We start from the raw sequence: 72,089 nt of genomic DNA on the forward strand, positions 1-72,089 counted from the left end.
ATTTACCCCCAGGCTCTTATACTTGAAAATGGTCCATTGAAAATAGCCAGTGGATGCAACACTAGCTTTGATTAAGTCTTTTATTTAAACAGAAATGTTCATCCCAACAGTAGGAAATTCAGGGCTGTATTGTTATTGTTGGTGTTCTGTAATTCTGGACACTTCCTCAGATGTGTTTTCTGATATTTTCCTTCACTCCTATAATATACTGTGTTATTTGTCCTTTGACACTAGATAACTATTAGAACTCTTGTAAATTCAGCTCTGTATACTATCATTTCTACGTGGGGGAAAAAATATAAAAAAAAAAGTAGGAATTTTCCAGATATCTGTGATCATTCATTTTACAGATTGTTGAACAGTTGAGGCAGACTGTGCTGATTTTGTAGTATCTGTCTACATACAACTTCTGAATTCTTGTTGATGTTGATGACGATAGAAGCCCTCGCCTAGGATCCCTCATCTAGGTGAAGACTGGAACTCTGATGATCTGGAAAATGTCAAAGTGTATAGAACTGATCTCTTGCTAAGTGACTTTGTTGAGACCTAGTATGTGTTCCTTAATTCTAAATATATAGAGAGATAGAAAACAAAGATAGAATTACTCAGTCCTAGAAGAATGATTTTGTTTGTGAGTTCTCCATGAAAACACCTTAAATTTGGAAGGCTATGAAACCAAGTATTGATAAGAAATATACTGATTTGCAATGAAGAGTGCAAGTAAAATGGCATGTGTTTATGGAAAGGAGGACCAGTTTAGCCATAAAATTTATTGTAGAAAATGAAACTAGTTCGGCTGTAAGTCAGCCTAGAGCAGAGACAGAAAGCTTCAGGAAGCAAACTCAGAGTGCTGGATGTGCCAGAGGAATATGACCTCAGGACAGAGCATATTTCAGGTGATGATAAAAATGATGAAGACAAAATAACTCAGTGTTTATTACTTTATGATTGTGAGTTCATTTTATTTCCTAAGTAAAAAGTGGCTTATTTTAGACTCATGTTAAGCCTGTAGGTATTATATATCACAACTGTTATGTACCTTTGAGGAGCTAAATTATAAACTCAGAGAACCCTTACAGACATGTTTCAAGGCAAGGCTGTGCGCAGTGTTTGAGAGATCGTTATTGTAGAAGTATGGGCACAGGTTTCAAGGTCTCATTTCTTCACTGTGTGTCCAGGGGCTACAGTAAAGTAGCCAAGGAAAGAAACACAATTTAAAAGAAATTTAAAAGCATACAGACTTGTACCCTGCACTGAGAATAAAAAGTGGGTGTAGTAGCTATTTTCTTAAACCAATGTGATCTTGACTTTCATACGAAAAACAGTTGATTCAAAAGTTGCAATCAATACTCTGTGAATGTAAGTTGTGGAGGAAAGGCAAATGAATAATATATCAATCCAGTGAGATCAACAATATATACAATTTATACTACAGACTATCACGTGTCTTCTCTTCAATCAACTAAATTCGCATTCTACAGCTTTTTCGTGTGGGTGTGTATTATATTTACTGTTTGGTACCATTTTTCTTCCTTTTATATAGATTTATCTCTGTGGAGTTCTCAAAAGAAGTGATGAACATATATAGTTGTGGATTACACTATGTAAGAGTCTTCAGAAGGGCTAGGTTATGTATTATATGATTTGTTACACATGGCTGGAAATTAGTTATTTTTAAGAGTTAGATGGGAGGGAAATCACGTATGCATACATGCACATACACATGTGTATGTATTATGTATATAACATTGAGTGTAATGTGTTCAGCAGACTTTTTAAATAGCTGAAAGGCCTGAGGAAAGTAATTAATTTGCATATGTTCTTACAATAGTAATAAAAATAATAGGAAAACTAGGATATCATCACTTGCTGTTAGTTTGGAGTGACTTTACTTTGTGCCGGCTGCCTCTGACCCCCCCTGGTTTGTTTTGGCAGCAGGCTATCAAGCAGATGTAGATGCCTCTTGGCTAGTTTTCTTTGGCTTAATCTTGAGGATATGACAACGTACACGGTTCTGTACAAACTACTACTCTAGTCTTGCACTACTCAGAGACTCTCTTACATGACCTGATCTCAGTGCTGACCTTGCTTTGAGCTGGAGGTTTGACTACCAACCTTCCAAGGTCCCTTGCAACTCAAATTCTCTGATTCTATGATGATATGTGATTGTCATCTTAAACTTTGCTTTTTGCCATTACAGTTCTGTCAAGAAGACTTGATAGGTTACTGAATCTGCTACATTGTGAGTACATGTCATGGATGCAGATACCCTTGAACAAATATGGCCATTTCATATTATCATGTTTTATGTAAAATTTCTTTTTTTCCCTTATTTTTCCAATGGGGAATTTTGCTTAAAATGGATGTTATGATTTAGCCCATGGCTAGGACAGATTTACCATTTCATCATACATTCCTTTGCGTTATAGTAAATAGTGTGCTTTTTACCATGAGTGTCAGAATTTATCATCACTTGAAGAGGTGTAACATAAAAATGCAGGAATCTATATTGATATTATTCTTTTAACCAAAGTCTGTGGGGAAAGTTATGAAAAATGTAGTATGAAAATATCTCTTTTCCTCTGCAAGGTCATTTCTTTTTCCAGACTATCCCTAGGATAAAATTTAGAATTACAAAAGTGTTATTTTTAAACATTGTTTTTCAGTCTGGTAAGATTTTGTCCTTAAGGTATGAGAGTAGATTTTGGTGCCATATGGCAGTAGGGGTTGCTAGGGGAATTATTCATTGTTACTGAACTGTAGGGTGATTACTCAAAGCAAATTCCAGTGAACAGCTTTAATTCATGTGCTTCTTTTTCTTTGAGATTTAATGAGACTTTTTTTTTAATATGTGTGCTATAACCACAAAACCAGAAAAGTACTTCGGAGATAAAAAAATAGAACTATTCACTGAGTAGTTCAGATTGCTTCTCTGTTCACTTACCTTTTATTTGTGCAATCTGAGTTCAGAATTAAAATAATGAAAGCAGGGAATGTGTCCAAATTTATCTACAGTATGATGTTGATAAATGACAACACTACAGCTTCCATGAGTTTTGACAACTAGGAGAAATGTGATCTAGACTAGCACCCAAAAGACACAAAGATGCTGCAGGCTCAGAATCGCCCTAGAGGAGAGTTGTCTTTTTAGGACAGTGTATAATTCTACTCAGTACTTATGGAGGCAGTGTTGTTTAAAGCAGTTCACAGTAAATAATATAGAATTTGAATTATTTTTCTTTCCAAATAGATAAATCATTTACTGCTTTTGAAAAATTATCTCCTCTCAGGCATGAAATTTTTTTTGTGTATGACAGCCAACTGTGGGGAAAAAAGAGCTTTAAAAAAGTTGGGTTTTTTCCAATCAAAATTTGCCCATTATTTTTGGTGAAAAATTATGTATAGCATTGTACCTGACTCAGATACTGGTGAGAAAGTGATACATGCAAACAAAATAAGAATAAACACTCTTGGGTGCATCTATGCTGTCAAGTTCACTCACTTAACTCCAGGACCCTAGGCCTCTAGTCATCACCTCTGCATACTTGTTTTTTTGCTCCAGATCTGAGTGACCAATTTGTTGCTTTGTTGAGGTGATCCAGGCAGAACTTCAACAGTGTACATGCTCAAGTACTAGAGGTGTACCTCTTGGCTGGAAGAGTAGGATCCACTCTCTAACATATATATCAAAGACATAGTTATCTCTTGCAACACTGAAAAATAAAATAGATCTGCACTGGATGTAAGAACTAGGCTATATAGTCTTTCTTTGGCTATATGGCATGAAATACCTATTCACAATTAAACCTTTAGTTATTAATTTACAGATATATTGACTTTATATAATCTACCTGGAGTAATTTATTCTGACAAAATTCCAAAATGGAACAGAGTCTGCAGATATTCCATGCATTTCACACCCATACAGCTGACATCTACTGCCACGTATTTGTGGGGAAGAATAAATTTTCAAATCAGTGTCAGAAAGAATTCTAAATTTCACAATGGGCTTCATGATTATGAATACTTAGCAGAAGGAAAAGACTTTGCCATTCAGATTAAACAATCTTTCATTATGTGCATTTTTTCTAATTCTGGAAATGTACATGCAAAAAATAACTGCACACACACACAAATATATCTAATTCGATGAGAATAACAGCAATAATCAGGTTGTTGAGTAGACGTTTATGAGCCAGGAGAAAATGTATGATCTCGTGGCTTCAGTGCAGATTTGAACTTAATTCCTTTTGTGACAGTGAGATCTTAAGGGTTTTAAACATACTTGTCTCAGGCAAGACCCAGAAACCTACAAAATAATTACTAAAAGAAGAGTTCAGTACAAATTAGACATTTATACTAAAAAGTTATCAAAATTCTCTAATTCACTAAGCACTAATTTAACTAACATCAAAATTTGGATGCAAGTGCTTATATTCCCCTGGCACAGAAATATAAACACCTACTCATCTGTGAAACAACTCCTTTGTGGACACCAGAGTGCTTAGTTTTTACCTTAGCACCATTGCGATCTGGATGTGAAGACAAAAAGGGTCTAAACTTCGTTTGAATCTGAATGGACTAAGACAGATCTTATATAATGGGTAAATGCAAAACACAGCAGTAATAGATGATACAGTCAGTAATGGTGTTGCCAGCTTTTGTACTTTAAATTTATGGTTAGAATATTCAAACAGAAAACAAAAAAGTGAATTCAATGTTTTTTTTTCATTGTGAGTGTATTCAACCCTCTTTGAATTCTTATAAGCGTTCCACTTTTACCACTCTCTTTCTGGTAGAAATACACATGTTCCTTCATCTAAAATTCTGTTAATTGGAAGAAGAAAGCTTGAGCTTGCTCTTATCCTTCAGACAGCTTTTGGGTAAGTTTCTGATATAAAAAAACTCTGATTCAAAGCTTTTTTGTGTGTGATTTGCATCACTGGGTACTGCTATAGTTGTCTCTGGCTGCTTTGCATCCTTGTTCTAAGATGTTTGTGTAAGTTACCATGTTTCTTGATGCTGCAGACGTTATTATTCTTCATCTCCCTTCTGAAGAAATAGGGAGGAAATAGTGAGCTGTTTCCTCAGTTATTTCATCTGCAGACACCTCAGCAGTGGATGGCACTTATTTCATTGGGCAAGAGCATGAGAGTCACAGTCCCTGCAAGTCCTAAATGAGAAGTATCTGGTTATACAAGAAACTAAAGCTGGAGGAAGACAGAATGACATATTTGTTGGGTATTGCCCCAGTATGTTCTTTCTGAAATTCTGCCTTAATACTTTTTTTTTTCCCCTTTTTTTATCCCCACAGAACTCTGTCTTTAGCACCTTCAGAAAAAAAGATGATATGAATTGCATTGTTTTAGTTATCATAATGTAAACTGTGGGTTATTATTCCGTTATCCTCATAAACATAGTGTGCTAAAATGATGTAAATAAGTTGAGGGATACAAACTTTGTATTCCCACATGAATTTAAAGGGCTCTGCTGAATACCATTTCTCCTGTGTGCATAACCGATTTTAAAATTTGATCAAGTAGATTGTTCTAGCTTTAGAACTGACACTGATAGCATAAGGAGAAAGGATGTGAAATGATTATGGAAGTTTATAATCAATAAATAATGAATAGTAATTATTTATTGGACAGTAAATCAATGAAAGAAACTTGTGCCCATTTTCATGTTGTCACAAACACAACAGATAACTAGGCATAATCGATACAAAGCTAATTTCTAGACACACTGAGAAATGATTGATTTTATGAATATTTATATGCTCAATGCATCAGTGGCATGAACTCTTTCTGAGCAAGTTAAAATTTTGTAAACTGCTCATGCCTATTCTTAATTCAATCATAGCCCCTGCATGATAAAAACAAATATGTATATTTTAATAGAAATTCTACAAAATTTTCTACTTTTTTCTCAATTACTAGGCAACTAAAGGAAAAAAAATCATAATATGTTATTAGTAAAAGCTTAGTTTCCACCTAAACCTAGGGTTTTGCTTTTGTCCACACATTCTTTTGTGAAGAGAATTTCCTATCAATATAAAAGTTTGATTCATTCCTTTAATCAGGTATTCCACAATTCTTTGAGAGACTTTTATTAATCAGTAGGTAACTGTGTAGATGTCAGTAAAAGGAAGTCACACAATGTTCATGTAAAGAGCAATGAGGAAGTGTGCTAAATGATCTTTTAAAGTAGTCAACAATGATACTGTAAATTAGCTTGCCTTTTTTTCCCTATCACATTAAGAGGGACATGGAAAGTCAAATAGAACTTGTTATTTTAAAAAAAATGCAGCAAGAAGACATATTTTCTCCCATTTTCCTTTTTTTTTTTTTAATTTAGAGATTTATAAAGGGTGTTACACAGCAAGAAATGCAATTTACATAGCAATGTATGATTGAGAATCACTATACTGTTCTGATCCTGCTGTTTTATAGTGATATTACTGTGTATATTTTACTAGACTGCCAACAGTGTGTTTTTTAAGATATTTTCTGGATTTGATCAAGTCAATACATTTTCCAGCTGTGATATGGACAGGGCGATGTGGTATGGTGCTCCTGTATTATTACATATCATCTGATGATTGCACACAGAATTTGCTCTGATGTCTGGAAGTATAAAATATGAGAAAAATGTGATGGTACTAATTGATAACTTTTGTCTAAAGAAGTTCAGTGGGTAATTTCATTTTTTTTTTACTTGTCGATATTCAATGCTGAATAGAAGTGTGTGTGTTGATTATATGCTTAATTCTGCAAGCTAAAAGAATTCATATGCCTATTCCACAAAAGAAGAGAAAGGTCAGTGAGATGGATTGCCAGACTACGCTTTGCCTTAATATGATAGAGAAAGTAGAGTGCACTATTTCAAACTGGTTAGAGACATAATATGATTTGTATATCATGCCTATATCACTCTTTCAAATTATTTGAATGTGTTAGGCAGTAGGTCATACCTAAATTGTAATGACTCACTTTGCATTAACATCGATCAGGCTTGCTAGCTAGGAGTCATCACCATTACATTTCAAGGGCTCTCAAATAGAGTGATTAAGAAGAGAACATTTTTATGTGTAAGCAGTGATGTAGCTTTGCAATAAAAAAGTAGAATGAGAATTATCCATAACACATTTTCCACTTGCCACAAGTAAAAGCTTCAATCCGTCAACGACTCATTGCAGATATACGCTCGTGACAAGACAGAATCTTACTAACAGCAGCAGCAGGAACTTGCCTGACTGCAGTTTCTTCAGAAATTTGTGTCAAAGGGAATATTGCACTTCGTAAAAGTGATATAACTAAATTCTATTCATATTTTGTTTTCAGATGTTAATTGACCTGAATATAATTCTACAATGAATTCTGACTATTGCTGGGACTGCTTTACCCTCTAATGTATACTAAAAATACACCTTCCCTTTACATATGCTAAATGTCAAATAATAACCTAAGGAAATTCTATGGATTACCTTTGAGTTTCTAGCTGACTGATACCTAATCACTCATATGAGAAAGTGAAGCAGCACATTCCAGCTGCAGACGGGTATTCTAAAAGAACAAGTCAGTTGCACACAGGATACTACTATTCTGTACAATGATAATGCTACTGAATTTTACTGCTCAACTCCACAGCTCCTCATGACATCACAGAAAAACTAAAGAAGGGAAATTGCATTTAACAAGATTTCTATTGTCTTGACAGTTTCTGAAAGCTTAAGAGATATTCCTCATAAGTTTCAGGAAATATATTTCTTAAGGCAGTATCTAGTCCAAGTTTTAAGATATTCCAGACCCTGCCAAAAGTGGAGGAATTGTTAGATTTTTTTAAGCTTATTTAGGGAATTTCTTTGATAAGCTAACTACGCCTGTATGCTTAAAAGAAAACGTTTACAATATAGAATAGTGAAGCACTACAGGGTGCTTGACACTTTTCTCTCAATGCCTACTTGATATAACTTTTGTGTACCATATTTTTCTCTGCACCAAATGGGAAAATGAACATTTGCTGCTTATTTCATAAGGGTAATGGGTTATAGAAAAAATACAAGATACTTGGAAAGTATTTTATATGATTAATATTTTTGGGGTTCAGATATTTAGATGACCAAAAAGGAACATATTATACTTGTGAAACCAAGAATTTAGTGTTAATCTGATTATTTTTCACAGTCAAGTAGTTCTAATCATTTAAATAATACAAAAAACTTACAAAAATAAAATGGTTGAAATTTTTATCTGAGAAAACTCATTCATACTTATTCCCCTTTCTCCTGGTGTCATGCTCCCCATTCCAATGTCCTTCTTGGTCCCAAGATTGACAATTATAGCCTTCCTCAAACACAAGTGGGGTTAAGGGGTCTTATGGCAAGATTTAAGCTGTTTTCTTCATCAGGAGTACACTATTGTGTTCTTCCTCCTTTCTCAAATTTCTATCTTCTTTTCAAGAAGACAGACAGTGGTAGGTAAAGATATGGGGTAGGGGGAAAATATACAGAGAACTACTAAACAATGTCAGAGTTAATTCTTACCAGTAGTCAATCATAGCAAGACAGAGAGTCATAGAAATAGAATAGTTTGTGTTGGAAGGGACCATTAAAGGTCATTTAGTCCAACCCCTCTGCAATGAGCAAGGACATCTTCAACCAGATCAGGTTTCTCAGAGCCCTGTCCGACCTGACCTTGAATGTTTCCAGGGATGGGGCACCTATCACCTCTCTGGGCAACCTGTGCCAGTGTTTCACCACACTCACTGTGAAAAATGTCTTTGTTATAGCTAGTCTAAATCCACTCTCTTTTAGTTTAAAACCATTCCCCCTTGTCCTGTCGCAACAGGCCCTACTAAAATGTTTGCCACCATCTTTCTTATAAGCCCCCTTTAAGTATTGAAAGGCTGCAATAAGGTCTCCCCAGAACCTTCTCTTCTCCGAGCTGAACAACCCCAACTCTCTCAGCCTTTCTTCACAGGAGAGGTGTTCCATCCCTCTGATCATTTTTGTGGCCCTCCTCTGGACCCACTCTAACAGGTCCATGTCTTTCTTGTGCTGAGGACTCCAGAGCTGGACGCAGTACTCCAGGTGGGGTGTCACCAGAGCAGAGTAGAGGGGCAGAATCCCCTCCCTCGACCTGCTGGCCACGCTTCTTTTGAGGCAGCCCAGGATACGGTTGGCTTTCTGGGTTGCGAGCGCACATTGTTGGCTCATGTCCAGCTTTTCATCCACCAGTATTCCCAAGTCCTTCTCGGCAGGGCTGCTCTCAATCTCTTCATCCCCCAGCCTGTATTGATACTGGGGGCTGCCCCGACCCAGGTGCAGGACCCTGCACTTGGCCTTGTTGAACCTCCTGAGGTTCACATGGGCCCATTTCTCGAGGTTGTCCAGATCCCTCTGGATGGCATCCTGTCCCTCAGGTGTGTCAGCCGCACCACTCAGCTTGGTGTCATCTGCAAACTTGCTGAGGGTGTACTCGATCCCACTGTCTATGCCATTGATGAAGATATTAAACAGTACTGGTCCCAATACAGACCCCTGAGGGACACCACTTTGTCACTGATTTCCATCTGGACATTGAGCCATTGACCACTACCCTCTGGATATGACCATCCAACCAATTCCTCATCCACCGAACAGTCCACCTATCAAATCCATATCTCTCCAATTTAGAGAGAAGGGTGTTGTGGGGGACTGTGTCAAAGGCCTTACAGAGGTCCAGATAGATGACATCTGTAGCCCTTCCTATGTCCACTGATGTAGTCATTCCATCATAGAAGGCCACTAGTTTGGTCAGGCAAAACTTGCCCTTGGTGAAGTCATGCTGGCCTTGTCGAATCACCTCCCTGTCCTCCATGTGCCTTAGCATAGATTCTAGGAGGATCTGCTCCATGATCTTCCCAGGCATAGAGGTGAGGCTGACAGGTTGGTAGTTCCCAGGGTCCTCCTTTCTACCCTTTTTAAAAATGGGTGCAATGTTTCCCTTTTTCCAGTCACCAGGGGACTTCAGTCACCTGACTGCCATGACTTTTTAAATATCATGGCTTGGCAACTACACCAGCCAGTTCCCCCTGGGATGCATCTCATTAGGTCCCTTAGACTTATGCATGTTCAGGTTCCTCAGGTGGACACAAACCTGATCTTCTCTTACAGTGGGAGGAACTTCACTCCCCCAGTCCCTGTCTTGCGGTGCATCCACTCGAGAGGTGTGGGAAAGAGAGGTTGCCAGTGAAGACTGAGGCAAAAAAGTTGTTGAGTACTTCAGCTTTCTCCTTGTCCATTGTTACCAGTTTGCCAGTCGTATTCATTGGGGGGGGTACGCTTTCTTTGACCTTCCTTTTCTGGCTGACATACCTATAGAAGCTCTTCTTATTATTCTTTGCTTCCCTCGCCAAGTTCAGCTCCAGCCACGCCTTGGCCTTCCTGACCCCATCCCTACACAACCGGGCAGTGTCCCTATACTGTTCCCAGGATACCTGTCCCTGCTTCCACTGCCTGTGCATTTCCTTCTTGCCCTTTAGATTGACCAGCAGATCTTGACTCATCCATGCCAGTCTCTTGCCTTCCTTTCCTGATTTCTTACATCTGGGGATTGAGAGCTCTTGCACTCTATGGAAAGCGTCCTTAAATATCTGCCAGATCTGTTCTGCTCCCTTGTCCCTGAGGGCAGTTTCCAAGGGGTCCTATTGACTAGCTCCTTAAACAGCTGGAATTTTGCTTTCCTAAAATTCAGGGTCCTGACTTTACTCTTCGCCTGACCCATGTCCCTCAGGACTGCGAACTCCACCAGTGCATGATCACTGCATCCCAGGCTGCCTCCAATCTTGATGTCACCAATTAGCTCACCTGCACTGGTGATCATCAGGTCCAGTATTGTATTCCCTCTGGTAGGGCTGTCTATTGCTTGGCTTACGAAGTTGTCCTCAGTGCATTTCAGGATTCTCCTGGACTGCCTATGCTCGCTGTGTAACTGTACCAGCAGATGTTGGGGTGGTTGAATGATGATAGCATGGTTGTCCATCTATCTCTTTTACTTTTTGACTAGCACTTTGACAATTTCCACTCCTCCTTGAATGCAGCAGCACCAGCACTTAGTTTATTAATACCTGACTTTTTTTTCTAAAACAGTAATGAAAGAAATCTGTTGATTGTTTACGATTGTGGCGAACGGAGTTAAATCCAGTCGGCAGCCGGTCACAAGCGGTGTTCCCCAGGGCTCAGTACTCGGGCCGGTCCTGTTCAATGTCTTTATCAACGATCTGGATGAGGGGATCGAGTGCTCCCTCAGTAAGTTTGCAGACGACACCAAGTTGGGTGGGAGTGTTGATCTGCTGGAGGGTAGGAAGGCTCTGCAGAGGGACCTGGACAGGCTGGAGCGATGGGCTGAGGCCAACTGTATGAGGTTCAACAAGGCCAAGCGCCGGGTCCTGCACTTCGGCCACAACAACCCCAGGCAACGCTACAGGCTTGGGGAAGAGTGGCTGGAAAGCTGCCCGGAGGAAAAGGACCTGGGGGTACTGGTTGACAGCCGGCTGAACATGAGCCGGCAATGTGCCTAGGTGGCCAAGAAGACCAACGGCATCCTGGCCTGTATCAGAAATAGTGTGGCCAGCAGGAGCAGGGAGGTGATCGTGCCCCTGTACTCTGCACTAGTGAGGCCGCACCTCGAATCCTGTGTTCAGTTTTGGGCCCCTCACTACAAGAAGGACATGGAGGTACTGGAGCGTGTCCAGAGGAGGGCAACGAAGCTGGTGAAGGGCCTGGAGCACAAGCCTTATGAGGAGCGTCTGAGGGAACTGGGATTGTTTAGCCTGGAGAAGAGGAGGCTGAGGGGAGACCTCATTGTGCTCTACAACTACCTGAAAGGAGGTTGTAGCAAGGTGGGTGTTGGTCTCTTCTCCCAAGTAACTAGCCATAGGATGAGTGGAAATGGCCTCAAGTTGTGCCAAGAGAGGTTTAGATTGGATATTAGAAAAATTTCTTTACTGAAAGGGTTATCAAGCCTTGGAACAGGCTACCCAGGGCAGTGGTAGAGTCACCATCTTTGGAAGTATTTAAAAGACGTGTAGATGAGGCACTTAAGGACATGGTTTAGTGGGGATGGTAGTGTTGGGTTGACGGTTGGACTCGATGATCTTAGAGGTCTTTTCCAACCTTTATGATTCTATGATTCTATGATTCTGTGATTCTATGATTCTATGATTCTATGATCAGCAGATGTACCTTGCATGGCTCAGCTGGTGTAATTGCAAATAGATAGCTATTGCTTCATCTTTGGTTTCCTGTTGTTTTGCTCTTTCCTCTTACAAACTTATAATTTTTGAGGAAACATAATAGTATAAGTTGGAGGAAATAAAAATTGCAGTATAACTTTTTTTCAACATTATATTTATATGGTTTTGTGACAGATAAATGTAACATTTGTGTGTCAGCTGGGGCAACAGAAGGATTGCAATTTCCATTTATAAAGAACAAGCATCTGCTTTGGCTGTATTTCTGGAGATTTGTTCTAGGCAGTGTGTGGGAGATCTAAAGGAGAAGGGACTAAATTATTTGAAATGTCTAATTTAAAATATTTCTAAAAGAAAAGCTTAGTCACCTTTTAAAAGTGCATTATGAATGTTACTTAATTTACTTCTAAATTTTATGCTTATTTCTGTCTCTCAATTTGCCGGTTGTTATAGACTTCATATTTGAGAAGCTTTCTTTCTCATAGAATTTCTCCTCCTGTTGTTTGATGACATTAAGAGGTCACAATTCTTTGTTTATGATCATCCAATCTGTTACTTGGAGTGTCTGTAATGTCAACAATAAAGTATTATGTGCATGACTTGTCAGTGCCAACAAGTAGCAAACAGGTGATAGGACATGGGCAACAATACTGAATACCAAGGTTGAATAATTCCCAATTCTATAAAAGTAGAAAAAGTAGAAGTAAATTTAGTAGGTTCATATTTTAAAAACACCATGCCTCTTCACAGAAAAAAGAATGATTGTTTTATTTCTTTCTTATCTTACAATTGCATGGAATAGTATAAAAAAAGGGAACTTCAGTAAATAAAAATGTACTTTTTGTCTTGGAATGAAAGGTAAACTAAAATATTATAGACATGAAAAACTTAATTTCTTTGTGACCAAAGTCTTGCAGACTATTTGGAAATACTAGCAAACTGTTCCATAGAAAGCCTGTCTATTTATTGAATTTTCACAGAGATGTGAAGATTTGGCTTGCAAGAAAGGTGTTGCAAGATCAGGATTCATCTTAGTGAAAGAGCGCTAGGTGTGGGAATGGAAGCAGCTATAAGACAAAACAATGATAAAACATTGTAGTTTATCCTCCTTTTCTTTTATCCTCATTGCTCCTTCTTGAAAAGCTTAACATCGGTTGATGCTATATTAAATGAGATCATTTCTCAGTGGCAGGGTCAGTAAAATCCCAATTGACAAAATATGACGAAAGCAGAACAAAATAAAAAAACCCCCAAACAATTACTTCTACAAAAAAAAATACTGTTGAGTCTGTGTCTTATTACTGTTCACCTCTGTCAGAAAGCCTAGTCATTTTACCATGGTTTACAATCACATAGGATCTCCTTTTGATACCAGTTCAAGCTTGTTGTTGAAGTCAACAGTACTCGTTACCATTTTGTCCTGTTAAAAAATTTCCTTATCACTGTCTAAGATCTGCTGGCAATGTCAATTTGGTCCGTAGTGCTGTAGCATACTGCAGCCCACCACACTGCAGGCTCTGAGAAGGGAAAGAGCATTTGGTCAGTTAATGTTCATGTGATTTTTGCACAGAATCTTATATCTCCAGATATCTTCATGCCATGCAGCATTGATCCAGGAGTTATAAATACCAGTAGACTTTTCAGTTTTAACAGTATCTTAACTAGAATGCACAGTTTCATTAATACAAAACATCATATCAATAATCACCTATATACACAGCAATTATTTCCTCCAGCAGTGAAATTCATTTATTCCTGAGGTAATCAATTTCTTAAGAATCACTTAGAAAAACCTAAGTGTATTCTTTAAAATAATTTATTTCAACAAATATTTCTCAGTGACGTTAAACTTACATAACAGCTAGAGAAAGGCACAGAAAAATAAATATAAAACTATAATTAGAAGTGAACAGTGTCAGAGTTTGAGTGACTGTGAGATTGTTTCCTAATCAGTATTTATCACTGGATGCTGATTGTCATTGTAAATATGCAATAGTCACTTCAATATGCTCATACAGGTTATGAGATTATTTAGAAGAGGATGAAAGGGGCCAGAGACTCACTTCTGAAGTAGCATACATAAAATATTTTTGGTATAATGACAGCTAAAGTGAGCAAAATTGCAAATGCAGATACCTGGTATATAAAGAAAAAAGTCCATGCAATTAAAAAAGTTGGCATTTGCTTCTCAGTCTTGCAAGGATATATGACTAATCTGGCAAAACAGGAGTCACTACTGAGTATTTCTGGGGAACAGGTTGTCTCTGAAATGATTTGTGTTATTCTGAGATTTTGACATTTTAGTTCTCCACAAATTTCTGATGTGGAATTATCCTGTTGGATGGTTATAGAATCACAGAATCATTAAGGTTGGTGTCGTGGTTTAACCTGGCAGGCAGCCAAACACCATGCAGCCTCTGGCCCACTTGCCCCCCGTCCAGTGCGGGGAGAGAATCGGAAGGGTAAGAATGAGAAAAACTCATTGAGATAAAGACAGTTTAATAGAACAGAAAAGGAAGGGAAAATAATAATAACAATAATAATAATAATGATAATGACAGAATATGCAAAATGAGTGATGCACAATGCAATTGCTCACCACCTGTGCTGACCCATAACCAAGTAGCGATCGGTACTTCCTGGAACAGGCCTACCATTCATATACTGAGCATGACGTCACATGGTATGGAATACTCCATTGACTAGCTGGACTGGCTGTTCCAACTATGCTCCCTTCCAGCCTCTGCATGGTAGAGCATGGAAGCTGTCCTTGACAGGGTACTTAGCAGCAACTGAAAACATCTGTGTTATCAACATTCTTCTCATACTAAATCCAAAACACAGCACTAGGAAGAAATTTAACTCTATCCCAGTCAAAACCAGAACAGTTGGAAAAGATCTCTAAGATCATCGAGTCCAACCGTCAACCCAACACTACCATGCCCACTACACCATGTCCCTAAGCACCTCATCTACACGTCTTTTAAATATTTCCAAAGATGGTGACTCTACCACTGCCCTGGGTAGCCTGTTCCAAGGTTTGATAACCCTTTCAGTAAAGAAATTTTTCCTAATATCCAATCTAAACCTCTCTTGGCACAACTTGAGGCCATTTCCTCTCGTCTTATCGCTAGTTACTTGGGAGAAGAGACCAACACCCACCTTGCTACAACCTCCTTTCAGGTAGTTGTAGAGCGCAATGAGGTCTCCCCTCAGCCTCCTCTTCTCCAGGCTAAACAATCCCAGTTCCCTCAGCCGCTCCTCAGAAGACTTGTGCTCCAGGCCCTTCACCAGCTTCATTGCCCTCCTCTGGACACGCTCCAGCACCTCCATGTCCTTCTTGTAGTGAGGGGCCCAAAACTGAACACAGGATTCGAGGTGCGACCTCACCAGTGCCGAGTACAGGGGCACGATCCCTCCCTACTCCTCCTGGCCACACTATTTCTGAATCAGGCCAGGATGCCATTGGCCTTCTTGGCCACCTGGGCACACTGCCAGCTCATGTTCAGCCAGCTGTCAACCAGCACCCCCAGGTCCTTTTCCTCTGGGCAGCTTTCCAGCCACTCTTCCCCAAGCCTGTAGTGTTGCCTGGGGTTGTTGTGGCCCAAGTGCAGGACCCGGCACTTGGCCTTGTTAAACCTCATACAGCTGGCCTCGACCCATCGATCCAGCCTGTCCAGGTCCCTCTGCAGGGCCTTCCTACCCTCGAGCAGATCAACACTCCCACCCAACTTGGTGTCATCTGCAAACTTACTGAGGGAGCACTCAATCCCCTCATCCAGATCGTTGATAAAGACATTGAACAGGACCGGCGCCAAAACTGAGCCCTGAGGAATACCGCTTGTGACCGGCCACCAACTGGATTTAACTCCGTTCACCATGACTCTCTGGGCTCGGCCATCCAGCCAGTTTTTTACCCAGCAAAGAGTGTACCTGTCTAAGCCATGAGCCGCCAGCTTCTCTAGGAGAATGCTGTGGGAGACAGTGTCAAAGGCTTTACTGAAGTCCAGGTAGACCACATCCACAGCCTTTCCCTCATCCACTAGGCGGGTCACCTGCTCATAGAAGGAGATCAGGTTGGTCAAGCAGGACCTGCCTTTCATGAACCCGAGCTGGCTGGGCCTGATACCCTGCACGTGCCTTGTGAGCACCCTCAAGATGAACCTCTCTGTAATCTTCCCCGGCATCGAGGTCAGGCTGAGAGGTTTGTAGTTCCCTGGATCCTCCTTCCGGCCCTTCTTGTAGATAAATCTGTGCTCTTTAGACATGTGAGTGGATATTATATTGTCAATGTGAAGTTACATGGAAATTATAGTGTCAGCTCAATGCATTTCATGGCTTATCTTTCAAATGTACCTGTTTGAGAAAACCTGATTTTTGTTTTTACTTTTCATACAGTGTACATATTCTGGGTCAAAACCTCTTTTTTCTATTGCTATATATATGATTCTTCCTATTCACATAACTTTATGTTCTTTTATACTCAGACAAAAAAAAATTTAAAACTTTCATAGCTAATTGTTCTGTTTGCACTGTTTGCAAAAACTTAGTTTTTAAACAGGAGGAAAGCTATGGTTTTTCCAAATCTTTGGTGAAATATTTTACCATTTTCAGCGATGCTCACAATTCTGGGTCTTGATGTATGGTAGTGTTTTTGGTAATAAATAAAATGGGAATTTAAAGATAATAGGTAGAATTGCAGTTGCACAATTATTAACAAATAGAAATTGGCATATTATCCAGAAGTCTAAGTATAACACTGACCCTTAGAATATGTATCAGATCTCAGAATATCATAATTCAAATGTAAATTTTAAACACTGATGATGCCAGCCACCATCTGACTGAAACTATGTCTTTTCTTTCTTTATTGTGTCAAGAGATTTTTCACCATTTGATTATTTTTTTTCTTTATAAGCTGCTTTAAGGTTAAACACCATATTTCCAAGGAATGATTCAGGAAGACCTAGAAAATTTAAGGTTATTCTTAAAAATATAACTCATTCTTAGATATTTTCACAGCAGAATTTCATAAATCCTTTCTATCGTTACTGTACTATGTGACTGTGAAAAACGTAAAACAAAACACTTGACAACGAAACACCAAAAAAACGTATCCAAAATATTCAAATAAAAAATATAATAATACAGATAAATATTTTCTTAGCTCAAAGAAACAGGTGACTTACAGGATGTCCTGGTTTCGACTGGGATAGGGTTAAATTTCTTCCTAGTGCTGTGTTTTGGATTTAGTATGAGGAGAATGTTGATTACACACTGATGTTTTCAGTTGTTGCTAAGTGCCCTCCGAGTCCAAGGACAGCTCCCATGCCTACTGACTGAGCTAGGTACACAAGATGGGAGGGAACATAATCAGGACAACCAGCCCAGCTGGCTAATGGGGTATTCCATACCATGTGACGTCATGCTCAGTATATGAATGGTAGGCGTGATCCAGGAAGTACCGATCGCTACTTGGTTATCGGTCAGCGCGGGTGGTGAGCAATTGCATTGTGCATCACTCATTTTGTATATTTTATCATTATCGTTATTATTTTCCTTTTTTCTGTTCTATTAAGCTGCCTTTATCTCAACCCACAAGTTTTTCTCACTCTTACCCTTCCGATTCTCTCCCCATCCCACTGAGGAGTGTGTTGGGGGGGGGAGTGAGTGAGTGGCTTCGTGGCATTTGGCTGCCTGCCAGGTTAAACCACGACAAAGATAATGTCAGTTATCAAAAAACTGTGACTTCAGTGTGGCATTTTGAGTCTGCATTCTGTTTTTAATTTCTGGAATTACCCAAGACTTTTATCATGGTCTGAGTTTAGTTACTAGGTAATATTTAAAAGTATCAACACAAAGCAACTTCTGACCTTTATTCTGATAGGTTGTTGTGATGGTTTAACCTTGTCTGGCTGACAGATGCCCACCAAGCTGTTCTCTCACTTCACCTCTCTAGGTAGGCAGCTCGTTCACTCCCGCCCAGTGGGATGGGTGAGAGAATCAGGACAGGACAGGGGAAGAAAATAAGATGGAAAAGCTCATGAGTTGAGATAGAGACAGGGAGATGACTCAGCAATTACCATCATGGGCAAAACAGACTCAAATTGGGTAACATTAGTTTAAGTTATTGCTGAATAAAAATAGAGTAGGATGGTGAAAAACAGAGGCAAAACTAAAACCACATTCTCCCCACACCTCCCTTCATCCCAGGCTCAACTTCACTCATCCATTCCTGACTCTCCTACCTCCTCCTCCACCAACAAGCGGTGCAGGGGTATGGGGAATGGGGGTTGTGATCTGTCCATAACAGTTCCTTTCTGTGACTCCTTCCTCCTCACACTTTTCCCCTGCTTCACCATGATCTCCTCTACAGGCTGCAGGGGAATCTCTGCTCCAGCACCTGGAGTACCTCCTCCTCCTCCTTCTTCACTGACCTTGATGTCTGTGAGGCTGTTTCTCTCATATTTTTCTCATGCCTCTCTCATAGCTGCTGCACAGCATTTTTATCCTTTCTTAAATAAGTTATCACAGAGGCATCACAAGCATCACTGATGGGCTCAGCTTTGGGCAACAGTGGGTCCATTTTGGAGCCAGCTGAAATTGACTCTGTCCAACATGAAGACAGCTCCTGATCTTTTCTCACAGAAAAGAAACCTCCCCTTACCTTGCCACATAAACCCAATACTGTCATTTTGACAGTATTTGACAACTTAATAATCCAGAGATTTATTTTGAGAAACTCAAAATCTGAATTTGAGTTGTTTTGGTATTATAAATGACAAAGCTCTGAAACATTGAATTTCCATGGTCAAAGTGCAGTCTTTCAAAACCAGAAAAGCTAACTGCTAAGAGGCAAGTAGTTACTGACTGGGAGGCTAAGAATTTGAAGGATAATGATGAGAAGATGACTGAAGGGACCTAGTAGAAAAGTTGGAAAGACATTAATTTGTAGATCAAATATACTTGAGAGATTCCACGTAGATAAGCTCCTTATCTGCTCTATAAAGAATATAGAAACTTTGTGTGTGTTTGCATAACAGTTCACCAGCAGTAGCATGACAATTGAAGCAAAGGATTCAAATGTGTATAATACAGAATGCTGTGTAATTATCTTTCAAATATTTAATTTTTTATTGTAAATTTTGTTAAATTTGTAATTCATAACAATAAATACAAGGAAAAGAAGAGGTGGGAATGGCAGGGGAGGAGAAGACCCAAAACCCTGCATGCTCTGTATCAGAGATTTCCCAACAGGATATCTCAGTGGAATACTCAGTGAATATTCACTAAACATACTTAGATTTTCCATTACTCACTTTTGATACTGAAGCATGTTTTTAGTGAGCTTGTAAATTAGAACAAGAAATACTCTCATTTTCTATTGAAAAATATTGTTGACAAATGGACTTAGTACTTTTGATGTCCAGCATTTGTGATGCCAAAGTTCTAGTACTGTTTATGCTAAATCTCCTGTTCTGAGTGTATTTTGGAGCAGGTGGAACTTGGCGTTTGGGTCCCTCCCATATGTAAATATTCATATGAGAACTGTCCACATATGAAAGAGTTTCCAAAAATCATGATGAATAACCCCACAAGGGTACTTTGCTGTTACTAAAATAACTGGGGAATAATGTTATATTATTCCATTGCTTATTTTGAATTATCTTCAACCTTTAAGAGGTAAGAATTCCCTCATGACAATATACTTTAATCTGGTGCCACATAAGTCATAAAGAAAAGGCTGCACATCAGAACATTAAGGTTTTACATATCCTTTGCATCTGGGCCACAGAGAGAATAGTATGTTTTTAGAGACTTGATATTGCTAGTAAAATCTTTTCATGTCAGAAATTTAGCCAGAGAGAAGGAAAAAAAACCTTTTTCTTTAGCGTTTTATGAATTTCCTTCATGGCTGATTGACAGTTCATTTTTCTGTTATTTAAAAAACTAATAATGAGAAGCTGAGAGAGTTGTGTGAATAGAGACTAACCAGACCACTGGTGGATATGCGATCATTCAAGCTCTTTTCCATAATGACAGATACCCTGTTTCCCCAGAAAGTATCCTGCATCTAATATGCTCCCCAGAGTAGAAGGGTTTCATTAAAAGGCAACTAGATGTGAAACAAAAAGTAAACAATTTGCATATTAAAACCACCTTTTTTCTATTTATATTACTTGCAAAGTATCTCTCACAGATTAACAGATTTGATTACCTACAACTGATGATACTGGTAAACAGTTTTGGAGACAAAGTGGAAAATGGCAACGTTAATCTGTATTTTGTGATGCCTGCTACTAGTGTTTAAGGTAATTACTCTGCCTTAATTCCCAGATTGCATCATGTAATTCAGTTTACACAGCTGCTGAGGCTCCTATGAGGTGATATGGTTCAAATAAAGGACCAGACTTATCCCTAATATAATTCAGCCTACGACACTAGAACTCATATAAAATATGGCAAATACTAAATCAAACTAATTCCATAATTAGTGTCCAATGGACGTAAATTTTCCCTTACATTGAAAAAATATTTATTACAATGTATACAACTACAATTACATTTAGTATATGTATAACCAATCATTCATTAACAAAACACATCTAAATTGTAAGTAGTGTAAGTATACTGTTGTTGTCTGTGAATTATCATACAAATATCATAATAAGTGTGAGGCTCTGCAAGTGGAACCGAACAATGACGAGGACGATAGTTTATCTAGCTTGGAGGTGTTGCCAAGGTTGTCGGCCTACGCATCAAAAACTGTTTCCATAAAGAAAAAAAACAGGTTGTTGTCATAGGACAATGGGGGAACAGAAGGCCCAATATGCAGACAGGACCCACTTCTTGGGGAAATCTGCTGCCTCCCTGGGGCCTGGGTTAAAGATGTGAAGGGAAAGCTTCCTACCCTAGTACGGTCCTTAGATTATTATCCATTATTGATTTTTCAGGTAGACAGCGATGAAGTTGCAACAAGAAGTCACGAGAGACTTCAGGGCCTTGATACAACTGGTTGTCACAAATGAGTGGTTTAGAAGCCAATTAAAGAATCACCATCAAGAGCATTAACAGAAAGTGATTTTAATAGAGATTTATAAAGGTGCGACCTAACAGAGCTTGATGGCAAGGTTCACTCCATTACTTGCTACACGGATGAAGCATATAAAGGGAAATCATCTAAGGGTTTATATCTCAGGGACTATATGTGTTTAGCAGCAGTTTAGGGTTCATTCACAATTTAGCAACACCTAATTATCAACTAATCATTAACAAACTTTAGTAGAACTTAATCATTAACTAATTCAATATTTACAAAGTGAGTTAGTAAGTCTACTACAATCACAACTTAATTACAGATTATGCTTCCTATCAGTTCACACACACAGAGAAATATAAATATATATAAATGTACAGAAGGTACCTGTTAAAAATTCCCCTTGATTTCAGTGAAGAAATATTCACGTCGAATGCCTAGGCATTCCTCTCAACAGGCAAAAGGGTTGAGCTTCGAAGGGGACTCAGCCCAGGACCCAACGGTCTTCCGAAAATCACAGACCCGAAACGTCGTGAGCTCTAAGAGGCGTCCCACTCAGAGGGAGATGCTGAGTGCAGGCTGCTGTAGTCCAGGAGAGCTCAGAGGGCCTCACTTAGGACCACCGTTTATAGGTTCACAAGATGGTTGGCTTTAGTCATCCGTAAATTTCCATCCTGGCCACAGTCCCAGGTGGTAATTACTAAAAAATTCTCAAGGTTTCAGTGTTTCTGATACAGTCAAGGAGTGCTCAACAGCCAGACTCAATACACCAAGGCTGAGCTTTCATGGAAATTTCTGAGATCAACAAGTGGCCCAGATCAACAAGTGGCCCAGGGAAGAAAGGGAGGTGTGAATGCACCACCACACTGGTAAGGGATTAGGAACACAAGTAGTGTTCTCCTCTATCCTTCCACTTGCAGGGAATGATGAGAGAAGAAACAGGAAGAGCCAGCAGATCAATACCTGGCTCCGTGCCTGGTGTCACCAGCAGAATATTTTTTTTTTGATCATGGGTCAGTCTACATGACAACAGGTCTGTTGGCAACAGATGGGATACACCTGTCTCAAAGGGGGAAAAGGATCCTTGTGCAGGAGTTAGCAGGGCTCATTGAAAAAACTTTAAACTAGATTTGAAGGGGGAAAGGGGTAAAACCAGGCTCACTAGACATAAACCTGGGGGCGGCATGCCAATGATTGAGGGACAGTGTGCTAACGAGGTCCTTCCATCTGCTGTCTCAGTGGAGGTAGGGATGGAGATCCATGCAGCAGCAAAGACGCAAGGGTTATGGATCTGTTAAAACCATGGAAGCGCCTGAGAATGGTCACATAGGAATTAGGCTTTCTCCCCCAAAAAAGGTGGTGGGATCAATAGCCCAAATGAAATACATCTACACCAATGCACACAATGGGCAACAAACAGGAGGAGCTGGAAACCATCGTGCATCAGGAAAACTATGATATAGTTGCCATCACGGAAACATGGTGGGATGATTCACACAACTGGAGTGCTGCAATGAATGGCTATAGACTCTTCAGAAGGCATAGGCAAGGAAGGAGAGGCGGTGGGGTAGCCCTGTGTGTTAGGGAGTGTTTTGATTGTCTGGGGCTTAATGATGGTGATGATAGGGTTGAGTGTTTATGGGTAAGAATCAGGGGGAAGGCCAACAAGGCAGATATCATGGTGGGAGTCTGTTATAGACCATCCAACCAGGATGAAGAGACAGCCGAAATATTCTATAAGCAGCTGGGAGAAGTCTCAAAATTGCTAGCCCTTGTTATTGTGAGGGACTTCAACTTACCAGATGTCTGCTGGAAATACAATACAGCAGAGAGGAAAGAGTCTAGGAGGTTCCTGGAGTGTGTGGAACTGACACACACTGGTGAGTGAGCCAACTAGGGAAGGCGCCCCACTGGACCTGTTGTTTGTGAGCAGAGAAGGACTTGTAGGTGATGTGATGGTTGGAGGCAGTCTTGGGCATAGTGATCACAAAATGATAGTTTTTGATTCTCAGAGAAGTAAAGAAGGGGGTCAGCAGAACTGCTACCTTGGAATTCTGGAGGGCAGACTTTGGCCTGTTTAGGAGCCTGGTTGACCGAGTCTCTTGGCAGTTGGGCGGGAGTGTTGATTTGCTTGAGGGTAGGAAGGTCCTGCAGAAGGATCTGGACAGGCTGAATCGATGGGCTAAGGCCGATTGTATGAGATTCATCAAGGCTAAATGCTGGGTCCTGCACTTGGGTCAAAACAACCCCATGCAACACTACAGGCTTGGGGAAGAGTGGCTGGAAAGCTGCCCAGAGGAAAAGGACCTGTTGATCAATAGCCGGCTGAACATGAGCCGGCAGTGTGCCCAGGTGGCCAAGAAGGCCAATAGCATCCTGGCTTTTATCAGAAATAGTGTGGCCAGACGGAGTAAGGAAGTGATTGTCCCCCTGTATTCAGCACTGGTGAGACCACATCTCGAATATTGTGTTCAGTTTTGGGGCCCTCACTAGAAGAAGGACATGGAGGTGCTGGAGCGTGTCCAGAGAAGGGCAACAAAGCTGGTGAAGGGTCTAGAGAAAAACTCTTATGAGGAGCAGCTGAGGGAACTGGGATTGTTTAGCCTGGAGAAGAGGAGGCTGAGGAGAGACCATATTGCTCTCTACAACTACCTGGAAGGAGGTTGTAATGAAGTGGGTGTTGGTCTCTTCTCCCAAGTAACTAGTGATAGGACAAGAGGAAATGGCCTCAAGTTATGCCAGGGAAGGTTTAGATTGGATATTAGGAAAAATTTCTTCACCAAGAGGGTTGTCAAGACTTGGAACAGACTGCCCAGGGCAGTGGTTGAGTCACCATCCCTGGAAGTATTTCAAAGATGTGTAGATGTGGTGCTTAGAGACATGGTTTAGTGGTAGACTTGGCAGTGCTAGGTTAACTCGATGATATTAAAGGTCTTTTCCAACGTAAATGATTCTATGATTTTATGATCACATTGTAGCTTGTGGTAGTTTTAAGAAGACACCATTTGTTGCCATTTATTTATTTTGTCTTCTGTTCTGGGAAAATCAAACAATATTCTATTATTCTAAATTTGTTTTGGAATATTTTTAATAGCTCCATAGCATTCCAGCTGTCACCAACCACTAGTTTGATTTTAACAGTGTTAGAATAATTCTACTCAGATCACTATTATTGATGACTGGCAGAAATCAATAGGTCTAGAAATTCCTTTATTTGAAATGGCATAAACAATGACATGAATCTGTAAGTAGTATTTGCTTCAATTAGACAGTAAATACCATTGTCATGGAGGGTTTTCTAGTGTATGTGTTGGGAGGAAGGACCAGGCAATTTAAAAGATCCCTGGTCAAGAAACTGAGAGAGTTCCTTGCAGGGCTCAAAGATATTTCTGCCTGTTTCCTGGTGATTCTTGGTAATCTAATTGGTGGTATTCCCTAGAAACTGCCCCATATACTTTTGCTTCATAAGCTACTTTTATAGATTATTTTCTTGCTGCAAATATTTTAAAGTGTGTTATTTCAAAAGGGTGAAACATCTTTTCCAGGGGATAGATTTCTAAAAAAAGTCATCTTCATACTCCTGTCAAGGAGATAAAAATGTATTTTAGTATCCATTTCTATAATGATCCCTTACTTCAGTTATATTTCTGCCATCTGCAATTTAAATTATTATTTTTACTACAATATGTTATAATATATAGTACTATTGTTTATAAGTGTGTACCTTACCAATACTTTTCACTTTTGGCTTCATATCAGTCATAACTGAGTATTGTCAAAATACAGAATAAGTAAAACTACTTTTTGTTTAGTATGATCTCTGAAATATCTACAGTAAAGGTTCTTCAGACTATTGGACAGTGTTCAGAGGAGATCTGTGATTATCTGCTCTACTTTAATCTTCATGCTCACCTTATTTCTCTTCCCTGGAGATTTTTTTCATACTTCTTTGTCAGCTGTTTCTTCTATGGACAAACCATTTTGTGACTAGGATCATGAGACAGTACATTACGATTTTCTGTGTTGCATCACTCTTTCTAGAAGTCCTAAATTAGTTCTTGCTTTTGTAATTTATTATTTCTGTTCTCACCATTTTTGTTAACCAGTGAACTAAAGACATCTAGGTAAAAATTAATAGATTCCACATCATAAATTCCTCCTGCATAACACCAGGCTTTTTTTGACATTATGCATCATAGTCTTAATGTTATAATTTTGAACCCTCCAAATTTCTCTCTGCATTCAACAAATTTCAATAACTTTCAAAACATGTTATCTTTACACAAAGACGTTGATACTCCATAACCATAGTGAAAAATTCACTTAAATACTTTATTCAGATTTTTTCAGCTATTTAAGCAAACCTTCTTTACTTATATTATGTATATTGACACATCCTTTAATATAGGTATTTTATCTTCTCTTTCCAAATTGCTTCATCTACTCTTTTTTTTTTTATATAATATTTCTGAAAGATCTTTCTTTATGAACTAATTTAAGGATTTGATATTACTTATTACCTTATTACGGTATTTTTTATTACTTTTAAATTACTTATGATATTTAAAAAGACAAACACACAGCAGGTTCAACTTCCTTTCCCTATTTCACATATATATATATATTCTGATAACATCTAATCAACTGAGGTAAATTGCTTTTTTAACTCTGTTTTTTAGATTAAAATTGTTATAATTATTTAATTAAAAACATGTTTTGAATACTTGTTAAGTCTACTGGACTTTAAAGAGAATGAGACCACTACCACTAGTCTATGGAGTTAAGTATCTAAGAGAAATCTGATTAAGAATTTTCAAATATGCTTTATACAGGTTCTCTGAAAAAAAAGTAATATAATTCATTTTAAATACTTCCAGTTTACCTAAATCTTTTTAACAGCATTTCTCTACAGATAATTCACTTCTGTGCAATTTTCTATTAAATTTTTAATTATGTTAGCAGATATTGTTGCCAGCTTCTGATGTGCCAGCTGAAGACGTAATTTTTCCAAGCAAAGTATCTGAACTCACACAGGCTTAACAAACAGTTTTTCTAGCAGACAATTGGTTGTAAAGGTTTCCAAATGGTCACTTAAATGTGATATTGATGTTAGTAGTGTACCTTAATTATCCTGTTTCTTCTAGTTTTAATTAAAATTCTACAGTTCTGTGATACATGTCCTCTGTTTTCACAATGCTTGTGCATTCCAAATCTAAAAATTACTGGATTTATGAGGGCGTAACAGCTCTGAGAAAGAGCTTTTATAATTCTGATTAACTATATAATAATAGGTAGATAGACATTATGTATGACTAATATTTCAAGAGTGTTTTTAAAGGCTAACATAAAGTTCAGGAAAGTGGCTCTAGGAATCCACCCTGAGTTTCCGACAAGACTCCAAAATTAGATGGAGACAGGAAAATTCAAAAATTATAAGAACATTTTGGAGGTACTTTTATTTTCCGTGGCCTAGAAAATCAGCTAGCATATAGCTCTTTATCTCCACTGGCCATAATAAATTTAGAGAATATGGAGATGGAAAAGTGCATGATGCAGTAATCTCTAGATGCTCATGAGTAGATATTGAAAGTTCAGACATGACTGAGGTAACATAGCTTTAAAACTTATGAGGTGACACTTAAGACATAGAAACTGTGTTTGCTTTTAGGTCCCAAAAGAGTGAGATAAAATTTCTCGTCATACGTTTCCATAGAAGACATGGCTTTGTGACAAACCCACTCCTCTACATGAGGCCTGAATACTTGTCCTTGCCAATAACGATTCTTACAAATTTTATCTGGTCTGCTACAAAAATAATACCTTGTCTCTCTTATAAGAGGTCCTACTGTGGGAGCAGGATCCAGAACCTAAATATGTTTTCACTCTTCCATTGAAGAACAGCAAGTTACAGTATTAGACTTTCTTCATCTCCTTCAGGTCTCATAAATCTTATGGATTTGGGCTGAGCAATAAATCATCTTGAAAAGCTGTATCATGTCCTTTCTCAGTCTTACTTCTGTCAAGGCAATTTTACACACCCATGAAGGAGGAGCAGTGGTTTCAAACCTGCATATGATGAGGTCTGCCCAGGGTTAGGGGCTTCAGCTACTAGGCTTCTATGGAAAGGGACATCATCAAACTATCTCCATTGTAGTGATCAGGAATGACAGTGCCGGGATTGAATCAGTCTAAATAAATTAGGCATAATATGAGCATAATAAACAAGTGAGCCTTTTCTGGAACATGACACCACTCTTCTGTTCTCTGAATTGTGACAGAATCCAGTAGCACCCAGTATCTCAGATTTCTACAAATTCAGAAGAACATGTGTTTAAAAACTGATGAATTGAGGTCAAAATGGAAATGCTAAATAATTAAATGTTTCTTGAGAATAACCATTCTGAATCATTCCCTGAAAGTTAACCACCTGGGATTTCAGTGGAATTCAGTTGGTCTGAATGTAACCCTGAACACTTCATTAATATATGCATTAAATTTAAAAGTGAACTTTCTGATTTGTATCTGATGACATGTTGGAGAGAAAGGTTTGGTTTGGTTTGGTTTGGTTTGGTTTGGTTTGGTTTGGTTTGGTTTGGTTTGGTTTTTTTTAACTCACAGATGCAATAACACAGTGATGTCATTTATAGTCAGTCTATTTTATTTTACTACAGTAATAAGCCTATTACGATGTATATACCTTACAAAGATTAGTCACTACCTAGTCAGTGTATGAAGAAGCGCAACATTATGAAAACTCACGTTCCATAATTTGTTGTTATTCTTTCCTTAAATTGCTTATTAAAGACTGGTCTCTATTCTGCCCTGCTGCTGATCATGATGTTCATTGCAAAATTTGTATTTTTATTGCATATGCACTCAGTTGTAGAGATATTACTTTTATTAAAGCTTCTACTTAATAATTTCTTGCTGCAAAATTTGTATCTTTTTCCTAGAAAACTTTGTTCATAGTTAAAAAAAGTCTAAACCTTTTTTGCACTAACAAAATCATCCACTTGATAATAGATCCTACTGATTCAGTGCTATATAGTGGCATTATTCAGCTTGCAGCTAAACAATGCTCTGCTTTTGTGGAGAGCCTTTACCCCATAAAGGAGTCAAACTTGCTAGTATCAGATGAAATTTTTATGAGCAAAAGGAAAGTGAAGAGCTCTTTGAACAAAAAATAATGTTATTACAAAAATAAATGGATATTAACAAACCTTACAAACCTTTATGCTGAAAATTAGAGAAGGTTCTAATCACCTACGTAACAGGATCGTGGAACAACCTTCAAATAGGTATAAAAAGGCAAAGAAAGCAGCTAAGTTTAGCATGGTGTTTTCTAGAAGCAAGGAGATTTCAAGTTTTGGAGCTCTTCTAGTGTTTTATTCCAATGTTTCAGGGTGCTTAAAATATGTTTTTCTGTTTAACATTTACTTCTACTATATAGTTTTACAGAACCAAATTATATTTAGGGATATTATAGGCATTTAGTTCTGGATACAATAATTACATTTCCATTGTTTAATGAAATGTCTTTTCTATATACCACAAAAGACAAATACTAATTGAAAAATACAGAATAAACATTAAAAAATTATGTATACATCTTCTAAAATAAATTTTAAGTCCAATAAATGTGTGCTAAATATTAGTATTATACATCTAAAATAATCCCTTTTCCTTCCAAAATATAATATAGTAAATGAATATCATGAAGTCTTTTCTATGAGATCCTATTAAGTAAGATCTTAGACATTATCTTTCATTTTTTTTAAATGGAAGATAATATTTACATAATTCTCAAAAGTAAGTAATAGTTTCTATTGAAAAGGCCTGGAGTCCTTCAGGATGTTTTGTTGAAGAAATTATCATTACCAAACATAAATGTTCATTTCTCATTGTAAAATAAATGTTTTAAAACAGGATTATCTTCTCAAAAGAGGTTTAATTGACTTTATTTTCAACACTATATTGTAAGACTCTACAGCATAATTTGTCACTTAAATTTCTACCTTTATATTCAGTGTAAAAAAGCAGGCACTTTTTCAGTAAATTTCATCCTGTTTTAAAGTAAATGCTTATACATGTCATACCTTAAAAGTATTTGTTTCTCTCCATTGACCATGAAATGGTCCTAGTGTGATCAGCTCAGATATAAATGTCTAAACTGAAGGCATCTACAATGTGTCTATCTTATCAAAGTATTAACTGAATGAATGTGCCCATCTGGGATAAATGTCTTAGCTATCATTACATCCTACAGGAATTTAGCCAATGCAGTCAATAACGTTTAAGATGAGAATCATCTCAACCAGAGTAGGTTCCTATTTAATATGAGACTAGATGTTCTTTGGACTCCAGTTTTTGTACTGATCAGAACTTCATTGACCACTAGGAGCCAAAGACAGTTAGCTTAAATATGAACACAAACATTGTAAATGACAAGAATGATGTGAGTTAAATCCCATAAGTAGATTTTGGTCACCCTTTCCCTGTTTGTCTAGCTAAAATTCTCGGCTTGTAAGGTAATCCTTAGTCCTCAAATCCATTCAAAACACTGGGTTTCCCAAGTTTCCTGCTTTGACTCCATCATGGCTTTTTAGCATTCACTTAGTTCCTCTTTCACATCATATCAAATGTGACCACTGCTTTTCAAATATGTATTCTACCCACCATCTTTCATTTAGTGTGAATAGGTTAGCTACTAAATCTGATCAGGAAATGGCACCATACTCTATACTCGACTTGTTTTTATACAAATTGTTCTCTCCTTTCTCCCACATTGCCTTACATGCTTGAGAGGCTAAAAACTTCCAAGAAAAATTAGTAATGTGGTATCAGTTTCTTCCCCTTAAAATGTCTCTTTAAAACTCCTTAGTGAACTTAAGCAGACCACCTCAAAACTAAGAAGTTAGAAACAATTTGGCTGCTGATGTGCTGACACTTGAGTCTGTCACAAGTCATTGTTTCTTTGTATTCCTTTATCTGCTTCTATCAGTTGTTTATTGCTGTAAACTGCAAAAACCACAAGGCAGCCACCATATTTCTGCTGAATGTTTACATGGCAATAACAAAAAGAATTAAGCTCCTGTGCACAAGCACAAATAATAATCATTGTAATCATCAACAATAAATAAATTAAAAACTAATTCATTTCAGTGACACAGGATCTTGTTTCTATACTGCAGAAGATGAAACATAAAAACTTAGGTATTGGGTCTGAGACTGAAATCAATTGGAGCTGAAGGACGTTGGCCCCTTTGCTTTCAACGCCTCTAAGTCCTGAAGACTAAATTAGTAATTCTTGAAAGGATTTTTATTTTGTCTCCAATAAATATTCTTCTGCTTTGATGCCTGCTTGTAACTACATTTGCTAGAATGTTAGTTTTAAGTAATGTCATTTCTCAGAACAAATAATATGAATACATTTCCTATTACCTTTGAAATAAGGTTTTGCAGATATTGGTATTCAATTTAGGTTTGTAATCCAAAATCAATTGTGGCACAATCAACATTTCTAACAACAAAGCCTTTGTTTGGCAATGGGTTTGGTCTTTATACAAAGCAGGAGGATACATTAGAATGACAATTTTTTACGTGATCACCAATGGCAGTATTAAATCAAGGTGGTGTACTTTTAGAAAGCATTGCAAAGCTTTAAAAATAATTCTCTGCTGCAGAGTCTTCAGCAACTTACTATTACAAAGACATAGTATCATACAAGCAATGCCTAACCATACCTCTGAGTTTCATGTATGTAGATAGATTTCCTCTCTTAAAAATGGAGGCTAAGTGCTGTCCAAATTAGTACTTATTCCATTGCACTCTGCAAAGATTTCCTTACTGTTATGAATTTAGGGTATTTTTGAAAATTGTGGACAGTCAGGGATAAAATGAAGACATGCTTTACAGACTTACCATGACACAAATTCCTCTCTTTGACTCAATTCTGTATCATTTGTGACTGTAACACAGCAGAAAAGACAGGGACAGGGCAAGTTACTGCTGTTGACTATGAGGAACTGTTCAGGCAGAGACAATCTAGAATGAACAGCTAAAACTGAAACATAGATCCCCTGTAATGTTGGCCCTATCTCCCTATAAACAAGTCTGTTGAATACAAATTGAGGGAACACAAAAAAAAGAAAGAAAGAAAGAAAGAAAGAAAGAAAGAAAGAAAGAAAGAAAGAAAAAAAAGAAAGAAAGAAAGAAAAAAAAAATGTTCTGTGGTTTCAGTCTGAGTAGCTCTCTAATATGGAATATAACTACTATAATAGTAGTAAAATTCTCACCTAATAACTAAGTCAGGTTTGAAATTTTTCTCTAGGAAATATTTTATAATAGAAAATAGGCATGAAGTTAAATGTAGAAAATGCACAAATTATGAATGTTTCTATTTTTAAAAGTAAAATATCAGAAAAAAAAAAATCTGATTCTATTTTAAAATGATAGCATTCTGTCCCCAAACTAAAATATCTAAACGTGTTCTTGCCATGTTTCAAGAAAGCTGAAATTGCAAGTTGATTTTTAGCAATTATCTCCTGTGGTCTGGATATTTTACTATGTGGAAGCACCCCTATAATGAAGTTCAGGTATACCATGTCCCCGTAGCAAGACGGAAGATGATGTATATTCTCAATACTGTAGTCCAGTCAGAAGTCTCGACCAGCACAGGATGAAAATACAGGTCTTCAAACCACAACTTTGATTAGATGTGGTAATGGCTTTTGGTAATTTTAAATATTCTATTCCTTTACTTCAATAATTAATATTTTCAACAACAACAACAAAAGATTTTTTAAAATTTCTAAGACTTAAAATAATTCAATACTAGCAAGATTTGTCTGGTGAACAAGTAAGTCTAAAATTTGAAAAAAAAAGATGGTAGCTATAAAAGTGCTTATAATCCTGCAGCAAGGAAGGGTAGATCTTATAAGCTAACTTAAAAATATGTATACGTATGTTTAGTTCTTTTTTGGTCAGTTGCCCAAATGAGAAATGTATAATACTTTCCTAAAATATATTTGATATATGCCACACTGTTATACCATGTATCAGGGAAAGTTTAAACAAGAAAGATACTTTCTGAGAGAGAGACAGCTTTGCCTGCTTTACAGTTGGTTCACGTCAAGCATTCTGCCATTCAATGTATAACGTTACACATCTCTTCCCAGTACTGCAGTGGATTGTTTCACCTGTGGAGATATGAGTTGTTAGTGGGATTCTACAGAGAGTGATCACTGATTCGTGTTCTTTTCTGCTTAATATTCTTTGAACAAATTCTGTGAATACCTGGTAACCAATTGTCTGCCAACAGTCATGCTACAAAGATATGGGAAATAGAAAACTGTGTTACTTAGCCTGTGACACTCCAATTTTGGCATTTTGCTTTCTTCTTTTTGCCCCTTCCTCTTCTTCCTTCATATGTGACTATTTCCATAGCAGAAAACTTAGATATGGCAATGGTGATACAAGTAATGTGCTGACCTCTGACAGGTACAAAAGGGTACAGTGTGTGTTGCTTTGATGCCAAAAAGCTTTGACATGTCTTGAGGACAGTAACAACCCTGTTTCCTTTCCTATCAAGTGAACACAGATGAGAAGAACATACATATTTTTCTACATTTTTTCTCACTGATGACTAAATCTTTGGCCACGTAAATACACATAGAATCATAGAATCATTGAATCATTAAGGTTGAAAAAGACCTCTAAGATCATCAAGTCCAACCGTCAACCCAACACCACCATGCCCACTACACCATGTCCCTAAGGGACTCATCTACACATCTTTTAAATACTTCCAGGGATGGTGACTCAACCACTTCCCTGGGCAGCCTGTTCCAAGGCCTGACCACTCTTTCAGTAAAGAAGTTTCTCCTAATGTCTAGTCTAAACCTCCCTTAGCGCAACTTGAGGCCATTTCCTCTCATCCTATGGCTAGTTACTTGGGAGAAGAGACCGACACCCACCTCGTTACAACCTCCCTTCAGGTAGTTGTAGAGTGCGATGAGGTCTCCCCTCAGCCTCCTCTTCTCCAGGCTAAATAACCCCAGTTCCCTCAGCCACTCCTCATAAGACTTGTGCTCCAGGCCCTTCACCAGCTTCGTTGCCCTTCTCTGGACACGCTCCAGCACCTCCATGTCCTCCTTGTAATGAGGGGCCCAAAACTGAACACAGGATTCGAGGTGCGGCCTCACCAGTGCCGAGTACAGGGGCAGGATCACCTCCCTGCTCCTGCTGGCCACACTATTTCTGATACAGGCCAGGATGCCGTTGGCCTTCTTGGCCACCTGAGCACACTGCCGCCTCATGTTCAGCCAGCTGTCAACCAGCACCCCCAGGTTCTTTTCCTCTGGGCAGTTTTCCAGCCACTCTTCCCCAAGCCTGTAACGTTGCCTGGGGTTGTTGTGGCCGAAGTGCAGGACCCGGCGCTTGGCCTTGTTGAACCTCATACAGTTGGCCTCGACCCATCGATCCAGCCTGTCCTGGCCCCTCTGCAGAGCCTTCCTACCCTCCAGCAGATCAACACTCCTGCCCAACTTGGTGTCGTCTGCAAACTTACTGAGGGAGCACTCGATCCCCTCATCCAGATCGTTGATAAAGATATTGAACAGGACCAGCCCCAATACTGACCCCTGGGGAACACCGCTCGTGTCCGGCCACCGACTGGATTTAACTCCGTTCACCACAACTCTCTGGGCTCGGCCATCCAGCCAATTTTTTACCCAGCAAAGAGTGTACCTGTCTAAGTCGTGGGCCACCAGCTTCTCTAGGAGAATGCTGTGGGAGATAGTGTCAAAGGTTTTACTGAAATCCAGTAAATGGCAGTGGTAGGAATATAAAGGAATACCATATAAATATATAGGAATATAAAGGAATACCATATAAAGTGGTAGGAATATAAAGAAATATAGCAAGATTCTGCTTGTGATCACATGAACTAGCTCACAGTTCCAGGAAAGGTTAAGGCATGTAAAGATGCCTTTTTGCATCAGTCATACACTTACATTGACATATAGTTGAAATTGGACCAGAAACATTTCCGTCATGAAAAGAAATAACAGCATCAGCCAATTAGACTAACTCCAAATGAAAATGAGAAATTTCACAGCAAACAAAATTTTGTTTAAAAAATGTTTTGATTAAGTAATGTCAAAATGTTTATGATCAATGTGATTAAATTTTTTTTTATAACAGATGACTGTATTTAAATATACAGTCATAATATCTAATGAAGTTAGAATTAAACTAAATGCTAAAAAGCAATTAAATCAAAAGAAGTCAAAGGTAAAAAAAAAAGAAATATTCTTTATTTACATTTTAAGATGGCTGAAATTAAATTAGAGAACCAATACTGTTCAACATGTGCTTGTCAGGGATTTTGTTTTAAATGAAACTATTCTTACTGAAGAATAATTGTTCTATTTTTTTCTACCGGTTTTGTATTTAGTCTGTTGGCTATTTTGCTGAATGCACCAGTTCCCCACCAGGTGGGAAACACCTAAAGTTTCTGAAAAACAGGACAATTTCAATATGCAAAAATCTAGTGTTAGAGAATAACTCCATGAGGAAATTTTTCTGAATGTGTTCCTGCCCTGGGGAGAGACAGTTGTTATATGCAACAGCAACATCAGAAGCAAGAAGAGAAGAAAAAGGAAAAAAAGTAGAAGATCACGTTAGCTCACAGTGTTACCTGAAGCAGACAGATGCAAGAAAGCACTCACGGGACTGCTTGTTTGCTCTGAGTGAATCATTTACAGACACTGAAGACAATTGTAGCTTCTAAAGTAGAACATTTTGATTTTCTTGTAAGAGTAAAACAGGGGCGGAGGGAAGAGGAGAGTGAACTTTCTAATGTTAGTATTTAAAAGCAGGTCATTGGCAGTTGCATAGGCCAGTTTTGACAATAAAAGATATCAAAATTATGGTTCATCCGTTTGAGGCTTCTTGATATAAAGGCCGATTTCTGGCATTAGTTGAAGATAGGAAAAAACCCACAGGGGACTTACTTTTAACTCCAGCAAAAATCTATTACCTGTTTTCCGGAGTTTGAAGGCCGTTAACGGTTAGATCTTCCTCTAAATCTTCTCATTAAAAACAATGGAAAACAGAGATCATGTCAATATTCACTGAGTTTTGATGGATTGAGGATTGTTGGAGCTATTGAGCTATTTCCTCAAGTTGGATCTTTTTATTTCTTAACATGTAGCTATGAAACCAGAGACAAGACACCGGACAAAGCTCAAGGTCCATCTCCTAAAGGGAACTGCCTGAGTAGTTCAGCTGTCCATTTTCCTTATATTTGTTTCCTTATATTTCCTGATATTTATTTTTTAAAATGCACACTTTTTTTCGCCTTGAAATATGGATGTCAAATTATTGGTTTTGCTTCAGTATTTGTAATTAAGCTCCTCCCCAGCTACCCAGTATATTGGTTAGGTAGGCCTTTCTTTTTTGTTGGAAAGAATTACCAAAACTTCATAAAACCAACCACTCTTTTCTATAAACTAACCATTAAATGTTATTGATCTTACTAATATTTGGCTTTGCTAATGTGGAAAAGAATTCTGGAATCGGGAGTTTCGGATAGCACTTTGGCAATGCTACAAAATCATAAACAAAAAAGGCGGACATGTGGAGAAGAATGAAGAGGTGGCCTAATGAGTACCAGCTGATTCAAGAGCAGAAACAGGTGAAGGGAATTGTGAGCAGACATGTGATCCTTGCCAGAAGGAAGATATAAGAGAGGCAATGGAGAGAGACAGGGGAGAGAGGTGCAATGGAGAGAAAGATGGTGGGGCTGACCTGTATTGATAAAGGCTGTGCATGTATGCTGCAACAGCTAACAAAACATCGCATTTTTAGCACTATTTTCTATTGCATTTAATAAAGCTTTAAGAGTTTGCTGCCAATAGCATTTTTATATAACACCATTTATTATTGTATCAATGAACATTTTTTATCTTGTAGCCTGGATCCACTTGATTAGCTATTTTAGTAAATGAAGTCTAGAAGGAAAAGATCTCTCAGGTTATATAAAATTTCTGCTTATTAAATTAGTATTTTTGTCTATTTTCCTCTGTTTTACTGTAATACAGGTGTTTATGAAAGTAGCTGGCATATTAATGTTAACGTTGGTCACTAGAGTAAGAAAAGATAATTATGGAAAATATATTCCGGTGCCCCCTCTCACCTCCTCCCGAAATGAACATCTGGTCTGAAAACACGGCCATAGTACATAAAGCAGTATTTCTATTTCTATAGTCTGTGCATATTCACTTTGTATTCTTTGAAGAAACATAATTACACACTTCCCCTTCACTTCACAAAGCATTTAAAATGTTTCATTTTGTGTGTGCTTGTTAAGTGGAATGTCATCAAGGAGTGAGGTGCTAACTTCTCACTTACTTAAAACAGTGATTAAACCAGGAAACGTAATTCTACAAGTGTGCTATTGCTGTTATAATGTCAAGTAGTTTTTTCTTTGGCTACTTGCTGCAGTTTAACATAATGCAATATAGCCCTCTTCACTTGGCACAAATCATTAGGCCAGTCACGTGGTTTCATGGTAGGCAGAATTGGTATTGCAGCAAATCTGAATTTTTCATGCTTAGAATCAGATATGCCCTTTATGTAGCATCTCCATATATTTTTGTATCAAAGTTTTAAAAAAGTTAGAAATCTATAAGAATAATTAATATTCTGTCTTATGTTTCACCTTGATTGCCTGGATGTGGCTCTTCAGGTTAACTGGTGCTCCATTTTTACTCTATGAGGACATTTATATTCACAAGTGGACTTTTGGCTTATCTCTACATGAGAGACCCCACGTTATACTATATTGATTTTAGAGATATGCATATTATATATATTTATAATACCAAATGAAAATATATGGTTACTGTATTGGTAGGAACTAATCTGATTTTTTCAATTTTTTTTTTTTTTTTTTTAAATTTATGAAATACTGGTCTTTCGTAAGTGTTGCAGGAAATTTTATCTTACATTGTTAAAAAAGATAACTATTTTGTACACACTTTCTGGTCAAAATGACATTTTATTATTATTATTATTATTATTTTTGTTTACATGCTTGTTTTTAATCCAAAATTCTATACCATCTTAGGCTAGGCTTTCTCTTCTTCACAATGTTTGCTAGGGAGACATTTGTAGTTTCATGACAGATAAATTGGTTTCATCTTTCAGCCTTAAACGTTCTATTCTGGGCTACAATTGCCCTCCTCAAGGGTTCAACAGTTTGACATTGCTCCAGCCCAAATCCCTTCCATCACTTTCCCGCTCCAGCATGTCCTCTGCACTCAAAGCTGCAGGCAGAATATCACTTGAAAACAGCTTTATTAATGCTACTAAATGTACTACTGAATCCTACAAAAGACGGAAACATTTTGAAGTCCAGGGGATCTTTGGCCCTGAGTAATCTTCTGACACCTAGTGGGGAGGATGAGAGAATGAAGGTATGCGGGAGGCACAGCTCATTTATTGCATAGGTCATAAAAATGCATAGATTTAATGATTAGTGGAGTAATGATTTATTTGGACTACTGAGGCACATTCAGACAATCAGGAAGGAAAGTCAATTATAATTATAATAGAACAGGGTTATAATAGATTCAATTATAATAGGACAGGATTTAGCTTTAAAACTGTGTCATGATAAGTGTTCAGACCTGGGAAAGAAGCTGGGCCCTTTACTCTGTTGGAATTAACTTTATATATTCACATAAAAAGTGGACTGTCATTTTGACTGATATATTACAATATAGTAAGAAAATCCCAATTCTTGTTGAGATGACATGTTTGATCTCAGGTATGATTCAGCTGCCTAAAAAATACCTATTGTCATTTGCCCTGTCCCACAGTCTCTGACTTATTCTGATAGTTATGACACAGGATTGAAAAAAGACGTGTGTCCTTCTGGACTAGTACTTGAAGCCAGGAGGAAAACCCCACAGCATCTCAACTATCCCTACCTGCCTATCAAATCAGACTGAACTGTGCCAATAGAGTTCTCCTTTGCCTGTGAACACTTCAATGTGGATGCTTAACTTATGTTAAGGTTTGTTAGTAGCAAACATCCAGGTAAACTGATGTTCTTAAATTAATGAGAATTTTGCAATTTTAATGCCTGATGTAAAACCCACTGTTGTTCTTAATAGTTTATTCAGAAATGCTAGCTATTTGTGATAGACTGCACAAAGTTACTTTGGCACAGTGATATGAATAAAAAAGAAACAACTCTAACTTCATGTGTAAAATGAGGAACTCTGTGTTAATCTTTATCACTCAGAAATGAGAACTTGAAGAATGATAGGTAATTCATGAAGATGTCAACTCACTGCTTAGCAGCAATCAAAAAAGCAAAGCAAATATTGAGGTAGTAACCGAAACAAATAAATCAGTAAGAGAGAACAAAACAAAACCCATTGTTATTCTGCTATAGAAATCCATAGCTTTCCTACCTCTAAATATGTTGTACAGTAGGGTTTTCTCCACCTCATGCAGGATACAGTTAAAATGCAAAAGTTTTGGAAAAGTTGAAAAGTATGATCAAAGGCATATAATGGATTTAGATTAAAGAATGGCTAAATAACCTAAGGCTGTTTGGTCTAGAAAAGGGATGAGTGATAGGAAATAACAACAACAACAACAAAATCAGGAGTGTTGTAGGGAAATGATAGAGATAATTGTTTTCTGTTTTTTCCAATGTAAACACTATAAGACAACAAAAAAGTGGGTGAGAGAAGTTAAAAAAAGGAAGTTCTTCATATCACTTGAAATTAAACTGTGACACTCCTTATCTCTGAATAACGGGGTTTAATTGCTTAGATAGGCTAAAGGGAGATTTCCAGAATCCATGCAAATCTATGACCTCTGGTGCAGGATGTCCTTGAAGTCTTGAGCTTCAGTTGGCTGGATGCTGGGAGAGGATGATGGGCAGTACCATATATGCATCTTCAGTTCTTAAACTCTCTCTTAAATGTCTTTTTGTGGAAACCATTTTTAAAGGTTTTATTGCCCATTAAGGGTTTTGGACCAAAGAAGCACTAGTCTATTCATGACAAACCCATTGCTCTCTTTTCCCCCAAAAGGAGCGGGGTTAGAGAGAGGAGAAAAGACAAGACCTAATAATTGCAGGGACAGTAAAGGGGAAAAAAAAAGAAAAGAATAAATGTTGAAAGCATGAGAAATAGGTGTCAGGGCCCACAATACACTATTAGATCTTTCTGGCCCTGACCACTCCCACCCAGGGCATCCCCAGGCTGCATCTGGCCCTGGTTCCCCTCTCCAGGGCTGATCTTGATCCCACCTGTGGGCTGGCCTGGCCTTGGCCTGTCCTGTCCCCGGGGAGGTGCCCAATGCCCAGGGCTGGTGCCCACCAGCTGCCCTGCTCCTGGCTGGGGCAGTGGGACAGGCATGGCTACCAGGCCCTGCCCTGATGGACCCCTGGGGACCTCCCGCTGCTCCGAGGTCTGGACCCCAGAGAGCTGCCAGGGAGGATACAAGGCTGAGGGGACAAGTGCAGCCAGAACCTCAGCAGGATTGCTGGAGGGCTGAGGAGAGGTATTGAGGCCTGGCCCACTGACTGCAAATGTGCTCTAGAGTCTTCCTTTCATTGCAGAAATCCCCCCCTGAACCAGGGGTGCCTGTGAACCATGCTATGAACAGGGCTGCATGCACCCCTCCCGTATTATCTAGCAGGATCAGAAACCGAGTGGGAGCACAAACTGGCCCAGCAGGCTCCGCATCCTCCTCCAGTGATGACACACAAGGGCAAGCAAGCATAGTGGATGAGGAGGAAGAGTGTAGTGGCATTTCTGAGGGAGGCATTTCTGGGCCAGAGGGAGGACATGCTGCCTACAGGAGTGGTGTGCTAGGAGGTCGCAAAGGGCAACGTGAGTGCTGCAGAGTCTGGGCTGAGGGATAAGCAGGGGGCACCCACCCACATGCTTAAGATAGAATGTGACTGTGGGATGCAAGGCAGCCCTCGTACCCAGGAAAGTTGGGGAATACCTTGGGAGGGCCGTGCTGTACAGTAAGCAAGGTAGGTAAGATCAAGTATCCAGTCTCCACGGTGTCCTTGAGGACCATCCTTCTGCACATGGGTGAGGTCTCCACAGAGGAAGGTGGGGGCTGGGCAGCAGAGACTCTGCTAGTAGATCTTCCCCTGTGGCCACTGCAAATAGCTTGCAGGTCTTGAGGAAGCCCTTGTAAAAGTTGGCCAGTTCAGAGTAATTGTGGGAAGAACTTCTCAAGTTAATGATAAAGAGCTGCCAGTTGTCCTGAAGTCTTACCCTACTCCAGGCTGGACTTCCTCCACAGAACAGGTGTCTCCAAGGGCCCCACAGCATAGAATCATAGAATCATAGAATCATTGAGGTTGGAAAAGACCTCTAAGATCATCAAGTCCAACCGTCAACCCAACACCACCATACCCACTACACCATGTCCCTAAGGGCCTCATCTACACGTCTTTTAAATACTTCCAAGGATGGTGACTCCACCACTTCCCTGGGCAGCCTGTTCCAAGGCCTGACCACTCTTTCAGTAAAGAAATTTTTCCTAATGTCCAGTCTAAACCTCCCTTGGCACAACTTGAGGCCATTTCCTCTCATCCTATGGCTAGTTACTTGGGAGAAGAGACCAACACCCACCTTGCTACAACCTCTCTTCAGGTAGTTGTAGAGCGTGATGAGGTCTCCCCTCAGCCTCCTCTTCTCCAGGCTAAACAACCCCAGTTCCCTCAGCCGCTCCTCATAAGACTTGTGCTCCAGGCCCTTCACCAGCTTCGTTGCCCTTCTCTGGACACGCTCCAACACCTCCATGTCCTTCTTGTAGTGAGGGGCCCAAAACTGAACACAGGATTCGAGGTGCGGCCTCACTAGTGCTGAGTACAGGGGCAGGATCACTTCCCTACTCCTGCTGGCCACACTATTTCTAATACAGGCCAGGATGCTGTTGGCCTTCTTGGCCACCTGAGCACACTGCCGCCTCATGTTCAGCTGGCTGTCAACCAGCACCCCCAGGTCCTTTTCCTCTGGGCAGCTTTCCAGCCACTCTTCCCCAAGCCTGTAGCGTTGCCTGGGGTTGTTGTGGCCGAAGTGCAGGACCCGGTGCTTGGCCTTGTGGAATCTCATACAATTGGCCTCAGCCCATCGCTCCAGCCTGTCCAGGTCCCTCTGCAGAGCCTTCCTACCCTCCAGCAGATCAACACTCCCGCCCAACTTGGTGTCATCTGCAAACTTACTGAGGGAGCACTCGATCCCCTCGTCCAGATCATTGATAAAGATATTGAACAGGACCAGCCCCAGTACTGAGCCCTGGAAAACACCGCTCGTGACCGGCCACCAACTGGATTTAACTCCATTCACCAGAACTCTCTGGGCTCGGCCGTCCAGCCAGTTTTTTACCCAGCAAAGAGTGTACCTCTCTAAGCCGTGAGCCACCAGCTTCTCTAGGAGAATGCTGTGGGAGACAGTGTCAAAGGTTTTACTGAAGTCCAGGTAGACCACATCCACAGCCTTTCCTTCATCCACTAGGCGGGTCACGTGGTCATAGAAGGAGATCAGGTTGGTCAAGCAGGACCTGCCTTCCATGAACCCGTGCTGGCTGAGCCTGATCCCCTGGTTGTCCCGGACATGGCTCGTGAGCGCCCTCAAAACAAACCGCTCCATGATCTTCCCCAGCACTGAGGTCAGGCTGACTGGCCTGTAGTTCCCCGGATCCTCCTTCCGGCCCTTCTTGTAGATGGGAGTCACATTGGCAAGCCTCCAGTCGTCTGAGACCTCCCCGGTTAACCAGGACTGCTGGTAAATGATGGAGAGCGGCTCGGCAAGCTCCTCCGCCAGCTCCCTCAGTACCCTCGGGTGGATCCCATCCGGCCCCATAGACTTGTGAACGTCCAGGTGGCATAGCAGGTCATTAACTTCTTCCTCTTGGATTATGGGGGGTTTATCCTGCTCGCCGTCCCTGTCTTCCAGCTCAGGGGGCTGACTACCCTGAGGATAACTGCTCTGACTATTAAAGACTGAGGCAAAGAAGGCGTTGAGTACCTCAGCCTTATCCTTGTCCTTGGTGGTAACATTCCCGCCCACATCCAATAGCAGAAAGTGTAGGCATGGTGACATGTTCCATCTTCAAGGAAAAGCTCTTGCTGTGTGAGATAGTGAAAGGTTACAGCCTGGGGTTTTTTGGGCAGTAGCATAGGTGTAGGTATCAGTGGTGTCAGGGCACTGTAAAATGTGGTGATGTAGGTGGTAAAGCAGTAAGGATTGCAGCAGTGATGTTTTAAGTACTGTAGTGCAATGATGAACCTCTTCTCCCTTGCCCTAGCACAGAGGGAAGGAGTGAAGGAGAGGTGAGGTTGTGCAAGAAGAGAAGTGTGGGAAGGGGAGATCCTAGGCAGCCAGGGTGGAGAACTAGGAGGAGGCAAGAAGCAGGAAAAGCCAGCCCTCCTCCTCCTTTCCTCCTCCTGGTTACTACTGCTGCAGAGCAGTGCTAGGGTGGATGGACCTTAGCACGACGCAGCAGAGATCCTGGGTTTTTTTTATATCTCAGTGCCTTGCTTTGCCCTTGTGTTCTTTCTTACAAGCCTTGATGAAAATGGACTTAATTTCAAATTAATGTGGAAAAATCAAAGATCATATGCTTGCCAAGAGCTTGCGGATTTATATTCTAGATACTTCAGGACAAAGCAAAATGTAATTACTTCTTCCTAACATCCACCTGTTTTATTCCTGATTTCTGCACCTTTCCTCTTTTCCCCTCTCTCTCATGAAAGGCAAAAGATAAATACTCAGTTCTGCTTTTCAGGGTATTGCCAGTTTTTTACTGGTAGAAATATTCAATGACAAAACAAGCAGAGATGTATTTCCAATTAGATTTTGGTATGGTTTCTTTCAAGAAATGATTTGCTTTGGAGTCCTTTTTAGGTAGCTGCTAGTGGAATTTGGAGTTTCAGTTTATTTTCCTGTAAACATTACTTTAGGGGTAAAAAAGTAAAATAGTATTTTAGAATTGTGTATACTTGTTCCCAAGAAAGTAAGATTTCCTTTGTAGATCAGTTTATTTGCCTGTAAGAACTACTTTACTGTTTGCGTTTGAGAAGTCTTGCAGTTTAAACAGAGAAAACACTCTAAATCAAGTCTTGTCATTTTTCTCAGCTAGCATAAAAATGAATGGAAATTTTCAATTTGAAAACTTCTTATAAACAACACTTTCAGTATTAATGTATTGTGTGTCTAAAAATTAACCCTTTTGTCTTCCAGGTTTTCTTGTGTTTTTGAAAAAGATTAACATAAAAGGAAGGATTTTAACCTAAAGAAGAAGTTGCAATGTCATGGCAGTAACCATTTTTAAAAACTCTTAACAGTTACATTGCTTTTATTTTTTCTCATGCAGATGAGGACAATAAATATGCTACAAGTGCAAACTGAGTCATCATGGCATGTCATGCCAGTGACTTTGTAATAGCTATTAAGATGTTGGTAGGAATAGTGCAATGATTATATTGAAGCTTTTATTATCTTTATTATCATTACTATTGTAAAGCTTTTTTATACATTGTACAATTTTTTTATTTGAATTATTTCTGTTAAAAGTATCAAATAAGCAGGGAAAACATAAACAACTCCTGCCCAAAAAAACCCTTCATCATGTGTTTTTGAAGTCGCAAATCAAGCTAAGTGATATCTTATTTGTAACAAATTCATTCCTTAGAGACCCAATGATATTTACACTTTTAATACTAGACAAAATACTTTTTATACTGTTTATGGTTATGTCTTACAGTCTATGTAAATAATAATTTCTGTCAAGAAGAGCTAGCAATCCAAATAAATATGACAGACAAAACATGGAAGAAAAAACACAATCAGCAAGGATATTTTAGACTTATGCATGTGCACAGATAATATTGATGCCAGACAGAAAAATAGTGCTTGAGGAATATTAAAAGAAAAAAAAAACAAGCATACAAATTTTGTAACATGACATTCAGAAACCTTTTATAGACAAAAGGAAAGACACCATATATTTGGCGTGAAAAATTTATTATTAGACCAATTAGTGTTTTAACAGTTGAATAGTCCAAACTGTCTAATTAAAAAGAGAAACCTAATTAATATTATGGTTAAAATTGTTAAACAGAAAATCCTTCAAATCTGCTACCATCTATCTCTTTTCTATCATTTAATGTTTACACTGCCAGTATGCTTCTGAGTCCCAAAGTCAATACTTCCTTAGGAAGAAAGGAGGGGGTGGTTATGATGACCTATATCCTAAGGTCTTAATTTTGGGAGTGTGATATTCCTGAGAAGCGAATCCTTCTTCCTTGGCCTTGGGTCTGTTTTTCTTATCACAGCTCATTTCCTTCTCCTGGGCTTCCCGTTGCATCTTGGCAATGGCCTCTAGAGGGGTGTCATCCTCTGTCTCCCCTCAGAGCTGAAGGAAAATCAGGGGAGGCAGCAGTCACTGGGCCCCAGTGCAGGAGTTAAACCAGCCAAACCCAGCTCAGGCCAAGGTGAGGCTGAGCTTCTGCACTGCCGGGTCTGCACAGAGCCTTTACTCTTTTCATAGTAATAGTTAAAGTTATATTTAGCAGTAAGTACATCACTGTAGTGCAGTACTGTGAGCATTAATATGGAAAGATTGGATCATGGAAAGATGCTTTTAATCATGACAGGTATTAAAACCTTCCAAACAATAATAAATAATTATAAGTTTGTCAATTTTCTAGGAATAATATCTAAAAATTTTGAAAGGAAGACGAAGGTAAATAATAAGTCTTTCAGAAAAAAACATTTTCTGAGATAAAGAAAGAAAAGCTCTTGAAAACCCATTGCTTTGGGCATTCAAAACAAAATTTGAGCAAGTACTACCATAATATTAAATACAAAATACTCAAATGCTTGTGACTATACATGAACATGTGTCCTTGTAAGTGCATGTATGAATATTTGCAAACAATAAGACACAATTCTTCATTAGTGAAGAGATAGATTAGACAACCTAAAAGGATCTTTTAATCTTTGTCTTTTGTGATTTGCTTCTTGTCTGCATTTTAATGAACTCTTATTTATCACCCCAGCATTAATTTAGAAGTTGTTAAATAATTACAGTGCAATTGATGAAGTAAACAGAAGATACAATTAGAAAAAGGATTATTACATGGTCATGAAAGGTCCTTTTTAAATACATAACAAGAAGCATAATTTCATTTCTATCTTTAAAAGTTTCCATTTTTTATAACCATCTTTCTTGCTATCCTCTTACTTATCATAATTTTGGCTCAAATCACTCAGTTGAACACATGTAGTGCCATTTAAGATGTTGTAGGATATCTTACTGGATTTCCAGCCACCACCAGAAGACCACAATCTCCTGTAAAACCTGGTCATCTGCCAGTCATACGTAAATGTCTTGCATACATTAAGGTATCTCAAATGACACTAAACATTTACATTCAGATGACTGAATAAAAAAACTTTATGCCATGTTAGAAACTGTATATCTAACATAATGTAACTTTCATACTAATAAAACATTTTTGTATTATATGGGGGCTTTTCTCATACACAGATAAGTAATATGAATCTCCTCCTCTAATGGAACTTGCTTTTCCACTGATTAGACAGAGACAAATAGATTGGATGAGATACTTAGCTTTTAGATAATTAAATAGAATCTCCTAGAATTCCTTATCAGACTTTGTTAACTAGTTAAAACAGCAGGTGAATGCAAAGATACAACACTGTGCTAAAACTAAGATGTATGATGTCCTTTTTTGTCTGATACTTGCACACAATTTGCAGGAGGAGAGATATATTCAAGTGCTAGATTCATTCTCCTATTCCATGTCTCAAGAATGGTGGGGGTATAAACCTACCAAGCCACAGTAATAGTAAAATTAACGGTCTTTTGAAATTTCAGGTTGTGACTGGATAGGCCTGACTTGGCTCATATTGACAAAATAAATTCTGAAATTTCATAGACTTTGGACAGATGAGCCTCTGCAAAGAAGAAAGAAGGGAAAAATTGCAATATTACTTTCTAAGAATAGAATTAGGAAGGAAAAGGAAAAAAATCCATGCAGAAATAACGGTAAAATAGTGCAGAAACCTATTATACACCTGCAGACCTTTCCAAAAGCTTTTGTTATTCAGACACAGGAGTGAGAGAGACTTACTGATGATTACATTTTAAATACATTGGAAGTTTATACCTTATTTACAAAAGAAGACTTTCTAAAAATATCTTTTGAGGGGAAAACATTATTAAACTGAGAAATATTAAAGAACCAAAAAAATAAGGGAGCTCGAAGTCTCCCTTCCTCCGTAAATTGCAAATATTGAGTTCCCAAAGCAGACACAACGAAAGAGAATTGTAAACCAGGCCAATCTTATTAATCCATTAAAATCCTCCACTCTTTGATTTTAGTATTCAAAGAAGCAATTGAATAAAAATTTTGTTAAAGTGGATTCCACAGAAGCCAAATGTAATTTAGAAGCTTGCAGATAAAATAGATATATTACATTGATTTCTTCAGTGACTGTTGATTTCTTATGAAATGTCTGTGGTATTTCATAAAATTTCACTCTATTTTTTTTTTTTTTTTGCTGCATAAACCAAGACTATATATTCACTGCTCATATACCAACAGCCATTTTAGGTATCAATGTCCAGCTAATTTTTTTTTTTCAACTATTAGCTATATATAAATATTTTCCCCAATGTCAGTTTTCAGCTACTGAATGTTTAGAACAGTATACTGTTGGTTTTATTACAATGGTTCCAATTTCTTTTTCTAATATTTCTTTGAAATATTAGATTAAAACCTAATAAATACTTGTATCTAGTCTATTGCAACCTAAATGTAAAGCTAAATAATATATTTTGTAGTATTTTGTTTAAAAAATATACCATATCACCCCAAATATCTGTCTTTAGAATTGTTTATATTAAGTGTTAATAGGGAAATAATTACTTAATTTTTTAAACTTTATAGAAAAGCCATATGCCCTTAACAGACATGGAATGATATTATCGCAAAATGTAACCTGTTGATTTTCATTGAAGAATGTTGGGCTGATCCTCTTTCCAGTCCTTTAAGGTTGATAAAATGGGACACATAATGGGAACAGCAGAAGACCACTTGCTTATGATATTTTCTTGGAGCAGATTCATTTTTTTCTGGATACTGAGCCAAGCTCATATGATCTAAAATCAGCCCAAAAGCTGTATAGCCAAGCTACAGAAACATGTAGCCTAAGCTAGCAAATCTCAGAAGTAAGCTTAGGTGTGTCACTATATTTGGTGTAAGTGACCAGGTTTTGGTAGCTGTTGAGGGTGAGCTGCAGGGGTGGCCTTTGTGAGGAGAAGCCAGGGCCTGCCAGTGTGCCAGACAGCTGGTTCCAATAGGCTCTGCAACAGGGCACAGCTCAGCCGCTCAGACTGTCTGCCAAGCTGGTGGTGCCTTTGTGAAAGCATATTTAAGAAAGGGCAAAAAAATGCCAGGAGAGAAGTGGAGGGAATGAAAAGAGTGAGAAAGAGCAGAGGGAACACCAAGGTCAGAGGAGGAAGAGAAAGAGGTGGTCCATGGCACAGCAACCTGTGGAGTCCCCCACACCAGAGCAGATGGATATTGCTGAAGGAACTGTGACCCACAGAGAGCCCTTGCTGCAGCAGAGGAAAAATGTGATAAGGAAGGAGAGGCAGAGAGAAATTGCTATGTACTGACCATAACCCACCATCCACTCAGAGGAGTCTGGAGAGAAGGAGTGAAGTTGAGCCTGGAAAAGGTGGGGACAAAAGATGTTATTTTAATGTTTGCCACTACCTGAATCAGTAATTAAATATTTCTATTAATTGCCATTAAATGAAGTTAGTTCTCCCCAAGTCAAATCTGTTTTATGCACGACAGTAACTAGTAAGTGATCTCCCTGTCTTCATCTCAACCCACGAGTTTTCTCTTTCTGGTTCTTCTTATTTTCTCCGCTCATCCCACTGAAGGGGCGAGTGAGCAGGCAGCTGGGTGACTCTTACCCAAGGCTAACCCACCACAGGTCTCTAGAGGAGCTGGCTCTGCCACAGGAAACGGGAAGGGCAGGTTTGGCTTTATACGCAAAACACTGAATAGCCAGACCTTTAGAAGTACATTTTTCTACAGAAACTAGAGAATATCATGAGCCTATTTGTATGTTACAGCTTCTTTGAGTTAGAGTTCATCAATACTGGTATGGTACTTGAAGTAAAGGATTCAAATATATGTAATACAGAATGTGGTGTAATTATGTTTCAAATGGTCGCATTCTTTTTTTGCACTCTCATCTCACTGTGAAATAGCTCATAATATATGAGCAAAAAAATCTGAAATCATCCTTTAGTAAAAGTTAGTAGGAAAAGGAGAGGCAGAACGAGTGACTGGTGGGTCACACTTTTACCTAGTGTATTGAGTGCTGGCCTGCGAAGAAGTATTGGGTTCATCTTGTCTTCTTTCTTATAAATTAAACGCATACATTTTCAGAGTACAAGGTGTGAAACAAAGTTATGTCTTTTCCTTCCTGCCTTATTTGGTTGTAGAGTCAAGGTCTAGTTTACTTTCTACTTTATGGCCACGTGGCTTGCATTTCCAGCTACCCAAAAGCTCTGTTTTGACAAGAAAAGTCTTCTAAAATTCCTTTTAGTCAGCTATCTAGACGATCATCCTTCACCTGAGACTTATAGTTTCATACTGTTGCATGTTTAAGAAACACTATGAATCTTCCTTTTCCTAAGTAACTCACTAATCCTTAGCCTATTACACTGAAAGTAGGCATGCCTACCAGCTGAATTTTTTAATCAACGCCATGGTTTTGGCCTGGATCGGGGTCCTTGAGTAGAATTTGGCAATGATACATAAAAACTTTTTAGAAATTTTTTAGAAACTATAGTTTCTAAATGGTACTTTTTTTGTAGACAGAATGTCTACCTTCAGGAACTAAGGAGACTATTAGGCAAATCAGATCTGTAAATTTTAAGGTTTCTAGGTCCCTCCAAGGAAGGTTTTCCAGATTGCTTTCCTGGACACAAGCATCTAAATTCTGTCTATATCTCAATTTAGAAAGTTTGGATCTTGGTTTATGACACTCTTTTGCAAGTCTCTGATGAGAATCTTGTCTTCCTTAAGCTGCTGAATAGCATCCTCAGAAGGCAGGATTTATAAGCATTTTCGTTTAGTTTGTGGGAAACAATATATAATATTGCAATCCACTTTTCTCCCAGTCACCTGTTCACGAGAATCCCAAAACCTTCAAAAGAAGGTTACATTTTTATCTGAAAGAATGGGGAAAAAAAAAAGGGGGGCTTAAGAAAGAGCCATGGTTTGTTATAGTCTATCCATTTCTGGAGCTTCACTTCACTTCCTGTGGACTTTAACACATCAGTGAGGATGTAGCAACTCCTATAGATTAAACAAAATAATTAATCTTTGGATCTACAAATCAGTATAGTTTTCTTTAGACTTTTTCGTGTGTATGTAAGATGAGTCTTGATGCTTGGCCTTGTCCAGGGTGAAACACAATTAATAGTGAATCACATTCTTAAATCACATTCCATTAAATGTATCTAAGATGTACATCACACACATATATCAGATTTTTACTTTTAATAGCTGTCTGTAGGAGTGTTTTTCAAAATGAGTTAGAAAAATTTATTCAGCCTCATTGATTTTAAAAAGGTGGAAGAATCATTTTATATTATTTATTCAGATGATCTTTAGTCTGTAAATGAACATTAGCTGAAACTAGAATTGCATCTGAATATCTGATTTCTTTTGATTTGTATTCTTACTTTCACATGAAAATCCCTTTCAAATATTCTCAACACTCCTCTTGCTAATCCTTAGCAAATTAATATGGAGTTGATTACTATCCTTTAGCTCCAAGCTGAATTAGCAAAATTAACATTTACAACAACCATTAAATTTGATTATAAATAAGCATACTTTACAGATAGCAATTTCAAATCAAACTGCCTTTGTCTTATTTAGTTTTTACTAATTGTCACTTTATAAAACCAGTATTTGTAAAATAGATAGTTCTGCTCAATTTAATTTCATTAATTATGCACTGCATATTTGTGCCTTTCTCCCTTGAAAGAAGCAATAGAGGTAGAAAACAGGAGTCACAAGTCTTTCTATGTCAAAAAAAGAATGAATAACGAAACTACCTAATAGCAATGATGACTTAACCATTCACAGATTTTTTCTTATCATTTCTATTAAAAAAAAACCCAAACATTACTTCATTTCCATTTTGTTTGACCCACAGCAATTTCCTTCATGATGACATTAGAATTTTGAATCCATATTTAAAAACATCTTCCAGCAACCAAACAATCTCATTTGAAATTGTTGGCTTTCAGCTTTCTGCTCACCATTCATATACATTTAAATAATTTCTTCATTAATTACAAAATATTACCTTATGAAAAATTATTCTGTTAATAATTTACAGATATAAAGACACAAAATTGTGAGTAGCTTGAAAGTGCATTATGAAGATGTTATTCAGATGAAGGACAGTGAAAACCCCTGATGGATACCTTAGTGATGTCTTCTTTTGAAATGTGTGTAAATTAAAAGGATTATATAATTTAAGTGAAAATCTGGTTAATTGGTCTGGGTCTTGAGATATATATTATTTTCACAGATGCACTTTGTGGTGCGAAATTCATAACATGCAGAGGAAAGATATATCACGTTCTATAGTTTTATGTACCAATATATGAACATGTTTACTCTTCCTCTAAATACAAGACAGAACATGATGAAATTCTAGCATCTCAGAAAGATTTAGATAAATATTCAGCAGGTGATAAATAAAATGTTTTCTTTCCTGATTTGCCAAAACTTATGATAAGTTTCTGGAAAAAAAAAAAAAAAGCCTTATCTGCGTATGCAGAAAACTATTTCAATTTTTTCATTGGAACAGAAATAGTTGTTCTCAGACAGAATTATTTACCTGTCTGCTGTGCATGGAGAAGCAACAAAGAGAGATGCCAGTTCACAAAGGGATAGCTGTCAGAATACATGTGTTCCACAGATTTGTGTCTTTTCTCTATCCAGCCAAACTATATCTCCAAAAACAGAGATAAAGGACATGGAAAAGGATGGGTGGAAATGTCAATGGGCAAGAAAGAAAAAGCCAAAGTCCCTTCAACAGAGATATCTATAGGCAGCACACCCAACTCCAGAATAAATAGATCAGTTGTTGCATTTTGGGATCATCTCTGACCAGAATGCATAGGGAAAAGAACTGATTGACCTGTTCTGCACTGGATTGGGTTTACATGGCAAAGTTTTTTGGGGGGAAGGGCTGCATGAGGCCAGGGGCTGCCCCATGCATCTGAATATCTGAATTCTTCTGATTTGTATTCTTAGTTATATTTACTTAGAGGAGCAATAAAATAATTTTCCTGTCAAGTCTGTTTGCCCATGATGGTAATTGGTAGGTGATTTCCCTGTCTTTATCTTGACCACTAGATTTTTTATCTTATTTTCTCACCTTCTCCTGTTGAGAAGGGGGCATAAGAGAATGAGCATCTGGCAGCCAGCCAAAGTCAACGCACCATATGCACTTTGAAGTAAAATGTCTGCAGTATAGTCACAATCTTGTTCCTACCACAATAAGTTACCACATGGTCTTATATAGCATATAGCCTACATATGCCATGCATAACTATATGATTATCTTCACATTTTTCACATGTCCCCAAATCACAAATAATAAGGATTATTAAGAACCTAAAATGAGCATAATGAGGTACAGGTCAATCCAGAATCATCTTAACAGAACAGAAAGAGTACCTCAAGCTAGAGTAGTTTTGTTTGTTATCACTTTCTCCAAGCAAAGGATATGCATGCTGATAGAGTTGTATTTGTACGAAATTAGGAGGTAAGATACAGATCTAGAATACAAAGAAAAAATTCTCATTAATTATGTTTTACCCCAAAGTTTTGAGAGCTGTGTTCTAGGTTCCTGCAAGAGAAAGCAAACTCTAAAGAAAAAATACAAAGGAAATTTCAGGAAGTTTTTTTTTTTTCTCTGTTACTAACGAACTGATTATCAAGACAGTCAGAAAAAGGATAACTCATAAAATATTAGGGAGAGGCTGAATGCAGCTGCCTGACAGATTTGAGGCTGCCACAGCTCCATGACCTAGGTGCAACTGAGGCTGAGCACATATTCCTGGTGGGCACGTGCACAGGCAGAATGTATGCAACACATATATAAATATGTAGTTTTATATACATATAGACACGGCTGGCGACATAGATCAGCACAACCAGACACATTCAGCACTCACACAGACACAAATTGCACAAGGGCCTCATCCTTCTACTTTCTCTGGCTGGTCCGGATGAAGGTTTATTAATGGGAAATATATGTATACATACATACAGTGTGAACCCCTCCAGCACTTTCACTCAGTGTGCCCAGTATCTGCCCCTGAATGGCAGTCTCCCCAGTTGCTGGCACCTAGTCATCCAAGCCTCAGGGCCACAACACCTCTCCAGTTGCTGGTACAGACTGTCATGCACATAGACAGAGAACCAGCTGGTACTACCCTGGACCCCCAAAGCCAGTCCCTCCCGTGGTCTCACCCTTGGAGACACTCCCTCCCCTTCCTCCCCCATCTCCCAGGCCACATCACCTACTTGCCAGCTTGTCCAGCTAGATCTTCGCTAATGCTCCCACACTCACATGCACATGCACACTTGCTCCAGGTGCTTCATGGACAAACGGGCCGCTCTTACCAGGGGTCTCATTCCAGTTGCTGGCACTCAGACCTCCATACACACACAAGCACACACAAGAGGGAGACCCTCACACAAGAAATAAGTTAGAAAAGGAGTTTTAATAAGAAGACAGGGCAGACTGTGCTGATTGGCATGGGGCACAACCAAACAAATGTACCAAGCAATCTCTTTTGTCATGTGACAGACCCCTTTCATCCCTTTATCCTTCTATTTTTCCATGCTTTTTCTTCCCCAAATCCAGATGCCTCCCTTTCTCTGCCCTTAGTTCCTCCCCTACACATCCCGTAATACATCTTGCGCAATCCCAAAATATTGTTCCCCTGCATCTCATAATGTGTCCCATACCGAATTGCAGTTACCCTCACTCTGTTTGAAAGGTGTTCCAGCGTTGACTCATCATCATGGGTGTTGCAACTGGACACTGGGGCTGAGGCTCTTCTGGGACAGCACTGGGAGGGACCTAGACAGACCGTCCCTTTCTCCGAGTCTTTAATTTGGGTTCTTACCTGCCTTTGGGCTCTTTGCTCCTCTAGACTTGTGGAGATGGGCTTTTGATTGGCTGATGGTTCCTGGGATGGGCCTGGGAGAAGCTGAGGCAGTGTATTATTTGGGCTTCCCTCCTCTGCCATTTTCTCTGTGTGCACCTTTGTGAGTGTTCAGATGAGCTTTTTGTCACATAACCTAATAGAAAATATGAATGAAAATATGTGAAAATATAATGTAGATCTGATCTTACCTTCATTAAAGTCAATAGAATTTTTACCACTAGCTTTAGTGAAAGACAATTTGTTCCTGTATGCTGTATGGCTGAGATGAAAGCATATGTAATATACATTTTAAAATGGAAAGAAAAATTGTTGGCATATGCAATTATCCCTTGTACCTATAATTACTTTGGCACTCTGAAGAAGAAAAAAATCAAACAAAAGTATAGTAGTAAAGTTGATTAGTTTTCAATTTTGTACGATAATTTATTGCAAAAACTGAATGGCTATTAAGGAACAGTTCATTTAATCTCAGAGTAGTGCGCTATTAGGACATTTAATTGCTGCTTATATGAAAATTTGTGGAGGATATTATGAGAGATTTATGAGCAAAATTCCAGGCTTTTCTGATCACCCTCACATCACATAGACAGAATTATTTTCTTCCAGGTAAGAAAAGGCACTAAATGATACATAGAGAAAAGAAATTGTGGTAGTGTGACCTGAACTCCTTTGCAGAATACCAGTGACTTCCTTTCTGACTGACTTGTGTTTGGTTGTGTTCCATATCACAGAGTATTTTTCTGCAGGTTAAAGCATAATCCCAGAAGTTAGGAAATTGCAAAACATGAAAAAATGTAATAGGGAGCCTTGTAGGGCAAGAGTGAAAAATATACGGTCTACTTAATAATTTTGCTTGCTTATTACTTGTACGATGATATGCACTAGGTGGTCAGGAATTAATTTTCTAGCCCTTAGTCACAGGACACAAGTAATTAGAATTGAATTGCCACAGTACTCTGCAAAGTGAATAAAAATTGCAGTATGAGGACACCGGAGTCTTTCTCCTGAGTACATATAACTGACACTATCAACAACTGACATGGCCAGCTTTAATTCTTTAACGTGTGTATCCTCAAAACAGCACCACAAAGCAGGTTGATGCTCTTTTCTTTGTTTATGGTTCAGTAATTAAGCTCAAAAAGGACAAGCTATTTCTAGCTTTCTAGAGTACAGAAGTACTGATTTACCCTACTTTACGGAGCATGCTGAGTACTAGACAATTCAATACAATCCTTTCTCAGCAGGTCCCCTTTGAGGATTAAGGATTAAGGATTAAGGTTTGCCATCTGACCCTGCGGGTGAGTGACATGGCACAACCCACAACCATATGGTGTTTTTCTTGCTCAAACCAAGCTAAGTTTTTTATAGGACATTTTCCCTGACATTTAATAATTTCAAACTTTGCTCAGGTATTATTTGGGAGGATGCTTCCTGCCTGAGTCAAAATCATCCCTGGTGTTGGCATAGAAATTAAATGGTGTAGACAATCCTGCACCAGGGCGTGGGCCCATTTTCTGGTTTTGGTATATTGTGCTAATATTAACATTGTGAACGAAACAAAGAAAGGTTTGGTGATCATTTTTGTGTCAGATTGAATCAATGTTACTGAGAGAGATGCTTCTATGGCACATATTCTGTTGGATGTGTCATATCTACTTTGATATTGGCACTATCATCTGGGATGCTGTTTCTAAACAGAACATTACACATGCGTAAATTACTGTAATTTAAAATGTTACATTTGAAATGTACTCATTAAGGCAAAAAGACTGTCTGTCTTTAATGTGTTTACAGAGTATTAGCCTCACACAGATCTTCATGAGCGTTCCAGATTTAGATTTTGAAAAAAGACACTATTCAGATGCTCTTCTGAACCAAGATGCTCTTCTGAACCAAGATGCTCTTCTGAACTAAGTCTTTCTAATTTCTAACCATCAGAACGCAAACAGAACTGTGCTTTTTCTCACTTTTTAAGGTAATTGAAATCATTAAGATAAGACTACCACCAGATTTTGAGTTTGATAATTTTTTTGTCAGTATTATAAAGGCCTTAACCATATTTTGGCACCAGCAAAAAGTGATAGTGATATTTATGTTCTTCACCTTTGCAATTAGTTTTCAGTGCACACATTCTTCTGTCTACTTCCCTTATGTTTTTTAGCCATGTTCAGATATAAATACTGCAGGAAAAGTTATATTTCAATTTCCTGTTTTTGCAGCTGGTTTTAGGTGTTTGAACTCCTGTACTCTATATATGGTGCTACTGATTTCAACAGCAGTTTTATCAAGAACAAAAAAATGCAGGATAATGGCTAAGTCCTTTGATTTCTCAGGTTCACCCATTCATGGTTTTCATTTAAATTATGTATCAGGTAATTATAGCCTAGCTATTTTGATAGCTAATAGAAATGTATTTATCCGACACATACTAGATTCACATTTTGGTCAACATTTTTCTTGTATCATCAGTTATCATATTTGAATTATTTGCCTATGCCTCAGACCATAACCTTTCAAGTATTGCAAATGCATACAAGATAAAAATTTTGTTGATTTACAGTCAGACATGGGCATACTGAAGGATCAAATGTTTACTTCCACACCTTAATTACAAAACATTTATTTTTATTTTTATTTGTCAAAAGTGGAGAAAAATAAACCTTGCTGTGAACTCATTTTATAACTATAATTATGCCAAATTACATAATTATGAACATAAATACCTTCAATCATTTTCTGACAGCTTGTAATTATGTAATTGCAGTCTGAACTTATGTGATTGCAATACACAAATCTGTGTAATAATGAGCAATTATTATCTCTTTAAAATTCACTTATAACCCTGGCCGTTCTTTTTCAAAGGAGGTATTTTATAACCACAAGATTGTTTAACATTTATGTTGTTGCATATTTGTATCTCTGCATAGAAAATACACATTTATGAAATTAAAGTTCTAACTCTTCCGAAAATACACCCGTGTGCATACCTAATATACATATCTAAACCCTGAGGCAAGTTATTTAAAATATGTCTAACATATGTCTAACATTACGTTTCACAAGTAGTACCGCTTGAATCAATGCAGTCATTCTTGTGTTTAAATTCAGACATGTATTTAAATATCCTACGGAATTAGGGTGTCAGAAATTGTTTCTGTATTGTTTCTGTTTAGAAACAGAAATTTCTGTTTCTAAAGCACCTTGCAAAGATTATGGTGAGAGTATTTATAACAAAAAAGAGTGTGTAATCATTTTAGTCTACTCTTTTCACTCCTTTTATTTCATTTCAGACTTTATAATATTAGAACAGCATTTTTGCAGATCACAAGTAAAACGAGATTTTAATGTTCCTTACATAGATCTCAAGAAGTTGTTATAGCTCCTATGACTGGTTACCTTTTCTATTTAAAGAACATTCACTGTGCAAGCATATAATAAATTACCATCCTTGCCCCTTAAAATCTCACAACTAACTTTTACATATAACGAAAGGTTAGGCAAAATAATATCTAAATTTTCACAGCAAGTTTCAGTTGTGATATTAAAATTTTTTTTATCCAATGAAAAAATTATATTGGAATTTATTCAGAATAGAAAAATAAAATAATAAAAAAACAAAAACAAAACCAAAACAAAACCCCAACCCTTTCCCAGTTTCAAATAAATTTTGTCCTGAAAATACTGCCTTAAAAAGTCTGTTGAATGTCTTTCTGCATCCTAGTTAAAATTTGCCTAAGAGATAGGTCATTGAAAAAAATCAGGCTTTGAGAAAAGATTTCTAAAAGGATCTGAGATCCTAATAAATACTTATATATTGTATCTTTGTCTGTCTCTTGGAGTCAGGTTTGTAAGAAAGAATATGATCCTGCTGTGCATTTCATATCCTGCCTTCTGGTTTGATCTGCTCTGTCCCTCCACGAACAGCTCTTCACAAAAAAGGAGGAAAAAATGAAAGAAGCAAAAGAAGGAAGTAAATGTAAGTAGCAAAAGAAACAAATTGGAGCCCTGTATCTAAACTGTAAATGAAGCGATGCTGAAATGAAGCTACTTCCCATAGTACAAGTGAACTATACATGACAGTCAGCCTTTTGAACAACAGAGGATTTTGAGGAACTAAGGGAAGCAGAGCATGCTTTTGCTTTTTGCTCAACATAGATAGGATAAACAGAGTTTTCAACAAATGTGCTAAAAATTTGCAGATTTTTTTTGCACATATTTAGTATTAAGGCGTTAGCATGTAGAAGGCAAGCTTTGTTTATTCATGTGTACAAAGTTATTCAGAACTGCTGGAGACCAAATGAAAGCTAATGCAATGTATAAATAATATGGAATATTATGAAGAGATGCAGAACAATTTTACAGAAAACCAGGGCATCTAGAGTTTGAGATAAATAGGATAAACTTCCAATTTTAGATTACTAAAGATCTGCTCATGTAAAATTGCAGTCATGAAAGCAATCTACTGAGAAATAGTCTCTTAAATCTGAAAAGTTCTTTTAATAGTATAAATCAGATTTACTATGGTCTTATGAATATTTAAATTTTAACCATACCTAAATAATTTCATTCATAAGTGAAGTTTCATTGTTTCATTCATATGAATCCACACTAAAAGAATTATGTGACTTCTTGATAACACATATTTATACATATATATTTATAAGTATAACCACATGGTTTGCTTCCTAGGTAACATGACACAATACATACTAGCTACTGATAATACTGTAAGTCCCAGATCAGCTAATGTAATGATGTTTAGCTATGACATATGTAGATAGTCTTGCTAGGGTCGGTGGTCAGCATATCCTCTAGACCTGGCTTGACTACCTTCCTGGATAAAATTATCCATGTGTGAAACTCTGCTGGAATGGAGCACAAAAAGAGCACTTCCTTCCACATTTTTTCTTGCTTAACATTCCTCATTCAAGCAACCTTGTCTATGAGATACAAACTGCCAAATATAGCTTTCTGGATGTTCTTTAATGTATTATTCCTGTTTATTATTCTCTGTGAACCTCAAAATACTCTGTGTTACACAAATGAAAAATGAAAGACCTTGCTGACTTAAGTTGCTTACAAGTTCAAAGACTAGCACAGAGAAGAAAACATACATTGAGCGACCCAGAGGACACAATGTTCCCAGTCTATACCTTCCTCTGCAAATGGGACATGACCTTAAACAACAATTATGCTCTGTAATTGTGGAGGCAAAACCTCATATTAGTAGAATAAGTGCTTTGAAAATTAGCCTTTAATGTCTATCTTCTTACAAGTCTTTTCAAAATTCTTTTCTGTCCCTGACTATTCAAGATGTCTACTAAGCTATGTAGTTCATCACCTAACATATTTTTCTCATCTTATTTTCTACTTTCTTCTTATAAAGGTCATATTTTAAATGCATGAGCTATGACAGAAAGTACTTTATTGTACTACATGTCTTTAATCTTAATATTGTAGCAAGACTGGATGGAGTTGTCATCTACATTAGGTTCACCAAACTGAATAGAAAGCAGAAGACTTGCTCCATTCCATTTTCTTCTTCATTCTCAGGTGTTATTTCCAGATGTCATGACCCCAGCTTGTACATATGATACATTTTATTATCAATTAGCAGTCTAAACGTCTTTAATCCTGAACTGTATGCAGTTTATGTTACTGTTAATAGCCAGCTAAAGAATTACACTTGAACTGGGCTTCAGATTCAACATATTTTGTCTATTGAAATGTTTCCATAAAATCTAGCTATCAAAATTAATCACTTCAGAGTTTACAAGTTGTCTCGTCCTGTAAGTTCCTGCAGAACCCATATGCTGCAATTCCAGTGAAGACTGAAGGGAATAAGATTGTTCAGAATTTTGCAGGAGGCTCAGAGATTTTTAGAATATAAATGGAATTTTCTTTATTAATCTGTCTTAACAGATGAGATTGGATCTTGCTCTAAGAACAAGTAGAACAATTTATTCACATTTCATATGTTCTTGCTGCATTAGGATATAAAGTAATCTTAGGTAAAACACATATATTCTTTCCTTATTTAAAAAACATATGCCCGCAAAAGCAACATAATATCTATGATGAAGAAGAGATTCTAACAGAATATCTGGCCATTCTATAGGACAGAAAAAACTCTGGTGTAGGAGTCATGGTTGTACTGTAGTACATTGAGTAATCCATTGAGTTGGAATGCATAACTAATCACAAATTCAGGAAAATGCACAACAAATAAGGCTTAATGAGATCTTACAATTACTAAGGTAGACCTTTTATTAAAAGCTGTTTCAAATTATTGGAAAGTACACATTTTAGAAGAAGGTTTCCAAGATCTCCAAAGTTACAGCTTTAAAAGTGTTCAGCAAGTTCATTAATCACCTAAAATTACATTTACCTTCTGAAGTAGAGGTCCTAGAAACATTGCAGCCTCTCTAACTAAAGGTTCATTTGCCAGCTAATCAGCTGTCTGCTGAACTATGTCTGCAATGTTTTAGACCACACAATACATAATACAAGAAAAACATTCTGAGTAATTAATAACATACTTGTTGGTTGTAGTTTTGAGTCACTGTGTTTCTAAAAGTATTTAATATTCCAGTAGTTTAGAACAAAATTGGTTACACCACACTATTTGAATAATGCACTTTAAAGACTACATTTTGACTATGGGTTGGTGATAATAACTTGGGTTTGTCTGCATTCCAGAGATTATCAGGTAATGCAAGGTAAAGACTTGGATCTGGAATCCAGTAGAGAAGTCCAGTCAGCAAGTTAGAAAAGCAGAAGACAGTGCTAGAGATGGGACTCAAGACAGGGCCAGAGACAGGGCTGGAGGCAGGTACCTCGTAGCATAGGCAGTGACTAGATGCCTGAGCTGAAATGGGCCCCGGGGCAGGGAATATGAGGGAAGGCCAGTCAGGGCCATTAAGGTGTAGTGGTATCCTTAGGGTCCTGACATTGTAATTCCTGTACTTAGACATGTCTTCCAGGAAGATTTACATGTTGGTCTGTTATTCTTTGGAACCTCCTTTTTGGTTGAAGATGAGTGCAATATTTGCCTTTTTCCAGTCCTCAGGAATTTCTTCAGATCACCATGATTTATCCAGGGCAATAGGAAAGTTGCAATATAAAGCCACCATTCATATCCCTCAGGACCTTGGATGCATCTCATCTGGTTCCATGTATTTATGTAAGACCAATTTTCTTAAATGTTTCCTAACACAGTCTTTCTTAACAATGGATACTGCTTTGCTTCTCCTGATTCTGTCACTAAGGCAGGGACCTGGGAGGCCTGAGACCAGTAAAGACTGAAATAAAGACCACATTGAATATCTCAACCTTTTTTGTGTCCTTTGTCACTTGGTCCCTTGACCTATTGAGCTGTGGACTCATTTATCTTTGCATCCCTTTTGCTGTCCATGTACCTGTAGACGGCCTTTTTATTGCCCTTCACATCTCTTGCTAATTTCAACTCCAGCTGAGCTTTGACTTTCCTAGTATCATCACTGACTAGACATTGCCTGTGCAATGCTTATGTATTCTTCCTGGGCAGCTTGTCCCTCCTACATTCTTTACAATTCCCTTTTTGTGTTTGAGATCTGTAAGGAACATAAATCTCTGAAAGAATCTCAGCATCTCTGTAAGGATTATCTTGCTCAGTCAAGCCAGCATTCTGCCATGCCTGTTCAACTTCTTCCACACCTGCATGTACATTTTTTGTGCTTTGAAAATGCTGTCATCGATATTCAGGCAATTTGGTTTTCTGAAGGGCTCCTTTGCACTTCTGAGAAGTCTACTATGGCATCGTCCTTGGTAGTTTCTGAAGAAGGAGAAATCTGCTCTCCTGAAACTCTAAGTTATAATTCTGCTATTTTTCACTCTGTTCTCTTAGGATCTTAAACTCCACCATCTCATTCTCATTATAGCTAACACTACCATCAGTCTCTTCACATCCCTGATCAATTCTTCATTATTTGTGTGTAGCAGGTTCAGCAGAGCACTTCCGTTATGTTTCTTTTCTTGACAGCCTGTTATGAAATTTTTCTATTCTCTCCAAAAAACTCTTGCACTGCTTGTGTCCTACTGTGTTGCACTTCCAACAGATGTCAGTCCCATGACTACCAAGGTCTGTGGTCATGAGGATTCCCCAATTGTTTAAAAAAGGTTTCATTCACTTCTTGACTGAGAAGTCTGTAGTAGATGACTACCACAATATCATTCTTCCTTGTCTTCCCTCTGATCCCAAACAATAAGCTCCTAACTGGTACATTTCCCATGCTCAGCAGAGCTCCGTAGGTCTGAGCTGTTCCTCTGCATAAAGCATAACCTCTCCTTGCTTCCCCTGCTTCTTCTTTCTAAAAAGCCTGTATCCATCCATCACAGCACTCCAGTCATGTGAGCTATCCCACCATATATCTGTGACCTGAATAAAGTTGCAGCTCTGCAACTACTTGTTTTCCAAGCTGTGTGCATTCACGTACAGGCATGTGCATAAGCCCCTATTCATACTGCTTTCTTACTGAGAAAGAGTATTGTCCTCTATGGTGGGTTAAACTTGATTAACCACCAGGTGCCCACCAAGATTCTCTATCACTCCCCCTCCTCACCAGGACAGGGAGAGAAAATGTGATGAAAAGCTTGTGGGTTGAGATAAGTTGGGGAAATTAATTTAATTTATTGCCAATTAAAAAGAGTAGGATAAAAAGAAACAAGAACAAATCCAAAAAGACCTTTCCCCCCACCCCTCCCTTCTTCTCAGGCTCAACTTCACTCTCAATTTCTCTACCTTCTCCCTCTGAGCGACGCAATGGGGAATGTCCACACTGGAGCAGAGGAAGAGCGTGAGAAGCAAGGAGCAGCAGAGACAAAATGTTATGAACTGACTCCAAACCCCATTCCCCTTCCTCCTGTGCCGCTGGTGGGGGAGGAGATAGAGAAAATCGGGAGTGAAGTTGAGCCCGGGAAGAAAGTAGGGATGGGGGAAAGGTGTTTTAAGATTTGGTTTTATTTCTCATTACCCTACTCTGATTTGATTGGCAATAAATTAAGTGAATTTCCCTGAGTCGAGGCTGTTTTCCCATGGTGGTAATTGGTGAATGATCTCTCCCTGTTCTTATCTCGACCCATGAGCCTTTCGTCATATTTTCTCCCCCTGTCCAGCTGAGGAAGGGGAGTGATAGAGCGGCTTGCTAGGCACCTGGCGTCCAGCCAGAGTCAACCTACCACACCACCAATGGGATACAATCCTTCATGCGTTTCTCCAATGTGTCCGTCCCACACGGTGCAATTCTTCAAGAACTGCTCCAGCATGGGTCCTTTCCATGGGGTATAGTCCGTAAGGAATGGACTTGCCCCAGGATGAGTCCCGCATGGACCACAGCCCCTGCTAGAATACTTGCTTCTGTGTGGGCTCCTCTCCACATGCTGCAGCTTCCTTCAGGGCACATCCATCTGCTCCAGCATGGGATTCTCCACGGGCTGCAGGTGGATATCTGCTCCACTGTTAACCTCCATGGGCTGCAGGGGGACAACCTGCCTCACCATGGTCTTCACCACAGGCTGCAGGAGAATCTCTGCTCTGGTGCCTGAAGCACCTCCTCCCCCTTCTTCTTCACTGACTTCGGTGTTTGCAGAGTTGTTTCTCTCACATATTCTCACTCCTCTCTCCCAGTTGCTATTGTACAGTATTTTTACCCTTTCTTAAATATGTTATCACAAGGTCTCTACCAACATTACTGATTGGCTCAGTTTTGGGTGGCAGTGGGTCCATCTTGGAGCTGGCTGGAACTGTCCCTGTCCAACATGGGGGCAGCTTCTAGTGCCTTCTCACAAAAGCCATCCCTGTAGTCCCTCCCGCCCCCCAAAAAAACCTTGTTACATAAACCCAATATACCTTCCCAGCACATCCTTGCTTCCCACACTTTTGTTCACTTCTCATTGGGCTGTGGTCACTCTTCCTTGAGAAATCTATTTTAAAGCTCTCCTTAAGATGTTAGCAAATCAGATGGGAAAGATGATCTTGCCCTGCTTTGTCATATAGTCCCTGTCAGCCTGATCAAGCTCAGCTGGCCTAGATGCCTTCCCAAAGGGAACTTGTTCATGTCTGCTGCCAAGCCTTTCTGCCTATTCCATAAGGGCACATCTGTAGGTAAAGAAAAACACTTTTTCCTGCTGCCAGAGGTCACGATCTTGGAAATCTTAATTGTCTGCCCATTTGAGTGTAACCTCTGTCCATCTTTTCCTGCTCTGAACTCTGTAGCATCTCTGAGAACTAATTGACAGTCTCTTATTCTTCCTCCCTGATGCCATGCAGGTAATCAAAAAAAATGGCAGGACATAATTGTTTGGAAATGTTTTTGTTGCTCCATTTCTTCTTTCCCTTCTTTCTTCACTGTGCAAAATATCTGGGGAAACAGCCAGAATGACAATAACTGTGCCATCTTCATAGGATGATTTACCTCATTTCCACTTCCCCCCAAAATATCATCATCTCAAAAATCTGTACACTATAAAGAACAGACTAATTCCACAATTATAGTTTTAGGGATTTTAGTCACAATTCACATATTATTTCTGCTTGGCAAAATCTTTTTGACCAAATAATGTGGCTCATTAACATAGAGTAGTCATCAGTTGTTGGGTCATTCCTTATTCACTATTCTTTACTTTATCATAACTCAGAATCAAATATGAATATTATTTTTGTTATTTTTGTTTTTATGATATTGCCACTATTTGCATCAATCTATTACCTAATGCCCTAGTCAAGGACCAGTTTTCCGTTGTTTTACATGTTGTAAAAACAAGTAGGAAAAAGATCTCTTCCTGCTCCAAACATGCATTCAAATGTGTGAAAAGGGAAAACAGAAAGAGCACACAGAGAGGAGTAAATATAATCACTGAGAGGTTGGTTAGCTTGCAAATTCTGGGAGCTTATCTTAAAACTTTAATTAGGCAACCTATTGAATTGTTAATGTATATATTTTATATTGTATGGTTTCATAAATAAATATGTATATATATTTTTCAAGCTTTTATAAGGAGAAATTTTAAAGCATGTTGATGGAAAGTTCCTACAGTTTAAAACTGTATCTCAAGTCTTCTAACACTTTATCAGTAACATTTTGGGTAGCACTCAAGAATGATTACACAGAGACTAAAAGAAAAATAAAATAAAAGTAATTTGGCAGTCTGCTTAATTTCAAGCCCTGGAGAAGAAAAATTTGCTTTGCCTAGAAAACATACAGCATAGTTGCAACTGAATTTTATTCTATTGGAAAGATTCTTATTGATCTGTTTGGATTTTTTGAAGTGATAAATATGTTTACTTGTCCTAGCATCCATTGTGAGACCATGAAATTTCTACACTCATCAAGAAATGAAAATGAGACAAGTGTCAATATATGTTTGGCTCTTACAGATTTATAAATATGAAAACATTATTGATATGATGCTGAAGAACTTACAAGTTTAGAGATATGATTTTTCTCCAAAAAGAATAAAATAAAGAGGAAATGAGTGGATGGGCATAACTGAGACAACCGTTTTTCACCAATGCATTAGGTATGTTGGTAAATAAATTAAAAACCTAGGTGATTTTGAAAAAATGTTATCTCTGTTTAGTCTTTATTTTTGGCTTATTTTTGTGTATGTCAGGTACACAGGAGAAATAATTTTCACAGGATTGTATGTTATGGAGGTTTTTTTGACTCTGTAAAGATCATGATCTAATACATTTGATTTGCATAAATTATATGAGTGCCCACCTCAACGAAACATTCTTTGTGGACCTAAATGACCACCAAAAAGAATTTAACTCAAAATTAAGAAATCTCCACTCACTCTTCCACTGGGAGCTGGAATTCATTGCTTGAGGGGGAACCAGGCTTCATCTCTCTCCCCTTACCTCTTTGGGTTGTTCTATGTCTTTAGTACTTAAATCTAGAAAAATGGCCCAAAGCTATAGAGACTATAGTCCAGAAGAAACAATAGAGGATAAAGAATATAACTAGCCCTACTTTTCTTAAACTTTTCCGACCATCCAAATTAACATAAGAAATGCTGCCAGTTTAAGAAGTAGGGACCAAATCTTCTATTAGTCACGTCATAAAACAATTTTATTCCTTTTTCTTGCAGAGGAGAAAGTTCACAGAAGGAAATCATACTCTATGCAGCACATATCTCTTTTGTGAGACAATATTGCAGAGTCTGGGGAGCCCTTAAAGCCATACATTTTATAATGTCTATCAATTAAATAATGCATATACTATGCATCACCTTATACCTGTCAGCTATGTGCATGTGTTACATACCTAGTCAAAATATTCATCTCTCTCACTTGTGACAGCCATGCTTCATCAAGTTTTTATGCTTTTTCTAATTCCCCTTTTAACACATCGTATTTTATGGCTGTTTAGACAGAGGTACTCAGAAGCCTAAATATGTCTAGAGTTACTAGTAGAAAAAAAATATAACAACACAATATATTACTGTACTTCAAGATAAATGCGTTATAGATATGGAACTGTTATCTCATGTCTTAACAATTCCATTCTCACCTGCTCACAGAATACAGGCAAACCTGTGGCAGTAAAGACTGCCTTATATCAACCCCTGGGTATTTGCAACACCCTAGAGTTTAAAGATCCCATTTTCTTTTGGGAAGTAAAATTATCTTTTTGATCTGTAGCTTTCTTGCACTTTTTTCTTTCTGTATTCCATACTGGAAGTTTCCCTGCGAGGCAGTTGTCGAAAGTAAATCCTGTCTTTCGGGACACATTCAGCTGAATTTTTCCTCATACAGTCCTAGCTTTAGGAGTACCCAGGGGATAAATCTGATGATACATTACAATAGATACTTCAATGTTAACTAATTATTAGCATTCCAGCAGTTTCCAAAATTGCATATAAAAAGCTCGGGTGAAATAAGAAATAAAAATTAAGCAACCTTTCTGAATATTCTTTGCTAGTGAACTTTTGTCTTATGCCCACGTGCATGGGTATTTTATATTTATGCTACATATAGATACACAGGGTAGCAAAACAGATTTTCTTAAGCAAGCTTCCTTTCTACATAGCTGTAGAAATAATGGTGAATCCTTAAGCAATCTCTGAGGATGCTATTTCATTTTCTGCCTCCTTCTCCCCAGCCCACCTCTTCCCCCCCAGCTATTAACAACCGAGTGATTAGGGAAAAAAAAGCAAAAAAAAAACCCCAAACCTTTAAATTTTAATATTATTTAATAAAATTTCCTTAATAATAATAATAAAAAACCATTACTTCTGAATTTTTAGTTTTGCAATTATTATTTTGTTACATTTTTTAATGAAATCAAATATTCAGGGCCAAAAGGTAGCAACATATAGCTTTGTTATATTTTTTACGGATTTTCTTTCCTTCAGGTATAGGAACTTTGTGGTGACTTGAACACTGGAGTACTTAATTTACTTCAGGATACCAAATAAATAAACCTGGACACATGTTATTGGTTCAATCTACTCTATTTCATGTACAATTTCTTCAGATAGACCTTGAAAAAAATGAACTTAGGAGCAAAAGTTACACTACTGCCAAGTTTCCTTAAATAGCTTGAAGATCCTATTTCCAAAAGATCCAAACACTTCAACTTCTTTTTGAGTATGGCTCAAAATTTAACTCTATACTAACCTCATTGATTGTATGTGTATGTTATCTATCTCAGTCTTCTGTTAAGTGGTTCCACCAAATGGATTAAGTAATATTTAAGATCACCCCTCCTCCTAGAGGAAACAGTAAGTAATTCTCTTAGAAGCTGTAGTAACATAGTTCATAAAAACCTATAGAGCTCTGTGCTGAATACCGTCAATGATCTTTGGACGTGATGATGTGTTAAATGCCCCACAGTTTGAGCCACAGAGTGATACCCTTTATCTCACAAAGAACATCACTAAACTAAGTAACTTCTGCTATTATATGAAGCTAAGAAGCCCATATATATTGCTCTTCTAAGATTTGTTTAATTTGAAAAAAAAATATGTGAATATATATGAGTTGTACTGATAACTCCATACAAGGTTGATAAATTTATTTTCCACTTATAACTTTTTAAAGTCTTTAAAATTATTCTAAGTCTTGTTTCTTTTCAGAAAATAATAATTTGTTATTCTCTCAGAAAAATTCTCAACCAAAAGATACTGGGTCACACTGTGAGGAACTTCCTTTCAGCAGCAAGTGTGTATCTCAGCTATCATCCAGCTGGTTTACTGAACTTCTCTGTAAGGGCAAGCAGGTTGGAGAGTGGGAGGTCCTTTTAATACTATACTGAGTGTCACAGGGCATCTTTCCAAAAATAAAATGGAGTATCTGCCTACTACCACCAGCACAGGTCAAAATGAAAGTCATATGGGGACTCGCAGAAGTTAACTTGATTTTTGTGTTTTCAAGTAAGACATTCAAGAACAAGAGAACAATGCCACTGCTGTCAATATTTCATAGCTTTGCATGACTTTTTTCCCCCATTTGACTACAGCCTCTTTAAATATATGTAAATGACTTGATATGTATAAGAAAGCTTGTTCAATAGAGTGTGAATATCTGGCAGAGGACTTTGGAGATACCTCGGTTTAATGTTCTGCTGTCTTGAATTTACATTTAATTATTTTGAAAAAGTAGCAGGTATTAAAATGCCCTGAATGTCATTAAACTCTTCGCTGGGTAAAAAACTGGCTGGACGGCCGAGCCCAGAGAGTTGTGGTGAACAGAGTTAAATCCAGTTGGCGGCCGGTCACGAGCGGTGTTCCCCAGGCCTCAGTACTGGGGCCGGTCCTGTTCAATATCTTCATCAATGATCTGGACGAGGGGATCGAGTGCTCCCTCAGTAAGTTTGCAGACGACACCAAGTTGGGCGGGAGTGTTGATCTGCTCAAGGGTAGGAAGGCTCTGCAGAGGGACCTGGACAGGCTGGATCGATGGGCCGAGGCCAACTGTATGAGATTCAACAAGGCCAAGTGCCGGGTCCTGCACTTCGGCCACAACAACCCCAGGCAATGCTACAGGCTTGGGGAAGAGTGGCTGGAAAGCTGCCCAGAGGAAAAGGACCTGGGGGTACTGGTTGACAGCCGGCTGAACATGAGGCGGCAGTGTGCTCAGGTGGCCAAGAAGGCCAACAGCATCCTGGCCTGATTCAGAAATAGTGTGGCCAGCAGGAGTAGGGAGGTGATCGTGCCCCTGTACTCGGCACTGGTGAGGCCGCACCTCAAATCCTGTGTTCAGTTTTGGGCCCCTCATTACAAGAAGGACATGGAGGTGCTGGAGCGCGTCCAGAGGAGGGCAACGAAGCTGGTGAAGGGCCTGGAGCACAAGTCTTCTGAGGAGCGGCTGAGGGAACTGGGGTTGTTTAGCCTGGAGAAGAGGAGGCTGAGGGGAGACCTCATCGCGCTCTACAACTACCTGAAAGGAGGTTGTAGCGAGGTGGGTGTTGGTCTCTTCTCCCAAGTAACTAGCGATAGGACGAGAGGAAATGGCCTCAAGTTGCACCAAGGGAGGTTTAGATTGAACATTAGGAAAAATTTCTTTACTGAAAGAGTGATCAGGCCTTGGAACAGGCTGCCCAGGGAAGTGGTGGAGTCACCATCCCTGGAGGTATTTAAAAGACGTGTAGATGAGGCCCTTAGGGACATGGTGTAGTGGGCATGGTGGTGTTGGGTTGACGGTTGGACTCGATGATCTTAGAGGTCTTTTCCAACCTCTATGATTCTATGATTCTATGATTCTAAATGGAGCTTTATGTAAAGATTTTGAGGTATCTTTCATTCAAACTGCTCCATACCTTTCTACAAAATGCTACAACTGTAGCAGCACTGTAAGTTGCTACTTTCTATTCAGTCAAACCAGAAGTAGGTTGTATCATTCTTCCCATGACCCCTTCCTGAACATAAAGGGTCTACTCTTGAGGAAAAAGATATAATTCTCTGTTTATGAAATCTCAGCTCTGAGCCTTTCCTGATCAAAAGAGGCAAACCAAGCCAAACTGTTAGATGTGTTGCATCTGTGATGTAAGTTATGTGCTAGGCACTGAGCAGATATCATCAAATTTAATTAGGACCTTACTCAGTAGATAGGCTGTCAAATTCAAAAAGTGGAAGTATAGTGTTTGAGCAAGTAAGCTACCTTGGTTCTGAAAAATCAAAATGAAATTATCTTTCTGTAGCCCACTAATAGTGACACTAGAAGGTGAAGGGGGAGAAAAAGGATGTAGCAGATCTCCTGATTAGAGAACATTAATCCTCACTTTCTTTTTGCATGTTTAAAGAATGCATTTTCTTTATACGAGGATTAAGTAGATTACATCAAACAGAGAATAACATGTAATTTCATTTAACAGTAAAAATCCAGTTTTTTCATAGTGCAACACATTGTATTTATTTCTATGGTCTAATTAAAAAGTTAAACATTAACATTTTGTTGCTACCTCAACCACAAAATTATATAGCTTGAAAAACAATAGTTAAGGGGAATCCTAGTGGTTGGTGTTTCCAAGTGTGAAATGAAGCACACGATCCCAGGGTTTCAGTCTTCTTGTACCATTACAGTCTGCAGTATGAGCAAATACAGAAAGGTATCTATATATTGTATAATGCTTGAAGACCCTCATGTGCAGTAAACAGTTGGCAAAATACAGATTTGTCAAGAACTATCTTGACAACTTAGTAAGTTCAGTAGAGTGTGAAGCAGCTTTTATTGCTGCCAACTCCTGCAGGTGGAATAGCAGACATAGTAGCTTCAAGTTTCTTCTCTGTTACAGTTCTCTAACAAAGACAACCTTTCTTTTTTTTTTTTCTTATTTTTTTCCCTGATTTCTTAGCTGATTTAAAAAAAAAAGTGGTAGAAATGTACTTAGGAACACATGCATGAACATGAACATTGTGCTGAGAAAAATCTTACTTTTACAGAGTATATTTCTATGAATATTTTTCAATATGTTGTTGTGATGACCTTTCCTGCAAACATAGATCATGTAAATACCGTAAAATCTTAATTCATTTTATATTTCAAGAACAGCATAGTAGAGGAGAACTAAAGTAAACTGTTCTTGAAATTCAAGGGTGAAGAAAGCCTCAGAATTGCCATACTGTATTGCCCAACTAACCCATTAAAGTACCTCTGATGATGGCCCAACCAGATTAATCAGAGACAGATGCAGCAAATTCTGAAACACACAAGGAATAACCTGTCCAAGGGAAAATTTATTTCTAACTGCTGTCAGCTTGTGGTTAGTTTATATCTTAGAGCTTATGGGTATATATTAATTTTAAATTATTTTATCCTCTACTGCATAACTATAATTTTTTTTACATTCCATATAGGATTCCTATATGTATCAGTACTCCTCTTGATGTCAGTATTATCTTGTAGCAATGAATTACACTAGTCAATTCTATGTCAAGTAAAATTATATTATCTTTTATCAGTTTTAAATGTATTGCCCTTGACTTTCATTGATTGTTCTGGTTCCCAATTTACCTTGTCTCTAATATTTTTATACTATATGACATACACATAACAACATTTTGCTGGTATATCATCTTAAAATATAGAGCCCCACTCTTGTTTTTTTTTTTCCTGCACTCTACTAGAGCTGATGATGACTGCTTTTGGTATCAGTGTTGTGAACTTACTACTAAAGGGCAGAGAAGAATAAGGCCTTGAATAGTCCGAAATAGCTACAAGTCTGCCAAATATTGACAAGGCATATAATAATATTTATTTCATTTTTCATTATCAAGTGAGGTGACAGATAAGCTGTAGAAATAAAAATAAAAGTTTTTCTTCATTCTTTTTCTGTTCCATTTTACATGTAGATTTGTCTTGTTTTCCCTTAAGTTTCTAACTACAACAAGAAGAGTTTCATTTTGAATCAAATAACTTTTTTTTTGAGACATACTGAAATTCAAAGGTCATGTACTTTGAGGTAATGTGTCCAAGCAAGGTTTACCTTTAGATGAAGGCAGAACATAGTTGCTAAAGGAATTAAGGGTGTAATAGATTTTCTGCAGAAGGTGGTAGCTAGCTCCAATTCATTCTCTATCTGTCTTTCTTCCCTGCTGTTTAAATAGCATGGCAACAATGTGATTAGGGTTCAGATTTATGAAGTAGAAGTTACATTTAAGGGATGAATCCAAGTTTCTTTATTATTGCTATCTTATTTTAGGATGTTACATGTAATGCTTGTGACAGAGAGAAAACTTGAATACCAGAACCTGTTTTTTTTTTAAACAGACAATTCTAAATGAACACAGAATAAAAGGGTCTTTTCTAGCAATATAATATAACTTGTGTTGGTGACTTCTAGGGCATATCTCTGATTATGTTCAATGAGAATCACTTAACATAGTTAGATTTGTATATTCAAGCTAGGTGGAATCTATTTACTACTTGATTATTGCTTTTGCTAGTTAATTATTGCTATTAACTATT

The sequence above is a fragment of the Calonectris borealis genome, chromosome 3, assembly GCF_964195595.1.
Source record: "Calonectris borealis chromosome 3, bCalBor7.hap1.2, whole genome shotgun sequence".
NCBI lineage: Eukaryota > Metazoa > Chordata > Aves > Procellariiformes > Procellariidae > Calonectris > Calonectris borealis.